Below are 72,089 nucleotides of genomic sequence, written 5' to 3'. Positions count from 1 at the left end.
TCCTAGGAAAATTTGCACGCGCCACCCCTCTCGTCGAATGCATAACCGCCGCCATGGTGCTACACATTCCACAATTACTCATCGGCGGCCATCTCCTCCCCCTCCTCCAAGTCCACCGCAGTCATCTCCTCCTTCCTGCCGCTGCAACTTCGCTCCACTCAGGCAACCCCCACCCCCTATTCCACGGTAGATCGAGCTGATGGCCGGCGACGAGAACACCGACTTCGTGCAGATCGCCGGCGGCAACCAGGTCAAGTTGGCCAGGTTGAGGGAGATCCGTTCTTGGTTTGACAACACAAGGCAGATGAGCTGCACGGCAATGGCCACTCTCAAGAATTTGATGAAGAATGAGAGGGCAAAGCTTTTCCCCCAGCCCGCGCAACCGATTCAGAAGATCGAGATCCTCCTCTGGGCGATGGAGCAGGCCAATTCGTCCAGCGAGTGGACCAGGCGGAGGTGGTGGGCGTTCAGATCCAGGGTAGAGCATCCACTGGATCAGGAACCCACCGTGCACGAGGTGCCGTTGCAGATTGTGCAGCCCCCCAACCGAGTCACTGGAGACTCCGAAGCGCAAGATGAGGAGGACAGTGGTCGCGACCTCGCTTCCCCGCAGTTCTCCACGCTTCCCTCTCCGCTCTCCTCGTCTGAACGACGGCGGTAGCTATGTTTAGAGTAAGCTTCCCCACTCCTCATCTTCCTACTGCTCGTGCTTACATCGTGGTGATACTGATTGTAATAGCTCAGAGAGGGAATGCTTAATCTCAATGAATTGCATGAACATTTGAGTACATGGATTTGGAGGATGGATTATGATGTATGTGAACCCTAGGAAAAATTAGTAATGTTCTAGTGGTAGACACTGAAATATTTCGGTACACACCGGTAGGCACTGAAATATTTCGGAACTGCCCTAGGCAAAATTTGTAATGTTGTAGTGGTGGACACTGAAATATTTCGGTACACACTGGTAGGCACTGAAATATTTCGGTACTGCCCTAGGCAAAATTTGTAATGTTGTAGTGGTAGACACTGAAATATTTCGGTACACACCGGTAGGCACTGAAATATTTCGTTACTACAATTTTAGTACACACCGATGCACACTGAATTATTTCACTACTGCAGTTTCAGTACACACCGGTACACACTGAAATATTTCAGTACTGCAAATTCTATACAAAGTTGGCATTTTGTCATTTATGTGTGAATTAATCCATGCATCATATGGCCTAACTTTGTAAATGAGTTTGGGTCAATTTCATGTCTATTTATTGTTAAAATTATTGTCATGCCATGAAACACAAGATAAGTCACTAACCCAAGCTTGCAAAGATGCCATATCAATGTTGCTGATATGAATATGCATGTTTTCACCAAGTCTTGTGTCTGAATTAAAACTGAGCATTTTTTCTTGATGGTATATATGGATCTAGAACTCCTATGAATTTGCTCATGTTGGATGTTTTGTTCTCCATCATTTGTACTAACATTCCGTGCGATTAGATGCCATGACAAGACCCCTGGCATATTTATTTTCTTGCCTCCAACATCACATGTGTGTTTTGCAGGAAAAAACCTGGAGTTCACCGGGCTGGTTGAAGCTGTGATGCCGGGAGGCTGATGGTGCTGCTACTGGCTGATCCTTCTTCTTTCAGTTTTTGTTCGTCATTTCTCAAGCCGTTGGACCAGGGCTACTTCCCTATGTGCTGTTAATGTATTAAGTAGTTCCTTCGAATTTGTAGTATTAGTTAGTTTGAATGTGGAAGTACCTTAATTTTTAGGAACGAAATTGAAAGTGCAACTATCCCTAGGTGGTTTTGGTAATTCATAACAACATATAGCCCATTGAGCTAATGCTATTCCAAGATGACTATTTCAGGAAAGCTCAATGATTGGCATGGCATGGATGTGAAAGTGGAACCCTCAAAATGCTAAGGACAAAGGATTGGCTCAAGCTCAAAAGCTCAAGACTCTTCATTTTATATTTTAGTGATCCAAGATCACATTGAGTCTTTAGGAAAAGCCAATACTATCAAGGAGGGATGAGGTGTTGCTTAATGAGCCTCTTGCTTCATGTGCTTAGTGATATGCTCCAAAACCCTCAACTACTTTCCCATATCCACATATACCTAAACCCTAAGCCAAACTCGGTCCTACCGATTCTTTCTATCCAGCGCCACCGAGTTTCACTTGTCATAAGCCACTGCCAAACCCTAGCAATTCGGTTCTACCGATAGGGATCTCGGTCTCACCGAGATGGGATTGCAAACTCTCTGTTTCCCTTTCGTAACTTTTCGGTTTCACCAAAAGAGCGAATCGGTCCCACCGAGATTGCAGTGTAAACTCTTTGTTTCCTTTTTGTAACTTTTCGGTCTCACCGAAAGAGCAAATCGGTCTCACCGAGTTTGCCTGACCAACTCTCTGGTTAGCTTATTACCAAACTCGGTCTCACCGAGTGTGTGTAATCGGTCTCACCGAGATTACGTTATGCCCAAACCCCAACCATATCGGTCCTACCGAGTTGCATGTCAGTCCCACCGAAAATCTCTAACGGTCACTAGGTTTACCTTTTCGGTCCGACCGAGTTTGTTGATTCGGTCCCACCGAGATTGGAAAACTGTGTGTAACGGTTGGATTTTGTGTGGAGGCTATATATACCCCTCCACCTCCTCTTCATTCGTGGAGAGAGCCATCAAAACACATACACAATTCCAACTCATATGTTCTGAGAGAGAACCACCTACTCATGTGTTGAGACCAAGATATTCCATTCCTACCATATGAATCTTGGTCTCTAGCCTTCCCCAAGTTGCTTTCCACTCAAATCTTCTTTCCACAAAATCCAAATCCTATGAGAGAGAGTTGAGTGTTGGGGAGACTATCATTTGAAGCACAAGAGCAAGGAGTTCATCACCAACACACCATTTGTTACTTCTTGGAGAGTGGTGTCTCCTAGATTGGCTAGGTGTCACTTGGGAGCCTCCGACAAGATTGTGGAGTTGAACCAAGGAGTTTGTAAGGGCAAGGAGATCGCCTACTTCGTGAAGATCTACCGCTAGTGAGGCAAGTCCTTCGTGGGCGATGGCCATGGTGGGATAGACAAGGTTGCTTCTTCGTGGACCCTTCGTGGGTGGTTGCTTCTTCGTGGACCCTTCGTGGGTGGAGCCCTCCGTGGACTCGCGCAACCATTACCCTTCGTGGGTGGAGCCCTCCGTGGACTCGCGCAACCGTTACCCTTCGTGGGTTGAAGTCTCCATCAACGTGGATGTAGGATAGCACCACCTATCCAAACCACGGGAAAAACATTCGTGTCTCCAATTGCGTTTGAATTCTCCAAACCCTTCCCTTTACATTCTTGCAAGTTGCATGCTTTACTTTCCGCTGCCAATATACTCTTTGCATGCTTGCTTGAATTGTGTGATGATTGCTTGACTTGTCCTACAATAGCTAAAATCTGTCAAGAACTAAAATTGGGAAAAGGTTAAGTTTTTATTTGGTCAAGTAGTCTAATCAACCCTCCTCTAGACATACTTTCGATCCTACAAGTGGTATCAGAGCTTTGGTCTCCATTTGCTTTGATCTCCATAGCTTTTGGTGGTCATAGCCTTGGTTTCACAACCTAGGAGAGTATGGCGTCTAGCGAGGGAAATTATCACCGTAGAGGTCCTTACTTTGATGGTACTAATTTTGCTAGTTGGAAGCATAAAACGAAAATGCATATTCTTGGACATAACCCCGCCGTTTGGGCTATTGTGTGTGTTGGTTTGCAAGGTGACTTCTTTGATGGGAAAGAACCAAACTGTGAAGCTACCGCGGATGAGTTGAAGATGTTGCAATACAATGCTCAAGCTTGTGATATTCTCTTCAACGGATTGTGCCCCGAAGAATTCAACAAAATCAGCTGTCTTGAGAATGCAAAGGAAATTTGGGACAATTTGATTGATATGCACGAAGGTACCGACTCCGTCAAGGAATCCAAGTTGGATGTGCTTTAAAGTCAACTTGACAAGTTCAAAATGAAGGATGGTGAAGGTGTCGCTGAAATGTACTCTAGGCTTGCTCTCATCACAAATGAGATTGTCGGCTTAGGAAGTGAAGAGATGACCGATAGATTCATCATCAAGAAGATTCTAAGAGCCTTGGATGGAAAATATGATATCGTGTGCACATTGATCCAAATGATGCCCAATTACAAAGATCTCAAGCCAACGGAGGTGATTGGAAGAATTGTTGCTCATGAGATGTCACTTAAGGATAAAGAGGAACTTCACAACAAATCAAGTGGTTCCTACAAAGCCTCATGTGAAGCCCCTACATCATCAAGTGAGAAACAAAACTTCAATGAAGAATTGAGCTTAATGGTGAAGAACTTCAACAAGTTCTACAAGAGTAGAAGCAAAGATAGAAGCTTCAAGTCAAGGTCCTACAATGACAAAAGATCTTCTAGTCGAGAGCGAAACTGCTACAGTTGTGGAAGACCTGGACACTATTCCAATGAGTGTACGGCTCCCTAGAAGAGAAGAGAAGATTCTCCAAAAAGAAGAAGCAAAGAATCACCACCAAGAGAGAGAAGGAGTAGAGATGATCGTTATGAACGAAGATACTCACGGAGAAGCAAGGATTCGGAAAGGAAGGAAAAATCATCAAGGAGCTACACAAAACGAAGACATCAAGCTCATGTTGGTGAATGGGTATCCGGCTCCGACTCCGACAGCCACTCCGAGAGAAGTTATCACTCCGACTCCGAAGATACTCAAGATGAAGGTGTTGCCGGTCTAGCACTTGTGTCAACCAACTCCTACGACATATTTGACTCACCAAATGAAGGAATTGGAAGATGCTTCATGGCCAAAGGTCCTAAGGTAACACACCCCGAGTATGTTGATTTCAATAGTGATGAAGATGACTTGTTAGGTGATGATTTGCTTGTTGACAACTCTAGTGATGAATACTATGATGAAACGTCAATTAATCATGCTAAACAAGATAAAACGAATGACAATGATAAGGAGAAGATTGAGGCTCTAACTAAAGAACTAAACACTCTTAAGTTAGCTCATGAAACTATCTTCGAAGATCATCGAGAACTTTTAAGAGCTCATGAGAAATTACGCTTTGAAAAGCTCAATCTTGAGCAAGAGCATGAGTTCTTAAAAGAAATCAATGATGATCTCCGCAAGAAAAGTTCTTCTTACATTGCCAAGCGTTTACTCTTATCCACTTACATGCCTCAAGTCAAGTCTAGTAACAAGAACAAGAAAGATTTTTCCTCTAGCAGTAACAATGATCATGCTAAATCCAATATTGTTGCTTCTAGTAGTTCTCTTGATTCCACTAATGATTCTCTTAGCCAAGTTACACTTGAGCAAGAAAATATCTTATTGAAGGGAATTATAGAGAAAGGAGTGTACAAAAGCCTTGCCGGGAGTAAGCAATTCGAGGAAATTGTGCGCAAGCAAGGAATGCACCGGAAGAATCAAGGTGTTGGTTTTGAACGAAAGTTCAATGCCAATGGAGTTGAGTGGGAAGAAGATCAATACCCCAGGACAAAGTTTGTTCCTCAACAAGAGAAGTATGATACTTCTTTCAAGGGGACACAAGCTCAAGATGATCTTCCACCACAAGACTACAAGCAAAAAGGCAAGGACAAGCTTCAAGAGGAAATTGATGCATTTGAAGAAGCTCCTAAGACCTTAGTCAAGTGGATTCCCAAGACTACTTCAAGTTCCACTTCATCAAGTACGACTACAACTCCAAGGATTCCCATCAAGATGGTGTGGATCCAAAAGAAGAAGAACTAGAGAGTTCTTGAGGGTGACTCCGCCAACATACTTCACTCTTATCATTTTGGCAAGAACAAGTGCAATCAACTCTCACATCTTGCACTAGTTCAAGGAGTCACAAACCCTCTTGTTGGTAAGACAAGGGACAAGGTAACCTAAAAGTTTTCATGGACATCATCTTGTGTGTGCATCACTCTATGTCTATGGATATCCTTGTTTGTTCCTTGTGGGACTAACCCATGTAGGTATTGAAAGTGCAATTCACTCAAATGGATAGCTCCAAGTGATCTACATCAACATTGAGCATCCACATCTTCAACATCTACATGAAGTCATCATCGACAAAACCCGAGGTTAGTTCATCCCTCTAAGGGGGGATATCACATCTAGGGGGAGCTTTACTCTAAGACTTGAGCTAAAGCAACTCTAAAGATGTGAACACAACAATGCTTTATGTAAAAGTGGTAACCCCACATGAGCTTAAACGATGAGTATGACCTATGATCAAGTGTTCTCACTTGACTCCTAAGTCAATATACTCATATATAGATGACCTTGTCATCGCAAATTGCTTGATAGATGCTAGAATTGGTTGTGCATGCCTTGTCACATATTTCATTTGCCATCTTATTGTGTGAGCATGCTGGTTGCATATTTTACTCATTCGAGGACATCCACTTGTTGTTTTGATTGTTTGTTTTTATTTCCTTTTGCCAAGTGGATGGACAAGAATGCCTAAGAACCTCCTCTAGCTATCTATGCTTTTCTCGTCTCAAACTCTATTCATGCTACATCACAAAATTTGATCAAGTCAGATTCGAACCACTCTGTGTGAGGAGCGCTCGGAGTCCCCGATTCGTCATAGACTTAAACTTCCAAAACCTCTCTATGATTCTCGGTCTGACCGATACCCTACTTTCGGTCCTACCGAGATCATTAAGTTGATCTAGGTTTTCGATCTCGGTGCAACCGTTGAACCATTCGGTCACACCGAGTTGCAACAACTGTATACAGTTTTGCATCTCAGTGCCACCGAGTTGTTCCACTCGGTCACACCGACAGGGTCGGGCTATATATTGTCACGGGCAAAAATTTGGAAATTTCTTCGAACCCCTTCGCCCGCGCGATAGCCTGCTCTGCCAACTTGGTCTCCGGATCGTCTCCTCGCCGCCAGCCGCCTCCAGTCGCTGGTCTCCGTCGCCGTCAACGGAAATTCAACCCCGCCGTTGCCGCCGTAGCGAGTCTCCGCCGAACTAGGGTATGGACTCGATCTTTGTGCTATTCCCCAATCCGATTCTTAGCACATTGTGATCATCATGATTCTTGCCACGTTTGTTAAACTTCTATCCAGTCAATGAACTCGTAGATTAGGTTTAATTCGAAAATTTTAGGGTTAGGTTTCCGCCGAAACCATCTCGGACCCACCGAGTTGAAAAACTCGGTCCCACCGATTTGGCTTATGCCATTGCACAAGTGAGACTCGGTCTGACCGAGAATTACTTATCGGTGTGACCGATTTTGGAACTCTGTGAAACCCTAGCAGTCTCGGTGCCACCGAACTGTGACTCGGTCTGACCGAGTTCACTAGTTTAGGTGCCAAAACTGCTTCGGTATCACCGAGTTTAGAAATCGGTAGATCCGAGATGCTTTCAGTGGGAAACTAAAACTAAGTTTTTGAATTATTCTTTTGCAAAAATCTCTGCATTTTGTGATGCTTATCCACTCTATCTCATCTATAACCTATTCACAGGGTCAGCAGTCAGAGTTTGCATCATGTCAGACCAAAGTGATAGCCAGAACTTATCAGAGCAGCAAGTGCAGATGAGTGAGGGCACTAGTCCCTCAAGTTCCTCAGATGATGGCAGCAGGAGCACCCCTAGCAATCTGCCTAAAGCTGCCACAAGACAGAGAAAGAAGAGAACCTCAGACTCAGAAGATGAGGATTATGTGGCAGAAGAGGAAGCAACTTCCAAGAGAGTTGAGCCAGCACAGGGCATAAAACCAGGGATGAAGATCAAAAGGCCAGCAGGCAGGCAGCCTATGTCAAAGGCCAGAGCTTTAAATGAGAAGCCCACTCCCATTGAGCCAGTTGCTGCTGAAGGCAAGAAGAGGAAAGAAAGGGTGAAGAAAACTGTAGCCAGAGTGCTTGGCAAGGCTTCCATCATGGAAGATGAGGAGGAAGAAGAAGAGGTAGCTGCACCAGCACCTAAGGCACCCAAGCTGATGGGTGATGCCATAAGAACAGGGGCAGCTGCTTCCAAGGCCAAGCCAGCTCCAAAGCCAAAGCCAAAGAGGAACACAAGAAGCATCCCAGCTACTGAGAAGAACAAGGCCCCAGTGCCTGAAGCTGCAGAAGAAGAAGAAGAAGAGAATGTTCTTAGAAAGCTCAAGCCCAAGATCCCAGACCACAACGATGCTCATCCTGTGGCTGAGGATATGAAACTCAGGAGAGATTCAGGGCTCCAGAAGTGGAGAGAAGCAGACCCGTATGCTTCAAGGAGAAGGACTGCAGTTGACTACATGTTTCACACCAAGGAGCAGCAAGACTTTTATGAGACAGTGCTGCTAGACAAGAAGCCAATTGTTTGTGATATGAGATGGGTTGATTGGCAATACATCAAGGACAACGAAGAGTACTACCCTGGAGTGCAGGACAGCTTCAAGGCATGTGGAGTAGAGGACTTTGTTGGGCAGAAGCTCACAAAGTGGAACGAGGAACTCATCATGCAGTTCTACTCCACGGCCCATTTCTATCCAGATGGCAGGATTGTATGGATGTCAGAGGGTACGAGGTACCAGTCTACAGTTGCTGAATGGGCTCAGCTGATTAATGCCCCAGAAGAGCATGACGATGACTTGGACATTTATGCCAAGAAGAAGATGGACCACAACTCAATGTCAAACATGTACAAGGAGATTCCAAATGAAGCACTTGATACGTTCAAGTTTGGCTCAGTACACTATCTTCTGTCAGGGCTGCCAACCATCAACTGGATTCTTAGGCACACCCTATTGCCCAAGTCTGGAGATCACAAGATGATCAGGGGCCACGCGATCAACTTGCTTCATATCTTTGACGTGCCACAGAAATTCAAAGTCATGAGCCTTATGATTGAAACAATCAAGAGGACAGCAGCAGACCAGAAGAGGAGCTGTGGATATGCCCCACAGATTCAGGAGCTCATCAACTCTAAGATGGGCACGGGCATATACTTATTGGACAAGGAACACCTGCGCATCCATCCGGACTTTGAAGATAATCAAGTGGTCCTGACTGAGAATGAGCCATCATCTGCCCAAGCACAAGCCAAGAAGGAGAAGGCGAGGAAGGAGAAAGCTGCCAAGATGCCTACTCAAGAGGAGGCATCTGAATATTTCCTGAAAACCAAACAAGAGCAGCTTGGTTACTTGATTGCATCCACCCTGCGGATTGAGCAAGGACTAGCCACCCTAACTCAGAACCAGGCAAGCTTAGAGAGGATCATGGAACAAAAGTTCTATGACTTGGATGTCAAAGTGACAGAGATTCAGACTGCAGTGGAGCAGCTCCAGGATGACATGCAGGAGAGGAGAGGCAAGACTACAACTGATGCCTTTGCCAGAGTGCCACGAGGTTCGAGGTCGTCTGCAGTGCCAGTTGCTGACCCCAGAGCCACCACGTCTGCACCAGCTACAGCCTCAGTTCCACCAGCTCCAGCGTCCACTTCAGCCTCGACTCCGACCACGTCTACAGAAGGCTTCGTCCTTGGAGTGCTCCGGACTCCACCACCACCTGAAGATCAAGCCTGAGTGTCGACTTAGCACTATGCATTTTCTAGGAACTTTTTGGTAACTTGTTGCCAAAGGGGGAGAAAATGTATAGATCATAGGCTTCGAGAGAGAGTGTTGTTTTTAGTGTTGCTTTTATTCTCTCTTCTTTTATTTGGTGTTTTTTCGAACTTTGTTTGCTTTTGTGTGAGATACTATGTCATTGCTCATGAGACATTGATGATCATGTGTCTGATCATAAGCTACACTTAATGTTTGCTTAATATTATCATCTTATCTATCTTATGTGATCATTCACTATTCTTGGTGATGAGTGCATGTATTTCATTCTTATCATTTTAAGCGCTCCACCAAGATGTATGTGACATGGAAGAGTAACCAATGACTCTAGCTCTTTGTGCATTTGTAGTCCAAAGCAAATTTTAAATATGCACAAATTTAGGGGGAGCTCTTACTTGTCACATACTTCTCAAAGCGGCGATATATTTCATGCTTATTATCATTTGTCGAAGCTTTGATCTATATGTTGTCATCAATTACCAAAAAGGGGGAGATTGAAAGTGCAACTAACCCTAGGTGGTTTTGGTAATTCATAACAACATATAGCCCATTGAGCTAATGCTATTCCAAGATGACTATTTCAGGAAAGCTCAATGATTGGCATGGCATGGATGTGAAAGTGGAACCCTCAAAATGCTAAGGACAAAGGATTGGCTCAAGCTCAAAAGCTCAAGACTCTTCATTTTATATTTTAGTGATCCAAGATCACATTGAGTCTTTAGGAAAAGCCAATACTATCAAGGAGGGATGAGGTGTTGCTTAATGAGCCTCTTGCTTCATGTGCTTAGTGATATGCTCCAAAACCCTCAACTACTTTCCCATATCCACATATACCTAAACCCTAAGCCAAACTCGGCCCTACCGATTCTTTCTATCCAGCGCCACCGAGTTTCACTTGTCATAAGCCACTGCCAAACCCTAGCAATTCGGTTCTACCGATAGGGATCTCGGTCTCACCGAGATGGGATTGCAAACTCTCTGTTTCCCTTTCGTAACTTTTCGGTCTCACCGAAAGAGCGAATCGGTCCCACCGAGATTGCAGTGTAAACTCTTTGTTTCCTTTTTGTAACTTTTCGGTCTCACCGAAAGAGCAAATCGGTCCCACCGAGTTTGCCTGACCAACTCTCTGGTTAGCGTATTACCAAACTCGGTCTCACCGAGTGTGTGTAATTGGTCTCACCGAGATTACGTTATGCCCAAACCCTAACCATATCGGTCCTACCGAGTTGCATGTCAGTCCCACCGAAAATCTCTAACGGTCACTAGGTTTACCTTTTCGGTCCGACCGAGTTTGTTGATTCGGTCCCACCGAGATTGGAAAACTGTGTGTAACGGTTGGATTTTGTGTGGAGGCTATATATACCCCTCCACCTCCTCTTCATTCGTGGAGAGAGCCATCAAAACACATACACAATTCCAACTCATATGTTCTGAGAGAGAACCACCTACTCATGTGTTGAGACCAAGATATTCCATTCCTACCATATGAATCTTGATCTCTAGCCTTCCCCAAGTTTCTTTCCACTCAAATCTTCTTTCCACAAAATCCAAATCCTATGAGAGAGTTGAGTGTTGGGGAGACTATCATTTGAAGCACAAGAGCAAGGAGTTCATCACCAACACACCATTTGTTACTTCTTGGAGAGTGGTGTCTCCTAGATTGGCTAGGTGTCACTTGGGAGCCTCCGACAAGATTGTGGAGTTGAACCAAGGAGTTTGTAAGGGCAAGGAGATCGCCTACTTCGTGAAGATATACCGCTAGTGAGGCAAGTCCTTCGTGGGCGATGGCCATGGTGGGATAGACAAGGTTGCTTCTTCATGGACCCTTCGTGGGTGGTTGCTTCTTCGTGGACCCTTCGTGGGTGGAGCCCTCCGTGGACTCGCGCAACCATTACCCTTCGTGGGTGGAGCCCTCCGTGGACTCGCGCAACCGTTACCCTTCATGGGTTGAAGTCTCCATCAACGTGGATGTAGGATAGCACCACCTATCCGAACCACGGGAAAAACATCCGTGTCTCCAATTGCATTTGAATTCTCCAAACCCTTCCCTTTACATTCTTGCAAGTTGCATGCTTTACTTTCCGCTGCCAATATACTCTTTGCATGCTTGCTTGAATTGTGTGATGATTGCTTGACTTGTCCTACAATAGCTAAAATCTGCCAAGAACTAAAATTGGGAAAAGGTTAAGTTTTTATTTGGTCAAGTAGTCTAATCACCCCCCCTCTAGACATACTTTCTATCCTACAGAAATGTTGCTATGTATGACCAAGGGTTTCATACCTTAATCTTTGGATACTTAATTATGTGAACTGTTGGATGTGGCGCATAACGAAACGCCTCTACCATTGATACTAGTTCAACATGTCGGTCCAATTAGAGACCAACCACTACCATATAGAACAGTTAGCATTTCATACTACAACCTGGCACGTACAAAACATCACACAATGGAAGCACATCCCTAAGCACCTTGCATTGTACAAGGTCTTAGAGACAAGCATCTACCATATATAACAGTTACCATGTCACACTACAGCCTATAAAACATCACACAGTGGAATAATCATAGCTAGTAGAGCATTAGTTACCAGTTAATAATAGTTGCAATCCATCACAAGCAATAGTACCTAGATATGAGTAGATATAGGTACGGTAATACACGACAAGTACTCGCAAATAAGAACTAACATAACAAGTTCATTTCACATTGATACATGGCACACCCCAGTTCTAAATGAGGTGGATGGTGATCATCATCCTCAAGTCATGGCGACGGGTGTTCGCAACAGTGAGTAGGATGGCCTGTCCTACCCGAAGATTCTTGGCACGAAGGAACTTCTTCCACCCTGCCCTGCTCAAGACAGTGCGACCGTCCGTGTCCACTGCATAGGCACAGCTGGTGATGGAGCCCGTTCTGGTAAGGCGTAGTCCAGCAGCCATGCCTTCTTCGTCCGGGTCGATGCCACAGCTATCAAGTAACCTCTTAGGTAATTTCTGAAAATAGTTGACATGATATATGATCATGTCACGTGCAATTATCAACAAAGCATACACTTCAAGACACATATATCATTGGATTCAACACTGAGCATATATATCATCACATCACTACACTATACGCCAAGCATCAAATTACTACAGTAATTAGGCATATCATTAGATTACTGCGTACACTAAGCATATCATCGCATATTACTACACTACATGCATGTCATAAAAATCTTCACTAAATGAATTCTAAACTAGGCCTCTCATCACAGTACTACAACATGCATATCATATGAACTACTACACTAACTAAGCATGCATATCATGTAATTACCACACTAAGTAACATACCATGATATGTCGTTTAACATTCGTCCTTGTGAGGCGGGTCACGAATGGCTTCCCTAGGCAGTCTTCACGTAGAGGAAGCTTGTCCCAGAGGTTGCCGATTTCCTCGTCGCCCAGTCTGAGTCCTTGGGCATACAGGTATTCAACAAGTGGGTTCTCATCATCATCTGAATCGTCATCATCTGAATCAGCACCATCTTCCTGCTCATGAACTTCATCCTCACTATCCGGAATCAAATTTAGATAGATAACAGAAATCCTGGGCCTATCTCTTCTGAAGGAGAAGCTGATCAATTCATCCCCACTAAGACGCATGCGGGCGATGAAACGATCCCAATCATCTCCTCCTACCTGGGTTATCTTTCGCCCCTTCTCGACCTGCATAGTGTATGGGCCCCCAAGAGCGTCGAAGGTCACGGTGTCTGCGACGAGCTCATTGAATGCCAATCTCACATTGCATGGTACGATCTGTGTAAGATAAAAACAAATAACAGACACAATACATTAGTGGAAATAGCAAAAAAACAAACAGAATGTACTGTCAGAAGGTTCATATAAATTGTTACCGCTGCAAAAACAAAAGTAGGCTGGAAGTAGATGCCGAACAGTGTGGCAGTGGAAAGGCTGGTCCGGCACCGTGAGTTGCAGCGTTCACATTGTGCTTCCTCCATTCTACACAGAACATGTTGAACTCTAAGTTGAATTGTACATAATACAATACAAAGATCATACATATAATAAATCATAGTGATAACCTATACTGGCAATGGCCAATCAATCTATTTTATATCATCTACGTAATAAAGCAATGCCAATGACAATGGCAATGCCCGTCTCATCTAAACCTGGGAATAGTTCGACATCCAAACTAAAACCAGTCCAATCCACGACACACATCAAAACCAAACCAATCAAGATATTTTCATTTAGAATCTAGACCAAGCCGAACTATACATGCTCGTCATCCAACCCAGTCCAAACCGTTTTTAACTTTTGGATTGAATCCAAAGGTTCAAACCGTGGACAAAGCCATATGCGAGGGCACGTCATGAATCTAGATCAGACATGGCGTCAAAGCTCGAGAGAGCCGACGAGCTCCGGCCGGCAACATCGGCTCTTGGATTTGAAGCAGTAGTAGGTGGTAGTGGCGGCTCAAACTAATTGATTGATTTGGTCTCAAACCATAGAAACCAAATCAAGATCCAATCCAAAAACTAAGTTTCAGTCCAAACCAATCGGCTCAGATCCGCCTCCGTAGGGAGACGCGGTTGGGGAAGGGAAGAAGAGGGGAGATCTCATGTACTTGCCGGAGTTGGCGGCGGCCGCGCACCGGCAGCGAAGAGAGGGGTCATCGGGAGATGGCGGTGGCGGCGCTGGTCGAGAAGGAGAGAAAGAAAGATGTGGAGTGGTCGAGACGGGGAGAAAGAAAAATGTGGTACATGTGGTGGCTTGGTTGTGTGGATGACAAGGGGACCCACTTGTGAGACCGATAGCAATTGATGGCAAACCGCAGGAGGTGCACGACCGCGTGCATGACCGCCACGTCCCCACGTGGAATGGGGACGGCCGGGTGGGTGTGTCAAGTCAAATCGGCACCCGCGGCTTCTTGGTAACTCCAAGAGGCAGGAGCAGTGCATTTCTTCCCCAAATCGGCACCCGCAGTCTGCTGCCGTGGCTGCAGCCGTAGGTGGAGGGGCAGAGTCCGCCGTAGCGGCAGAAGCTGCCGGTGCAGCGACCATTGTGCCTGCTCCCGCTGCCATCGCAGCCGTCGAGGCACCCGTCGGCGAGCACAAGGTCGGGGAAGATCTGGAGGAGGAGATGAGAAGGCGTAAGCGCAAGGTGCATGACGAAATCGAAGAGCTCTTCGAGGAGAACGCCATAAAGGAGTTCGACGTAGATTGCAGGAAGGGCAGCGACTTCGATGAGGATGCCATCGACGAGCTATCTGAGGTAGTACTCTGTTTTTTGCTCTGTTTTTTTCATGACATTGGGGTTTTTCTTGTAAACTAGATGAGCATCAATTTCACTTGGGCGTGCTAGTTCTACGTATGTAGGATTGTAGGGATCTAGAATAGATCTTCATGTTGGATGTGGATTTTTAAATCTGATTCACATTCTGATTCCAGCAGATACTCTGGGTTTTTTTCATGGCATTGTGGTTTGTCTTGTTAACTAGATGAGCATAAGTTTCACAAGGGATACATTAATGAAAGAAGTGGGGTAATGAACCCAAATATAAGAAAATGTTCATGGCAGGGATACATTAATGAAAAAAGTGGGTTAAACAATGGATATATGGCAGGATTCTCCATTGGCTTCCCAAGGACAGTGACAAAATGGTGCAGTTCCTGATTCATTTAGTTTATGTAGATGAATTAATTTGCACACATGTTCATAGATGATTAGTTTGCACACATGTTCATAGATGATCCATTTGCAAATTCTATACAGATTTCCATTTTGCAAAGGAAGTGATCGCTCCCTTAATAATTATGGGCTGACAGTACATACCCACTGGATACCAAAAAATCAAAACATTTCATCTAGCCTATTTTCCACAGTATGTTATCTAGATGATCACAACCACATCTCTCATCAATATGAGCAGTGAGACACCCCATAGCTCCTTTACCAATTTCCTTCTGAAACTTATCAGGGTCTAACAATGTTGGAGAAGCAGTATTGCCGCTGTCAGAAAGAATAATGGTTTCTTCATTCCAGTAGATAGAATAAACCCCCCTTGTGTGAAACATGGAGGAGTATAATGAAGCCATTTTTCTGATTCCAATAAGAATTACACCTGTAACAAGTATCAAATATCATTAAACCAAGCCACTTCATGAAGTCTTTCATGTGTTAATTATGTACTACTTGTGCACTAATCTATAAATGCAACTATTCCACCGTCCATATTTATGCATGTCAATTTCTTTGGCTCAATTATGTATGTGCACATACGCCTTGTTTCTAGCAAATAGATAGTTGCCATGTTACACATGTGTACTTTCAAAACATTGTAATTGAAGTCAATGTACCATAATAGATTAGCTGAGTTCTTCTATGTGTACTAATTCACTAATTCACAGGAGGATGACGACGACGTGGACTACAGCATGGACAGTAGGCACAGCAAGAGCCGGTACACCCTGAGGCATCTGATTGCTGGGAAGATCAAGTACCGTTTCTTTGGCAAGATTGGGTGCCCTTTCTGTTGCAAGGTGATCGGTGGCGGCATAAATGGCATGATCCAGCATGCCTTCAGCACTGGCAATGGACATGGTAAGAAGCATAAAGCCAGTACTCTGGCTAAACATGTTGCCTACGCACGCTTCCTCGAGATTGTCAAAGTCAATGAGCCCTACAACATGCATGGAAGAAGGGAGAGAAGTGATGTGCTGCTAGAGTGCTGCTGCTGCCCCAGGACCGCCGTGTCCTGTTATGTTATCTCTGTTTGTTTGTTGTTGGAGTCTAAAACTGATGTCCTATGGTGTGTCTGAACCTATGCTGAGCGGTGGTTGATCTGCCGTTTATGTTAAGAGTTTGCTGCTACTCTGGTTTAGTGTTCCTAGTTGTTAATACTATTTTGGTGATGCGTGTTTAAGCCTTGTACAATGCTAGATGCTTAGGGTGGTGCTTAGAAAAATAAACAGGGTATTTCTGAAGCACCGATGCCTATTTCTATAGGAGAGACGCCTAGTTATGCGTCTACCCTGTACAAATAAGCACACGTGCTTAAGAAAAGCCTGGTTTATTTCTATAAGCAACTCCCCTAAGCACCTTGCATTGTACAAGGCCTTAGCAACTCAAGTATCGTACGGTGGTCTATGTTATGGTTGCTGTGTTATTCTGCCGTACGGTGATGCATGCTAGGAACTCTAATAATATGACTATGGTAGTTATAGCTTGGCATGACTATGTTTAGTGTATAACTCAGCATGTTCCTGCCATATCTATGAGCAGTTACAACTGAACTATGCATTAATTTTTGACAAAATTAAAGCATGCAAATGATTGCCGATTCCACCTATTACCAAATCAAGCTTTGTACTGATGATGCATTAGATATTGCAATAAGTAGAGGATGCTCATGATTGCCAAAAGTACCTATTTCCACTTTCTGATAAGAACTAAACGTGTATCAAATGATGCTAAAAGTAGAGCATGAGCATGAGAATGTATCAATGCATTAGATATTGCAATAAGTAGAGGATGCTCATGATTGCCAAAAGTACCTATTTCCACTTTCTGATAAGAACTAAACGTGTATCAAATGATGCTAAAAGTAGAGCATGAGCATGAGAATGTATCAATGCATTAGATATTGCAATAAGTAGAGGATGCTCATGATTGCCAAAAGTACCTCTTTCCACTTTCTGATAAGAACAAAACGTGTATCAAATGATGCTAGAAGTAGAGCATGAGCATGAGCATGTATCAATTGATGATCAATTGATGCTACCTATTTGTGTTTGAATGGGCTCAATAAAGCTGGTGCTGGTTTATGCTCTCTGCGTGACCGTGATGGTAACGAAGACACTTGGTTGGCTATGGTCTTGCTGTCAAATTTAAGTTTCAGTTCTTTAAGACTCTTTGTTTTTGCTGCTTGCTCGGGATCGACTAGCTTTCTCGGGCGTCCACGTGCTCTCTTCCTTTTGGGGAAGTTGGTTGCACCATTTTTGGGGGAGTTGGGTGCACCGGTATCCTTCTGGGAGTTGGATGTGTCAGGTTCGTTGGAACCATCAGGATTGTTGACTAATTGTACGTCCTCTTCTGAAGCATCAGGTAGAACTGCTTGCTGGGCATCGTACACCTCCTTCTGTATAAGAGAGAGTGCTGCATTAGTTCTAATCATGAGGCTTATGAAATAAATGATATATTCTTCATGTAGCGCTAACCGTTATGGGGAACTTATATGATTCGAGACGAAGCGCATTGCAATTTGAATGTGGTAAGGCTGTACATATTTTCCACCTGAAAATATCTATCCTTTCCTATATTGGATAACCGACACTGACGTCAACATAGCTTTCAAGCTAAACAAAGTACAAATTTAAATTAGGCATTCAATTACCTGGTTCAAAATATCGGTCATTTCATCCCCGTTCCATGATAACATGTACTGCATTGTCCAAACCACACAGGAAGTCCTGCGATGTTTAGTTAAAGATCAGTAATCTTATTCATGTACGCAAATAATAATTTATGAGGCCATGCGTACCCATCGGTCTGTTGTGGTATGTTCTCATAGCGTTTTTGGTCCATTCGGCAAAATTGATGTTATTAGCTGGTGATATCAACCCTTTCTTGACAGCTTCGTCAATGCAGAACTGAATCGAGTCCACCTAGGGTACGACGAGTTATACATAGGGTTACGATACTTTGGGAGCTCATGTTCCATGCGGATCAAAAGAGGCAACAAGAGAACACTTACAAGAGAATCTTCCTTGGTCTTGTCGCAATGATAATTCATGGAGTTCAGAGTCTGAATTTCTTTTTTGTCAAAATTAAACATCATTAGCATCCAATGGTTTTGGTGTACATTCAGTGGGACATGCACCTGCAGTAAAATTTGGGTTGGGTTGAGAACCGAAATTTGTCGTGTACAGTATGTACGTAAACTATGAAAGTGTGGAAAACATGTACCTTTCGGCACCCTACAAATTTTCCTGCTACACGAGCTAACCATGAGGCTGCACATCCAACAGGAACCACACCCTTCATTTGTAACAGCTTTTCGGTTTCTTTAGGGGATATGATTGAGGTAGTATCATTCTCAATTTGGCTAATGCGAGCATATGCCATAATAACCTGCCGAATTTTCAATCATACAATAATAAGACAGTTGTTGTAGTAATGATGTAGAATAGAGTATAATGGGCTTACATCACCATAAATGTATTTGTCGTCCAAATTTCGCTTCAGATTTTCTGCTGTGAGGGAAATGTCTCTGATTCTAGCTATTTCAACAGGGTCGTATGTTCCGCAGATGTAAACGGCTGTCTCTATGTCCTCATCCGTGAACTTGTAATCATTACCAAAGACAGGCTTCATCAGAGTTAATTGTGGTTCCTCATCGTTTTCCGTCACATGTCTTGCACTTGGTGTACTCGAAGTCCCTGTCGTGAATTGGCTAGCCCTAGGAGTTCCTGTCAGGGATGAATTGCACACATTGACTTGATCCTACAATGAAGAAAGGTAGTTCATCATTAGTTTGTTACTTTTAGATATTAATGTGTTGGGCCATATTGATCACCTGCACGCCTCCTTTCCGTGACACTGATTGTCGGTTGTTTGTAAATTCATATTTTAATTCCTGTAACAATGCAAACAATAATGAACATGAAGGAACATATTCATAAAAAATACAAAATGCACAGTATGCCATACATGGAGTTCCCTCCTTAAGTCTTTAATTTCGTCCTCGGCCTTCGACAACCTAGGATTAGTGCCAGTTTTAGTCTTCATGTCGATCAAGTCTTCACCTAGAGTCTGGTATTTGACATCAAATCTGTGCTCAATTTCCATTAACTTCCTGCCTACCTTCTTTTCATGATCAGCAATGCGTGCATTCATGACTTCAACTACCATTTCAATCTGTGTAAACAAAATAAAACCCCGTTGATAACAATAGCTAAATGAATGAGGTTCCATGACACCTATTTGTGATATTGCAAAAACAAATAGTCCTTGGAGTACATACTTGCTGGCTACTAAATTGCTGTCCTTGTGATGGTGCTCGATACGAATCATGTTGATGCACATGTTCATCTTTTTTTCTTGGAAAATTATTAGAATTCTCAGACGGTCATTGAGGAGCACAAATTTCCATGACAGCCTATTTTTATAAAATATAATGAACCATTTGTGCCAAATAAAAATCGGATATAGAAAGTTCAATTGTAGATAGGTACCGGCCCGTTATGAAGACCTCCTTTCTCGTAAGCATCGCTTCTTAAAGTAGCCATCATTTTATCCCATCGTGCGATCAATGGAGGGGGTCTAGAAGCATACATTAATCGGCCACTACGCACGTGCTCCCAGTACCAATACTACACAATAAATTAGTTCATCACCATACAGATATGCAACAGAACAATAATTAAAGGACATTAAGTAGTGATCTATCACTAACCTAGAGCAGAATTAGATTTCCTTGTAGATTTACGTGATCTCGATTTCTAAACTTGTGAATGGACTTGAAGAAGTGATTAAGTGTGAAACATCCCCAGTTAAATTTCCGAAGGTTTTCAAGATCTGTAACAAGGTTGAGAAATTTCGAGTCCACATAATGTTGTGCTGTTGGTGCTAGAACAGTACCAATTGCGTACAGAATGAACCGTCTCAGGAAATCGCCGTCTGGGGCTTTGGAAGCTCTAATCGCCGTTTCAAGGTCAGAAATCAAAATTTGCCCATTGTTTGCATAGGCGGTAAACAATTCTGTGTCGGTTTGCATTTCTAGATGTGGCTCTATATCCTCCCCTTCTATCGGAATGCCAAATATACCTTGCACGTCCTCTTTTGTTATAGGAATTGGCGTTTTACCGATGGTAATGGATTGCGTGTCCATATCTATGCTCTTGGCTAGTCTAACCAACATTATGCGCCGTAGAGTCACTTCATGCATCTGGGTTAGACCGCCAAGACTAGTTTCTGATATGATGTACTTTTTGTGGTCTTGTGACAACAGTTTCATGGTTTTTCCGAACCTTGTCTGTGAGCATACTAACTTCATATGACCATGCTTTTCGGCGAGTTCCTATTACATGACATTAAATAATACTGAGTACACATGAATTATGTGTACGAAACGATTATACACAAACAGTCAATTACTTACCGCATCGGTAATTTCGGAGATGGGCTTTTCTCCATTATGAAGGTTCGTATCTGAAACTGACATTGCTGGCTCGTATGCAATGATAAAATCCGGCTCAATTAATCTAAACAAAATTGGAAAATGTATAACAAAATTAGCAGAGAATTAATTTTCACAAAATTAACTGGGTCATTTAACATATGATCCACTTATGGGTTTAAGCACAGAACCTATTTGGGTGCAAAACCTATGAGGGTTCAACTACTAAAGGAGCGGCGGACAACGATTATAAAGAGTTACGATCAGGTAATACCTTATCTCGGAGACAGTGCCACCGAGTAGATGGCGGCGGTTAGTGCGTGGGAAACTATAAGTGCCGGTATAGCACGGTCGACGGCGCAAAGGAAAAACGGCGCGTTCACGCAAGGAGGAGGCGGCGAGAAGAACACTGACGTCCGAGCCCTCAGATCACGTTGGCGGTGGGCGGCGAGTGGTGGCCGCTGACTCCTGTATTCCGTGGGCGACCGACGTCTCCGATCTGATCTTACAGCGGTCGTGGGAGGTGCATATGGCCCGGGTGGTTAGAATGCGGAGCTATAATCGCGGGATTTAGGGAGGGGTGGGCCGCGTGAGTTATGTGAGATTTGGATAAATGATATAAAGAAATAAGAAAATCTTGTCAACTCGTTTAGGGGTTTAGGGGTTTAGGGTTTAGGGGTTTAGGGTTATTAGGGTTTAGGGGTTTAGGGTTATTAGGGTTTAGGGGTTTAGGGGTTCAGTGTTTAGGGTTTAGTGGGGGGGGGGTTAGGGTTATCAGGGTTTAGGGTTTAGGGTTTAGTGGGGGGTGGGTGGGTTAGGGTTATTAGGGTTTAGGGTTGAGTGTTCACATGCAAGCCCAGAAATGCGCGTGTCAGAGATCATACTTGCATGTATATGTAGTAATGATCACAAACTTTCTTAATGGCATCCCATGACCACATAGAGAATGCATGCATAATGGTTTCCATGTGGGGAAAATTTTTGAATGTTTTTACGGTTTAGTGGGGGGGGGGGGTTATGGTTATGAAGGTTTTGGGTTTAAGGGTTTTAGGGTTGACGGAACTATGTTTGTCTTACGGTGGATGTATCACACACACCGAACATTGGTGGAGCGTTGGTCTACAATGGATTCCCTCTGGTAGCATCGATCCGGTCCGTTGAATGGCTTGGCCGACAAACTTCGTGCCACATAGAGCATGCATCCATCCACTGGACCGGATCAATGTTGGGTTGGTTTCATACAGGTGAGGAACCCAGCTAGTGCTTTCGGGGTGTTGACATGCTAGGCCGGAAATGCGCGTGTCAGAGATCGTACTTGCGTGTATAATCCCAAACTTTTTTCATGGCATCCCATGACCCCATAGAGAATGCATGCATAATGGTTTCCATGTGGGGCAAAATTTTGAATGTTTTTACGGTTTAGTGGGGGGGGGGGTTTAGGGTTATCAGGGTTTAGGGTTTAAGGGTTGTAGGGTTGACGAAGCTATGTTTGTCTTACGGTGGACGTAGCACACACATCGGACATTGATGGAGCGTTGGTCTACAATGGATTCCCTCCGATAGCATCGATCCGGTCCATTGACTGGCTCGGCCGACAAACTTCGTGCCACATAGAGCATGCATCCATCCACTGGACCGGATCGATGTTGGGTTGGTTTCATACAGGTGAGGAACCCAGCTAGTGCTTTCGGGGTGTTGACATGCTAGGCCGGAAATGCGCGTGTCAGAGATCGTACTCGCGTGTATAATCCCAAACTTTCTTCATGGCATCCCATGACCCCATAGAGAATGCATGCATAATGGTTTCCATGTGGGGCAAAATTTTGAATGTTTTTACGGTTTAGTGGGGGGGGGTTAGGGTTATCACTGTTTAGGGTTTTAGGGTTGACGGAACTATGTTTGTCTTACAGTGTACCTATCACACACACCGGACATAGGTCGAGCGTTGGTCTACAATGGAATCCCTCCGGTAGCATCGATCTGGTCCGTCGACTGGCTCGGCCGACATACTTCGTGCCACATAGAGCATGCATCCATCCACTGAACCGGATCGATGTTGGGTTGGTTTACATGTACATGTACAGGGACCGGAAATGCGCGTGTCAGAGATCGTACTTGCGTGTACATGTACTAATGATCCCTAACTTTCTTCATGGCATCCCATGACCCCATAGAGAATTCATGCATAATGGTTTCCACGTGGGGCAAAATTTTGAATGTTTTTACGGTTTCGTGTGTGTGTGTGCGGGTGGGGGGGGGTTAGGGTTATCAGGGTTTAGGGTTTAGGTTTTTTTGGTTTTTTGGGTTTAGGGTTTAGGGTTGGTTTACAATGGATTCCATCCGGTACCATCCGACAACCTTCGTGCCACATTGTTCACATTGTCCAATTAACACTTTGTATAGATTTTTTGGGTAAAAAATGAACGAAATAATGCAACTAATCTGAACGTAACGTTTGGCATGTATCAAACCAAGTAGCCACTATTCCTCAAAAAAAACCATTTAGCCACTAATTGCGCCAAACATATCTCGTAATTACCAACGAAAATGGGTTGACAATTATTTCTGCAAATTCTTGGAATGAATTTATTGCTCTTCCTTTTTTAGAGAAGAATAAGTTACAAATTTGCTAACATAACAAATTTTTTGTTCAAACAGAAACTGCCTCATCGTGTTGTGCCCCAAGACATGGCAGAATATGGTCATACAAGGCATTAAGCACAAATTTTATTTTGGAAACAAGAAATCAGTTTTCAATTTTATTTGTCCTTTCCAATAGATTACAAATGAGCTTTTCCTTGGTCTATTCATACAAGGCATTAAGCACAAATGACATTGCTTATACAGAAGCTGACTGAAATAATTTGTTAACAACTTCTAATGAGTGATGATCAACAAGTAAACAAATCCCACAACAATTATTGAAAAATAAAATCCCGCGGCCATCAGATTTGCGTGCTTATTCAGACCGATCAACTGCCTTAAGTTATTGTTCATCTTCTTCAATTCCACCTTGAGTTGCGCATCCGCCACCATCAGAGGAACATTGGCATAGCCCTTATTATCCACCGCCGATGGCAGATCTGCCTCTAGGGTTGCCCTGTGCCTCAAATCAATGGGCAAATCAATTAAGCCATCCGTTTGAAGCCTCTCAACGTATTCATCCAGCCACTCAAAATGCTTGCATGTTTTCAGCTTCTGAAATAGGGAAGGGAAACCCTAAATCACAATTCCAAGGAAATAAATATAAATCTGGGGTCAGAATTCATAGCAAAAAGACACAACAAAACATAGATTTAACCTTCCCCGCTTCTGGTTTGCTCTCGCATTTCACAAATTCCCGCCCATGGTTTCCATTCTTCTCTGATATGGTTGTCAAACGCTTTAGTGGCGCGATGCGTGGGCAGTCGGGGCATCTGGTCATCGGCAGTGAACCATACCGCGGCCATGATGACGGAGAGGCCGAACTGGACATGGACATCTCTCGTCTCTCACCGTCTGCCGGCGATGGCAGGCTTCGTCGCCGGAGAAGAATAACAATTTGGTGGGGCAAGGGAAAGGGAGGCAATGGTGGGCGGCGGCTTGGCACGGGCACGGCGATGGCTCGGGCTTCTGTGATATGTGGTTGGACCCGCGGTCAGTGCACATGTTTTGGAAGCCCCGAAAAGATCACGCTCGTTAAAAAAAAACTTGCATCGAAGCGCATTACTTCAAAATAACTAATTAACCCTACAATCACGGATATATACCTTCCCATTATACCGCATATCTACCCTATCCTAACCACCCCCATCTACCTTGTTTCTCCTCACATAGCCATCGCCGGGATCGCGCCATCGCTTCTCAAGCGACCACGCCGACGCCGGATTAAAAAGGTCTCCTCCACGGCTCCTCCCATCTCCGATTGTAGTGCTGATTATTTTTTCCATTGATTCGACCAAGAAGTCATTTCCGAAGAGATTAGAAAATCCAGGTTTTGCCATAGTTGAGTAGTTCTGGTGTAATTCGAGTACAGGATGTCATGCAAGAGCTTTTTGATTGATAGTTTGTAGTAGTTGATCATACGAACTAGTTCTGAATATTTTTTCATGGTCGTATTGTTTCGAATTAGTAGGATGAGGTTGTGGATACAGTTTTCATACTATGGGTATATGTGTTGCTGTAGGGACCATGGTCTCAGAGGCGCATAACAACCGTGCGGAGTACGACAAGTCTTTGCATGAAGCGCGCCAGGAGATTGACTTGAAGGTGCAAAAGGATCGCGATGAGGTAGATAAGAAACTGAAAAAAGAACGTTCATACGTGGACAGGATGATAAAGGAGGAGCGTGAGGAGTTTTCCCGTAAGATGGCGAAGATGCGTCTTGAGATTGAAGAAAAGTATAAGCGGGACTGTGAGTACATGGAAAAAAAGTTTGTCCTTGGCTACAAGGAAATGCATCAAATGTTGCAGAAGGACCGGAAGCTTGTGGACAGTATTTAACAGACAGAGCAAGTCAGGATGGATGCGTATGTGTTGCAGGAACGTGCGGATATGGACAGTAAGTTGCTACAGGAGCGGTCGGACATGGATTATAAGGCCATGCTAGAGAAGGTCCGCTTGGAAGGACATATGTTAGAAGACCGTGCGATCTCACGGCCACCCCGACAACATGTCTTCAATTATTCCCCCCCTGTAAGTATCTCGCACCGATTCTATATATTAAGGACCTACATATTCTATGATACAAACATCTTCAATTTGTGGCAACCTTATGTCGGCGATTGTATGTAGGCTAAGCATCATGAGACGGCACAGTCACCATTCACTCGAGACATTGCGATAGAGTCACCCGTTCAATGCCACATTAGTCCACCCCAACAACATATCGTCAATTCTCCCCTTGTAAGTACCTCGCAACGATGCATACCCAAGATATGGTATGACCTTTCAAAACTTGTGTGTAAACCCACTGTCGACGTTTCATACGCAGGATAAGAAACCTGTGATGGCAGAGTCCCCAGTCACACCACATGAAGGATACATTCCAAATAACAAGGTGAGAAGGTTTGAGATGGCACAATCCTCAGTCACTCCACATGAAGGATACATTCCACAAAAGCAGGTAACAACGCCGCAATGTTGCTATGCACATAAAAAATTGTGTTTGCCCCTTTACTCATTGAATGTATTAACTCTGATGTGAGATACTAGGTGCTGGTCATGGAATTTTTTGTTAGTAGGGATGATGAGATGTCACATGTCCCGAGAGCATGCTTTGATGAACAACCGGCAGAAGTCAGAATTTTTGAACCCGCCAAAGTGACCTACGATCTCATTATGAGTGAAATGAGAGATACTTTTGGTTGCAAACTGGGAGCAGAACTGTACTACTTCTTACCCGGGTCTGCGTGGAAGCTGCCAGAAGGAATGTTATTGATTGCAGGACCAGATGATGTACAAAAAATGCTTTCTGATCTAAATGGCAGCAAGACATGTCACCTGTACATTGTGTACAATAGAACTACGGGTTGTTTTCCCGAGGATGACATTGATTCAGAGGTTCAAATTTTACATGTTACATGCATCTAGTTTATGGCTACGTCTTTTTTGAGTTCTTCCTAATACAATTCCTATGGTTTTCTACAGGAAGTGAGAATCCAAGAAATGGAGGGTCTTACTAGAGAGTTGGCAGAGAAAGACCAAGAACAACTTAAGTTGTATGGTTACATTGATGTTAAAGAGAAAAAGATTGAAGCACATGGGTCGTCGCCAAGCCCAACGCAATCTCCAACGACGCAACGCAAGAGGTCACTGGATTTTGGCAGTGCAGAAGACAATATGGAGTAGGCTCAATTGTTTTTCAACCAGTTTAAGCTTCAAACCAGGATTATTTTGTTGCAAACAAACATTTTTTTTTCTGTTTCACACTTTGTTCGCAATTATGGTACAATTTATTCATGAGACAGTTCTTTGAACAACAATGCATGTGTTTTATGATCAATCATACAGTTGTTTCTGAGTTGTTTTTGAGATGGCATTGCATCTAAAAAAGTTTCCATCTATAAAACTTGGCACGCAGTCGCATCGGAATCGCGTATCATGCGAGAGGCGTGCGTCGCACGGGAGCGCGTCGCACGCGAGCTTGTTTTCGAGTAGAAATCATAACATAGTTGGATAGATAAAGTTCACGTCCGCCACCCGCGCATGCAAACCCACGTCGCCGCCATTCCCATGCATGCATGCCTCAGGCAGACAACGAGATGGCCCAACGGTCCATCCAGCGACCCAGCGGGTGAGGCTGGCGTGGGACGGCCCATCCGAATTAGGCCCAAGCGAGCGTCGCTCCGGGCACATCCCAGGGGTGCAGGGAGTTTAGTCCCACCTCGCCGAGCGAGCGGAGCTAGCACCGGTTTATATAGCGGGCTGAGCTTTCCCTCTCAAGTTCCTTTCTAAAGCGGGCAGCACATTGCCTAACCGTCTCCGTCCCGGCCCTGTGGGCCTACTTGCTACCTGTTATCACAATCTGACGGGCCTCTGCATCCTGGCCCAATAAATGATTGGGTTACTAGTCGTCTGCAGGCCGTTGAATTGTGAACTTTAAGCGGCAAGTAGGCGGGCTTTTTTGTCATATTTCATTTTTTGCATTTGTCACCATTATTTCCATTGCAACCAGTCCATCATGCTGCATTTTACACTACTAGGAAAAAGGCTATAGATGGAATGGACACTAATGGCGCACCTGTCATGTGGTGCGCCACTACTATATAGCAGTAGCATCACATCACAACCATAAGTGTTCTGCACCAGCATCATAACAATCACATAACTACATAACAAAAGCAAACTTGTTCATCATTACAAAAGCAAACTTGTTCAACTTAACAATAGCAAACTTGTTCATCATTACAAAAGCAAAGTTGTTCAACATAACAAAAGCAAACTTGTTCAACCACATAACTACAAACTGAGACACATAATACAACAAACAACTCAATATCCCCAGTAGTAGGGGTCATCCCAATGATCCTCCGCCTCTTGCCATTGCTCCAAACCTTCTTGGACGGTTTCGATTTTCTTCCATGCCTCGTAGGTGACGTATGCATCTTTCGCTGCGTACTCGATGAGGTTGTATGGCAGTGGGCTGTCCCCCCATCGTTTGTGGTCCAATTTCATGTTGATCTTCCCCTTCATTTCCTTGTAGGATGGGTGGATGAAGCTGCCTGCAAACTCAGCCAAAGACTGCCACTTCTTTCCATTATTTGGAACTCTCCATTTGCGCTGCATGTCGACGTACTTGTTGGGGTTGATCTCCAAACCAGACAACTTCAGCTTCTCCTTGTCACCTCGAATGGAGAAGCCAACAAAGGTGTACAGCTTCTTCTCCTGCAGGAGCGGGCGGAGTTCCTTGGGCCTGCATCAAATTAATCTGGTGCATCAAATTCATCTACTTCAAAAACTTCAGAAACTACTAATTAGTCAGAAACTTCAGAACTAGTATTGAATCTACTTTAGAACTTCAGAACTAGTATTGCATCTACTTCAGAACTTCAGAACTATTTCATCTACTTCAGAAACTTCAGAAACTACTAATTAGACAGAAACTTCAGAACTTCAGAACTAGTATTGCATCTACTTCAGAACTTCAGAACTATTGCATCTACTTCAGAAACTTCAGAAACTACTAATTAGACAGAAACTTCAGAACTTCAGAACTAGTATTCCATCTACTTCAGAACTTCATAACTATTGCATCTACTTCAGAAACTTCAGAAACTACTAATTAGACAGAAACTTTAGAACTTCAGAAACTTCAGAACTTCAGAACTAGTATTGCATCTACTTCAGAACTATTGCATCTACTTCAGAAACTTCAGAAACTACTAATTAGACAAAAACTTCAGAACTTCAGAAACTTCAGAACTGGATGTTTTTACCATTTGGTTGCCGCGGTGATGTGTTATACCAGGACGAGATCCTCCACGCATAACTGCAGAACTGCAGCCATTTGCGGAGGTTCGTCTTCCCTGGTATACTCGACATCAACGCCGATCGACCGAGAAACCATGCCGCCGAGCCTCCTCCTCATGTCGCGGATCCTCTTGTCGGCTTCGTCTGGATTGCTGGTGCATACGACATCCAGCTTCTCCTTCAGGTGGATATCAACCATGAGTGGCACGGTGTAGTCTTGCTTCTGCCCGGGGACCGGAACATCATCGTCGACCACCAGCGGCTCCTTGCCAGACGCCTCACCACGGTGATGCTTGGCAGACGGAGGGGAGTTGCTCCACGATGCCTCCGCCATTCTCTTGGCAGACGGAGGGGAGTTGCTCCACGATTCCTCCGCCATTGCCCTCCTGGCCAGCGATGGTGGAGGCAGAGGGGAGTTGCTTGATGGTGGAGGCAGAGGGAGGCAGAGGGAGGAAGATGGAGCGACAATGGAATGAGGAGGGAGGCAGAGGGAGGAAGATGGAGCGGCAATAGAATAGGAGGAGAGTTACCTGCGTCGTGGTCGTGGGGAGTTGCCAGTGGAGGGGAGACGTGGGGAGTTGCCAGTGGAGCGGAGACGTGGGGAGTTGCCTCCAAAACTCAAACGTCCTGCCCTTTGGCCCTCGAAAACTCTGGAGGGGAGACGTGGGCCCTTTGGTTTCTCCTTTTTCTGAAACAAAACAAAAAAATAACAGCCATATTTTGCTCTAAAATTAATGATCACTGCAACCATATTAGGAGATCAAAAATGGCACCAAAACAGTCACTGTAGCCATCCAAAATGGCACCAAAACAGCACCAAAACAACATCAGCCAAAACAACATCCAGTGGCGCACCAGTAGTGCGCCATTAGAAGGCAAAATCGGTGCGCCACTAGCATGCCTTTTCCAAGTAGTGTTGGCAAGAACAAGCTAGAGTTGTACACACCCCGATTTAATGCTGCATTTTCCAAGTTTTTGTATTTTTTTGATTTTTTTTGAATTTATAATGCCCTCTAGACTGACTGCTGAAAACATCGGTCTATGCCTCAAGGGGGCATTGTAAAATAAATTTTTTTCAAAATTTTCTTTCATAGACATGTTTGGCACATGTGGGTCACCATGTACAAGATAATTTGGGACCTGCATGCAAGAGTCGGGGACCTGCATGCAAGAGTTGGTGACCTGCATGCAAGAGTCGGTGACCTGCATGCAAGAGTCGGGGACCTGCATGCAAGAGTCGGGGACCTGCATGTGAATAGTGATTCATCAAGGCCTTGACAGCTACTGGCACAGCGGCTGCCGCCCGATTTGCATGCAGCGAAGATGAACGTGCATGGAGGTTTCTCAAAGATTTCCAAGCACACCCCAGTGGGCCCTGCTTATTTAAAAAATACATCAGTCATTATTGCTCTGTAAATGAAGAATATGCATGACAACTATAGTAAGGGTGAAGAATCATATTCATCTTACAATGAGGACCAACGCTTGCTAAAATCACCTCGATGAAGGTATTTAAGCAGGTAAAGGAGCTGCTCGAGGGGCGAGGTGGGACTATTTTTAGTTAAACGAGAACAACGTGCGAGATCGTACACGACGTGGGCCGTCCGGAGCTGCAACCTTGGATGGGCCGGTGTTTGGGTCTACGTAGGAAAATGGCCTGCCATGCATGCATGGCGTCGGTAGTCTCGCCTAAACGATGGACACGCACCGAGCCATCCATGCAGACTGTGGGATCGCGCGGGAGATCCGTCTGGCGGCCGTGTGTGCGTGCAGAAATACATCACAATAATTATTACTCGACAATAACAAGTGCTCCATGCTAGCCCTTATTCCTGTTCGAAATACATCATCATTCTTAAAGTTGGACATCAAATGATACACACAGAAAATGGAAACGAAAGATGTCGAACTAATACAGTAACATGGCAGTACAACCGCACTTCACTAAATTACTGTCACGATGAAATAGAATGTAAAGACCACGTCACACAAAGCTGAATGGCACACGACGTTCTCTGGCTCATCGTCGGTTCATGCTGTATGTAGATATCACAGTTCAGCCTCGAGATCCTACACAGAAGAATACAATAAATCACATGGACATCAATTATGTGTAAAACACATGCAAAAAATAAATATGAACATATTTTGTACCTCTAGCAATTTAGCGCATTTACGTCGATTGTGACCTGGTTTCTTGCAATACCCACAGATATGCTGTGATCTTGACTTCTTTGTCTTTGCCTGCAGCCTTTTCTTCGGTGCACCTCGTCCTGGCACATGCACGGGATCCAGAACCTTATCAACTTTCTCCGAGTGCGGCATCAACGAGCCAAACCTAATGCTGTTATGCTGAGCATTAGTTGACTCCTTGCTGTCAGCTTGTTCAAAACTTGATTGCTTGCCATGATGTTGTGCTTGCAAAAGCATCTTTAGACGGTGATAGTCCTCATCAGAGTGGCATGCCTTGAAACTTGCGGCGTGACTACAATTCCACAACTCGCGGTACCTCTGGAGGCTTACCGAATAGTCATACATCTGGTTTTTCTGGTAGGTGCATATGCACATTTTGCATTCATAGTCCACCTAGTGGGAACGCAACAACCTGGCAGAATTGTTTGTTTTAAAATCCCCAATATGTAAAAAATGTGGGAACATGGTGTGCCTGCGCATTCCAGCTTACGGCAAGAATAACTCACCCTGTGCAAAAGACCTTCTTGCTCTTCAATGCGCACTCCAAACTTTTTATCCATTATTTCCTGCTTGGACACAACATAAGTGGAATCTTCTGATCCATCTAGTATCTCTCTGATCTGACATTTGCTGACAGCATCTATGCTCCATAAGACCATCTTAAAGACACTAGGTGTGAAAACTGTTGCGGCGTGTTTCTCAAGCGGCGAAGCATTTTCCTCTGTAAATGGAACGGACTGCAAGGCTTCGACATCATGGAGAGCTTCGTTAATCCGTCGCGACGCAAGGCAACGCTCATAGTGTTCTAGCATTTCAAACAACGACATCTTACCCTCAAGATGCGTATGTAGCACAGAGTTCAAGCTCTCACTCCTCTGATTGCTGCTCAATCCTAGGAAACAATGCCCCTCAAGATATGGAGCACACCACAACTTTCTCATCTGATACATCTGATGCAGCCAAGACTCCTCACTGGTTACTTTATTCCGTTGTAAGAATTGTATCCATTTTATCTCATGCTCTTCAATGGAAGAAGTATCATAAATGAAAGATCTGAATTCCTCTTTTACGTCGTCATCATGCAGATGGCGTACAATGTTCTGCTGAATGTGCCATATACATAGTCTATGGTTTGAGTCTGGCCAGACCACCCTTATTGCTCTCTGCATTGCAAGGTCCCCATCTGTGATCACAGATATCGGATGCTTCTGTGCCATGCAATCAGAAAAGGTCCGCAACATCCACTCGTATGCCTGGCTTGTTTCATGAGAAATTATACCACAGCCAAAAATAACAGTGCTGCGGTGGTGATTCAACCCGACAAACGACACGAATGGTAGATTGTATTTGTTGGTTCTATATGTGCTATCGAAAACAATGACGTCTCCGAAAGCCTCGTAGTCAAGTCGCGACTGACTATCAGCCCAGAACAGTCCCTTCAGATGGCCATGCTCGTCTACCAAGTACTTGAAGAAAAAATCCACATCTCGCTCTCGCCTCGCCATCATGTGCATGATCACCGTATTAGCATCACCGACACTGATTGTCTCCTGCTTATTAGCATGGCAGAAATTATAAACGTCCCTCTTTATGCATTCAACCTTATCAAATCCACCGTATTGAAAGCACAAAATATCCATAATACGGTATTTGCGGATCCCACATTTTTCCATGTCCGCATTGTCCGCTTTCTGCTCATCGCTAATTCGTCTGTGCGAACGCAGCAGACAAGAAAGATCCCGTGGGGCTAGAGGATGGCTGTGCTCATCGATGAAATCCTTGACAAACCACCGACCGATTTCCTCCTGTCTCGTAATGACCAATTTAGCATTACACCCAACACGAGTTTAACTTCATGGCCTCCTCTTTCTATCTTCCATCTTTCTTTTCATGTGCTTCTCTTCGCGAAACCCTTGACGACTACACACAATTTTCCTTAAAATTATGTATTTGTTGGATCCATCCCACTCAACATAGCTTTTCCTCACACTAAAACCTTTTTCAAGAGCATATTTGTTGTAGAATTCATAGCCTTCAGCCTCACTATCAAACATCTGGCTGACAACATTTAGATACTCGAACATACTCTCATCACTAGCATACGCCATGTCTTCCTGCATATGACATGTGAGGGAAACCAATCATCAACATCTTTCTGTTTATCAATGTTGCAGGTGTAAAATAGCTCATAGGCAAAGACAAGTGCATGGAAAAGACTCTGCTCGTTTGACATGTGAGGGAAACCAATCATCAACGTCCAACAAGTAGTATCTCATCTTCCTTTAAACTATATTTCATGCACTATGCAAACCTAAAGTGATGATGACTTTAATAAACTAAATTAAGTGAACTATGGAACCAGTATCTCATCTTCCTTTAGTATATCTCATCTCAAACGTCAAGTAAGTCACTTTTTTTCTGCGGTACCAAAGGAAGTAAGCAATGCCCTCAACATCTTACTTAAACAAACATGATGCGATTAGCTCAAGAGAAACTATGCCAGGATGAAGCTTTCCATTCGTTGTTCTAGTCTGTACCTGGATCTTGTGGGGTTGAGGTTGTACTGCATGCACGGTGGAGGGGCGCAACGGCCAAGAGAACGAGCAGAACGCCAAGCCGAATTCATACCTTAAGGATGGTACGCGCGAAGAGATGGGATAGCCCGCCGCGGTCGCCGCCGATTCAGCCGGCGCAGATCCGACCTTCTTCTTCTTCGGTGACGGCGTGGGGGGCTGGGGTTGGTTGGGTGGAGGACGAGGACGATGAATTTATTCCTCTCGCCGGGCATGTCGAGGACGGAGAAGGTCAGGAGCGGCGAGCGGCGACGAATAGATCGGAGGAGGATTCTGAACTGGATCGAGTAGATATGGATCTGGTCCTCAGGTGATCGGTTCAAGAAAAGATATTTCCCCCTGGACCATTATGCCCTTATCGCAATTAACATATTAAATTTAATCAATTAAAATTCCCCGCAAGATCTGACGGCTAATAAAAATCAGACATGATCAGACATGTAAGTACTGCTAAGTACTCCGAGTACTAATCCAATCACCGTAAAACAGCTCTTATCTTTTATCAGCTAGAGATGCTCCAATCACTCCAAGCCGTGCTAAGATTGTCGTTAACCATTACATTCCCATTGGTGCGTGGCTTATAGACAGCGCTAAGGTGAATTTGATTGTTCAGCCCGGGCCCGTCCACTTCCAATCCAACGGTCCGAGCGCCGTTCCGACGAACCATTGTTGGGCGCAATTTTTGCCAGCCAAAAGAGATTGCGACAGGAGGTTAAAAATACAATACAGCACTGCCCATGCGCGTGCTGACCCAGTGATATAATGGAACGGCTGTAGCATGGGAGAAGAGCTTAAGTAAACCTATCGCATCCAAAGCTGTGCATCTTGAAGAAGAAAGGTGCAACAACTCCGGACCAACTCCACGACCTCTTGCCCAGAATGCTTGCTAGCCTGCTAGGTGAGTGAGGTGAAACTGAGCTTTCGGAAAAGAAGAAAGGGGCGGCGAAAGTGCACTCCCAATTACTCTCCCGATCCTGCAGCGCCATGTAATTTCGCTTGGCTGTTGTACGCGGTGGAAACCGAAATGCACCCATCCAAAGCACAGGTGGCCAGATGGGTTTCTGGAAGCCGCGCCACAAAGGTACTGTACTGACGTACCAGGTTTCAGGCCTTTGGCAGTACTGCGGTGCAAACGCTGGCCGTGTAAGGTGTAAGTTGACGCGTTGGAAGCAGAGTGCGCTGCTGACATGAGTATGGGAGAGATAGATAGATAGATACTCCAGATCACGTAGGTTGCTTCTGCTTCTACACGCAAGGCCATTATTCTTTCTCTCTCTCTGGGACTGTAGACGATGGTTCGAGCAGGCGACGAGCGAGTGTCAATGATTGCTCGGCGTGCAGCTTTAATTAGATCCGCGTGCGCTTTCTTAGCGGACAGCTTTAGGGTTGCAAACTAAACAAACTAAACTAATGTTCAGTCACTAGTAACAAAAGCACGCGACGCGAGTGACAATAATGGGACGGTCTGCGCATGTTTCATCGCCTTCTGTTCACGTCGACGCTGCTCTCAGTGTCCCTTTCCAGCACACGAAGCCAGGCAGCTGAACCCGGCCCTCAAGCAATGGGTACGGTGCCTCCACCGCGGCGATTTAATTTCAGTTACGCGCGCCACTATATAATGCAACGGCTGTTCTAAACCCGTACGTACTTGTCCATGCTTGCGGTGGCAATTAGCACGATCAGTTGGTTGGTACCGCCGGAGTACGTACTAGCTGTTACGACCGCCGCTAAACCTTTCGGCAATTCTCAATTGGCAGTGCCGCTTGGGTGCGTGCATGATTGGGGCGTGCCACGGCTTGTCCTCGACCGGATTTCATATCACCGATCCATCCACAATCGCTTTAGGTTGGTATCGTCATCGCCATGATTGATCTGGAACAAGATTGCTCACCAACCCAGCGCCTTAGTTCGATAGATCTACTATCACGGAACTGCAAGCGCCGACAACGCTACGTACGCGGAGGGCAGAGCTAGTTTGCTTAGTTAGTTAGGTGTCATGGGTGAATGGTGATGATGGATCCCATCTGCAAAGATATCTCCCTCGTCTAACTAAATCCTTGAGACGACCAGATCAGGCAGCATTGAGAATGGAAAAATCCTGAAGAAATACGACGACGTACAAGCAAGATGGGATCGAAATCGGCCGGGGCCTAGCGACAGCCAATACCAGCACAGCAAGCGACAAGAATGAGAACATGAGATATGCCCTCGGTCAGGCTCAGGCCTAGTAGCGCAACAACGCCAAGCCGATCTCCAGCTCACCGCTCATCACCTGCACGCATACGTCCCGAGCGTGGCCAGATCTAATCCACCGTTATTATCTACTGCGCAGAGTCTGCCGACAATCAGTTGATCCGAGGGAAGAATTATGATTTTCTCATATGCTCATGAGTTATCTGCCCAATCGATGTGATGTGCCTCTGAGATCCAGCACAAAACAGGGGGTCTACAGTCTGAGATGCAGTAACTACAGTCAAGTGATTGCCCAGCAGAGAAAGCAACCTGAAATCGGGCGCAAGGCATCATATATTGATGAAGCTGCGGCCAAGACTTGAGAGCAATAGAAAGGAATGCTATGCTTGAAACGCAAGCCTTGTGACCATGATGTTGATGCGAGTAATATGATGGAAGCTATCTCCACAAGGCAATGACAGATAGGCGCACACACCGATCTACGTACTTGATTGTGAGGAATATGAATAACTTTGCACATGGAATGGAATCGTGTGTCGGTACAAGGAAATGAAGAAAACAAAAAGAAGAAAATAGTAAGAAAATGTCGGGAGGATCAAGCTTTCTGAATTTTTTTCTTTTTGTTATGATCTGCTTTCTGATTTTATTTTTTCATATGAGACTTGAGGTAATGCCGTCCAAGCCTGCATCAATCTGTTAATTCCGTTGGGCCGGTGGCAGGATACATAAGATAGGGTTGTGAGAGACGTACCAACTTCTTTGGATTGACAACTCAAGTGACAGGACGCTGTTTGATACCCACTCTTGCTTGACAAAGAAGCCTTGGTTAGTAGTAATCGTGACCCTGAGAAGAAGCATAATAAGCTAGCTCATGCCATGTATCACCATTCATCAACTTGCTTCGCACCATCATCTGATCATCCACCGATCATCATCAGTTTTCGGCCTTTTGGAAGAACATCGAAGTGGCTTTGGCACTGGCAAGCATAGAGATAAGATGGGAGTTTTGCAACTGCATGTTCTTCAGACTCAGCTTTGGAAAAAAAAAATCTGAAATTGGAACTTGAGGATGCAAATCACATTAGGAAAACATTAGTGAAATTACTGATGATTAGTCTGGAAATTACATGATCTGGAACCCTTTTCAGTTGTTTGGTGGCACTGGGAAACAGAAGAGAGAGGATAGCACACTTTTTCTTTCTTTGAGAAAGAGGATAGCAGACCTAACAGCTGCACTATGCCATGTACCCCAAGCTCGTTCCTTTTGTTTATTTGTTAGGGAGCATCTTGCTATCTATCTCTCCACCAAACACGAGCAACTAACCTTGATGACTTTGGTGGAGCCTTGATGTTTTTTCGGCTCATCAATATTATCCTTACGATTATATGTAACTTTTTCATCGATGGTAGGCTGCAGGATAATGACTGGGAAACAATTCAGTACACTCTGTTTCTGTTCCTAAATGTAAGATGTTTTGACAGTTTATGAACTATCAAAACGTCTTACATTTAACAACAGTGGTACTAGTAGTTATCAGCATCAAGTTATCTTTTGGAGGTGCTATATCAGCCTTCGTCGGCGGGACCATGCATGCTATCAACCTCAACTTGCAAACAAAGGAGATCTAAATGACTAATCTTTTTAACGAAACAATAACAAAGAATTAGAAAGAATGAAAATGACAATATATAGTGGTGTTTGTACGACCCATCTCTTTCTCACTGGAAGGTGCCAAGATATTGAAGAGAAAGTGACAGCAAAACAAGCAACCAAGACGCGGCGTACGGAACGTCGCCATCGGTTCTTATGAGCGTACCGTTCTGTACTTTCCAAGGATGGAACATATAGTCTGTTATGCGCCTTACAATCGTGGTGACCCGATCCAAATCTAATCTGTTTATCATCTTAGTCCTAGGGCCTAGAGGAGTACAGACCCAGAAATGTGGATCGTGGCTGGCATATGTATCGTGTAAAATGCAGAAGCCAAAAATGGGAGATGCAAAGCGCGGACCTTATCGCGAGGGAAAGGGACTTGGAACAAGAATTATCCATCGCAGCCGATTTGCATCTGTTTGAAGCAACAGAAAGGCATGGCTAACTAACATCCAGATACTGTTTGGACAGTTTTCTGACGACCAAAAAGAGTGTTTCAGTCTCACTCAAAGTAAGTACCACACGCAATACTACTAATTAATAAGCAGATCCAGATCTATTTAACAATGCTTTGACGACAAAGTTGAACAACTAAGACCTCTTCTTATATAATGTATCCCGTCCATGCCACATGATTCATTTCAGCAGCCATTGTTTAACACACGAGCACATGCCCGAGAGCCCGCGCAGACATAAGATAATTGGTAGGGGGAGAGCGGAAGATATACGCATGTGAAAGTGTTTGCTTGGGGATAAGGCGCATGCTCCATGTTGCAAGTGTGTGTATCCGGCTAGCTAGCTAGCTAGCAGCTTGCCTCACGCAATTTCCTTGCCCCCAAAGCTGGGCCGATCTTCAGTTAGCTCCCACAGCTCCATCCGATCCTAGCGGGAAATTCTTATCATCTTTTGTTCCTATCCGCGCGTTCCTGGCGACCCTATCCCTATCTGCAAGAGTAAGACTGTGAGGACAAGGTGACAGTACCCAAAGTTGTGATGAACCTGTGCTCACAGAGACTGGACTAGGATGTCTGAACCGGCTCCCGGAACAGGACCCAAACTCCCAGATCTTCATAATCATTATTCATGGAAGGAAACTCAGAATAATAGCAATCTGACATCAAGAATGGATTCAGGCTGGAGCTGGTTAGCCCAAGGGTCCCAGCCACACACTCTAATACAGACAGTGTCAGGTTTGGACTTGGAACGGTGATCCAAGTGTTAGCTGGTGCACACACAGCACTGGTCCATCGTGGAGCTGCATTCTGGCATCAGATTGGCATCTTCTAGCATCATGTCGGCGATGCATCGTCGGACTGCTTCATGATCCGTCCTTGGACGAGGACAGCGAAGAGCGCAGTCTACCTAGAACGCAGCCCACATATGGAACTTTGTCAGGGCTTAAGGCCGATCTAACACCATTGTTCCGTTAATGTCTTCCATCCATTATACGCACTCTTAGTTTCTCACTCGGTGGGTCTGAACTGCACGGCTGGAAGGAGCGTATTGTTAGAGTTGTGTCGAATATAGTGTACAAGGTAGGTTACAGTTGGACTTGTAGTTGTACTTGTATTGTGTTTAGATAGGATGTGGAGTTGTGTCCTAATAGGACACTTGTATCCTAGGCCTCTCATATATAGCGGGGGTAGACACACGATGTAACCTATGTCAACATAATAGCACCGGAATGCAGGGGAAGCCGGCGGCATGTGCCGGTGTCCAGGACGACCGGGTGCGGTATTGTAGCGGTGTCACGGGGAGGAGCGCCCGTAGTCAAACCCCAGGGATGTAGCCATGTCGGTGAACCTCGTTAACAAATCTCGGTGTCGTGCTCGTGTGATTGCTTGGTTCTCGGATGATCGACAGTATACCTCGGATTTATTCTAACACGTATGGTGGCGTGCGCCTCTCCTACCATGTGCCATGTCCTGTACCCGGCTTCATAATTCAGATTTCAGAAGAACTAAAACTGTTTTGATGGATGAGGCAGACACTTCAGCAACTGCTCAATTGCGCCCCATCATAATGGTGCCGTTGGCCCATCTCAGAGCTGTCACAGTAAACCGCAGGGCCAGTGACTGGTATCTATATCTATCTATCTATCTCAGGTCAATGATAACAAGTCCATTTCAGCGGCTGAGGACCCATCAAGGGGGATAAGATCATAAGACGGCTGCACAGAACCATGCTCGTCCTTCATAAATTCTCAATTGTTCTGTTCTTCTGTTCTAGCACACGACCGAATAGCTCGACAAGCCGGTGTAGAGGTCAGAGCTTGTCACCTTGGCACTTATGGACTTGTTCCTTTTTAGTGAAACATTCAAGGGCATTCTCCTTCTCCTTATCCATTTTGGGAGGAGATGCAACCCTACACTCAAGCTTTTGATTTGTGACGGCGATGTGCAAAAGTTATTGCGATCTTATCTGTCGAGCGACGCCATTGCTGGGTTGCGAGGGGGGAATGCCAACCCGAAACATGACGCCGACTGCGGCCTGCGTGACAAGATGAAACAGCTAAAATATTGGAGAAAGTGACAGTATAATCAAGTCAATGATGTACATCTTTGCGTGAAAGCGTTGTGAGCATATATCACGTCATCGCAAGTCAATACGTATACACTGGTTCTAAGGGCATCTCCAGTCGCGCCCCACGAAGGCCTGCCCATGCGTTTTTTCTTGCGCCGGCGCTGAAAAATCGGCCCAGTCGCGTTCCCAGGAGTCCGATTTTCGCCGGTTTGGACCGAAAACAGCGCCGGCGAACCCAGATCGAACCCGGCGCGCTGGGGGGCGCCCGGGGGTGCCGGGGCGAACTGTTTTGGCGCGAAACAGCCGCGGGCCCGCCGCGTCAGTGACTCTACCCTCTTCTCGGCCCTTCGCCGTCCTCATCGCCTTGTTTCCCGCGACGAATCAATACCAAAGCTGCCGCGCTGCCGCGCCGGTCAGCCTGCGCCATTGATGCCTCACGGGTGGCGCAGTGAAGACCGGATGACGCGCGTCCCTCGCCCTCCTTCGCCCGCCACGCGTACTCACGGCGGCTCGCGCACGGGCGGCGCCTCGGCCTATATAAGACGCGCCCCAGAGCACTCGGCGACTCGTACTCTCTCGCCGTCGTCGTTCCTCCCTCGCCTCTCTCTCGCCGTCGTCGTTCCTCCCTCTCCTTTCTCTCGCCGTCTCCAGCACCCATGGCCGAGCGCTTCCCAGACGACGGCGCGGCGGCGAACGGCTTCGGCCGCCGCCATCTTCACGAGAGTGGGGCTCGCCTCCTTTTCGAGGCCGAGTACCCGGTCCCGCCGGACATGCGGGTACCCGGGGCGTGGAGGATCAGCGCTGGCGGCGTGCCGGTGCCCCCGATACCCACCGGCGCGGCGCGGCGTGCGGAGATCGCACGCATCCGCTCGTCCCTGCCGCGTGCGGCGAAGGAGGGGCCACGGTACGTCCCCGACAACCCGCTCTAGGAGCCCTACTTCCGCCGCCGTCACGCCGAGCAGCTCAAGGCCACCAACGGCGTCGAGCCCTCCGGCAGGCTCAACGCCGTCGGCCGGCGTCGGTGGTGGGGCGTGCCCGGGCGCACGTTGGAGGCCGTCCTCGAGTACATCGAGGACGGCAACACGCCGCGCCTCGAGTACCCCTCTCCCCCATCCTTCACACGCCGCCGGGGAAGCTCCTGGACCCCGAGGCGCATGGAGACTGGGAGGTCCTCCTCCTCGTCCGGCGGCTCCCCCTGCCTCCACCTCCGCCCCGTTAAGCCGGAGCCCCAGGGCGCGCCTGTCAGCGCGCGCACCCGCAGCTCCGGCGTCCGCATCGGCGACAACGCCTCCGCCACCGGCCGCTTCGTCCTCGTCGAGCCCAAGCCGGTGCCCAAGCCGGAGCCCGGCCTCCCCGTGGAGTACGAGGAGATAGCCCGGCGTGGCTTCTCCGACGAGGACGCCCTGCGGTGGGCGCGGGACGACTACCTCCGCGACGATATAGTCCGGCAGCGCCGGGCCCTGGAGGAGATCGCCGCCCGCAAGCGTGGGCGCGAGGACGAGCACGGCGTCGTGGTCCTCAGCGACGACGACGACGACGACGCCCCCGGACTGTCCAACCCGCCGCGCCAACCGAGAGAGGGATGCAGCAGGGACGGCGGAGGCGTCAGCGGGGGCGACGACGACGGCGGCGGTGACTACACGCGGTTCTACCGCCTCCTCGGCATGTAGAACCACGTGGGCGGGCGGCGAGGCGGGCGGCGCGGGAGACGGCGGGGGTAGCCCGCGGTAGTTTTTCCCTTTTTTTGTAAAGTATGTTTAAATTTGAACAAACTCGCCGATGTTTGCGTTAAATTTGAGTCGTGTTTGCGCCGTATTTGACTTTTTTAAAATCCAGTCGAGGGCCGCGACTAGGGGGCATCACGCCCCCAGTGCGCGGTTTAGCGCCGGTGCGCCCCCAGGGAGCGATTTTTTGCCCCTCCTGGGGGGCCAACGGCTGGAGATGCCCTAACCCTCGCATGAACATGAGAAATTTACCTCAATATGTTTTTTAAGGCGTGCTACACGCCAGCCGACAGATCTTTTTAAAAATCCACCGTTTTGCGAGCCGTGAGATTTGACGCAATCTTGCGGCCGAGCGCCGAGCTCACTTTTGCAACATAATTCATATTGCGAGAATTCTTTTGTGACACAAGTCTTGTTGCAGAAACATTTATAACAAATATTGTGTTGCAAAACCTTTTTGCAACAACGCTCTTGTTGCAGATTTTTTTTTGCAACAAAGCTATTGTTGCAGAATTTTTTTGCAGCGAAGATTTTATTGCAGAAAGGAACTTTTGCAACACATAGGATGTTGCAGAAAAAATTGCAACAAAGATGATGTTACAAAAATGTTTTCGTCATTACAAGGAAAACGCTTCACATCAACCGACAGATTTAATGCGCGCATCGACCGTCTCCGCAGCCGTCCGATCAGTGCTTGATCGTGTGGCGTACAACACCCTCCTAGCACAGGCGTTTTGCAGCATTGGTCTTGTTGCAAACAAGAGAGCACAACACATGGCGTGCTGCCTCCATCGAGCTAGGAAGATGCGCCCATGATGGCCGATCTCCGGCGACCACTGGTGAGGTCGCCCTGCCCCGCCTCCTCTCCTCCTTGTCAGCGCTGCCGAAGCCGCCCCTGCCTCGACTCGTTAGTCGAGCGTCGCCTGCAGGTCGTCGTCACTTGAGTGTCTTCATGGAGGATCTCCGCCTCCAGACACCTTCCCGCCACCGGATCGACAGATCCGGCGAGGTCCGACACACCGGCACATAGCACCGCCAACCTTGTCGTCGTGTTGTAACACTGATAGCAGCCACAACCACCGCATCGTTCATTTGGTCTCGCCCGTCTCGGCCCGGTCGCGGACCGTCTCCAGTCCGCCATGAGAAAAAGGTTAGGAAAGGCAATGTTTCTACAACACTAGATGAACCGGTTGCGCCAATGGCGCAAGAACTGAATTAGAAAGAGTGTTATTAGTGAGTAAGTAGGAGATGTAACTGGAAATATAATGCAATGTGGATTGTATTACATCATGTATTAACCACAAATCATGAAATCAATACCAGAGAACCAAATAATGTCACCACCTCTGTACTAACAACCAACATTTTAGCATAAGGAGTATCACATGAGTGATTACTTGCACATCAGGAGTATCACAATTACAACTAAAGAGGCATTGTCCTCACTGCTGTCCCTGAGCCCTTCACAAGGAGAGTTCCAAGCCTCGCAACTTCTTCTTCCAGCTCTGCACATGACCCTCAGTTACGAACCTCGTCCCTCAGCAATTAGACTCCGGTAGTTTGCAAACTCCCATTTCCCATAGCAGATTGATTTACATGGCTACTCTCACCAATGAGAGGACCAAGCGCAGAAAAGATTCTGAACTTTTGGAAGCAGACAATTATAGAGCTATGGGTCTCTGAGCACTTACCATGCCTAATCGCATGAATCCAACAAATTTGCCAACTCAAATGCTACAAAGACCAAATGATGTTGTGAGACATCTCACCATATATCATCGACTCTTACAATGATAGATCCATAGATCAGCGAGGATATTCATAGCTGCTTCACCTAAGAAGGCCAAGATGCCATACACACAATTAGAGCCAAAACAAAACCTGAAGCAGTGGAAATAGCCATCCACTTGCCGGAGGAAATAAATGAAATAACAAGCAAGAAGAAGCAAAATGATGTCGGCAGTGTATCAAACAATCGTACTGAAATGATCAATACACAAAAAAGGAAGCGATCTCCAGTTGTCAACGCACTGAATTTAGCATATAAATGACATGGTGACTAAAATAATTTCCTTAGATCATCTTAGGAAATGTTCCAGCAAAGAAGGCAATGACTTTTCCATATCACCCATAGCATGAATTTTTCAACTTCAAATCGTATGATACCATGGACTCTACATATGTTGATAGGACATAATGATTAGCCACAAAAAGTAGGGGTACGGATAACACATCGAAAGTAAAAGCAGAGAGAAAATTTAATGCTTACAGCAAAGCATGGGCACAGATAACTTACTGGTTCATCTGCCACTACTTTATTATCTATGAACAAACTAAAAGTCAAATGTACAACTAAATCAGGAATAAGAACACCATAAAACACTGGGCTTGGTCTGCATGCAAACCATTAATCTGATTGGAGATGGAAAACTAACCAAGAGCGGATAAAGTCTGAAGGTAAGATATACGTACAGTCATTCGAGTAAATAACAGAAAGGTAACCACCAGATCATCTTCTGTTCTATAATTCTGTATATATATGTGTGTTTAAAATATTTGGCAACAAAACTGACATATTAGGTATTTCTATTGACTAACACAACCCATCTGTTGCAGAGCACACAACTTTTAGATACCTTTGATGAGCAATAAGATCTATGTTGGCATAGAAATCAAATGCATGCTCAATCACGGACTTTATAAATGAGGTAAAAACAAAGGAGAACACAAAGCTTATATTGACAACCAGCCAAAGTCCAGGTACGTACCTGGCCAATGCCTAGTAGTATGATGGGATATTACCCAATTGGAAATCATAAATAAAAAACTGATTACAAATAATAATGATATAATATTTATAAAATGAATTCACAATTAAAATAAGCAAGCCCTGATTATACGTGAGTGCATACCAAAGTTTTGTGAGGTTAGGCCTGAACATAAACATGAGAAATGAGCGTGACTGTTTAATCAGTATATATAATAGGGTGAATGAACTCAATATGTATGAAAGGAATAAATAAGAAAAATATTGTACCTCATGCATTGGCACGGGTCTCACCGATCTGAGCCTGGCAACAAAACATACCAGCGTGTAAAGGAAGGATTGCAGAAAAATTAAGAGAAGCAGATGCCAAGTAAACAAAAAGCATGTATCTTAGTCATCTCAATCATATTATCCATAGCGCTCCTCTAGGAATGAGCGAGAAAATGATCAAAAATCATATGGCAAAGGAATATCTAGGACAACACAAACAACAACAATAAAGGAAACACTACGCGTTGCTCATAAAAAGGCCCCGACCCTGGCGGTCGCACGTGAAGGGGCCGACGTGGTGGCATATCGACCGCACCTGACAGTTGCGTCTTGCTGTTGCTAGCCCTCATCGCCGATGTGCTCCTTCCTTAGTCGCTGCCCTCGAACCTCCTACTTAGCCGGGGAGGGGAGGGTAGCGGGGCGCAGGAGCCGTGTGAGATCGGCAGCTACCATCTCCCACCCATTGAGCCGCCTACCTGACTGGCACCTGCTTCGCCCCTCCTTCGGCCAACAACATCTAGGTTGAGCACTTCCTTGGAACTACTGATACAGAATTGAAAAAGAAAGAATGGAAAATGCCTTATTAGCAACACATGATACCCCCAGTTTATATAAGGATAGTAAGCATGGAGATGAGTTCATAGACATGGTGCTCACCAGAAGGGCTGCTGGTGATTCCTATATTCTTCAGCGGAGGAGAAACCAAATTAAGAGAGGATCATCATGTTATATCTTACTCAAGTGACCAAAAGATGATATAATCATTAATTAATTTGTGCAAGAATAATATTAATAAATTCAATAGTTTAGAAAGAGTGAAGAACAATATTAATCAATAGAAAGAGCGAATAAATTACCTCCTTCTGTTCAGTAACACCGCCATGTACAAATCATATAACCTGCAGATTTCGAAAGAAAAACTTATGGCCTCATAAAAGTTGTGGCATAGTTCTAAAAAGTTGGATCGTGAGATTCAACTTTTATATAACAAGCAATTTATATAGCAAATTTCACACTCTATTCTTTCCCATATCTTTTCTTAATGTTCCGTAACTTCATCCATATAGTTTATATAACAAGTAATTTGCAAAAAAAAATAGTTCAAACCCTCAGATCATCACACTCTGCATAGGCAACAACAACTACCAGATGTACGACACACTCTGTTCTACTAAACATGTCACGCATGGCTGGTATTCCAAAAGAGAGCAGTCACATGTGAAGAAGAGTCTCACTCAAGTAGGAGGTCATCATGTTGTGTTCTGTTTCTGGCCATCAGTCTCAAGGATTCATGTCCAGACTCCAAATTCCACTTTCTTGTGTATGCACAAAGGACAACTAATTGGACTCTGCATCTATAGTTTTCTGCTTCAACAGGTTAACAAGATTCATGTCCAGAATCCAAGTCACAGCTTCCTTGCTTATGTAGAAAGAGGGAAAGACAGTAATGCTCCATTGCCTTCTAGATTTATTACATTTAAAAGCTAGATAGTAGAGCCAGTTCCTACAGGTCAAATAAATTCTATGCAAATAGTGCCCTGTAACCAGTATACACACACATTCAGACAAAAAGAAAAACATGGACATAAAAATTGTTGCACCCATGATTTCTACTGTATTTGCAACATCCATCCATTTATCTCTGTATATCCATGAAAGCAAGAGTCATCGTCAAAATGTTTGTCCGTTCAGCAAGCGAGCAGTTACTACAACGCTTCTATTGCCCACCCTTACTTAAATGTTTTGAAGAGGTTATGTCATAGGCGGTTCCGGTATGGTCTTTTAATAGGTTAATAAGTCATTCTTGATAAGTTGATGCTTCCATGGTCTGTCCTGTGCACGGTGGGTTATTAGAAGACAAATATATCAAAACGAAGTGAGTATTAACCACACAAACACACACAATTTTGATATGAATAAATATGTGTGCACTAACACAACAATCACAAAGGATTAGCATATAGCTTATCAGACAAAAAAGGATACTCTTTATAACACCAAGTCACAACAAAAGAAATATACTCTCCACAGAACAAAGAACTAACGAGGGAATATCAATTTTAAAGAAACACCAAAATCCATTGAAACTATCGAACAACAGGAAGCATAATAAGAATTGCAGAAACCACTTTGGACCTTTTACACAAACTGAAGGTAGCATTGTAGGTACTAATTAACCCTGGGCATATAATAACATGTAGTCAAATAGCTGAATCAAGGAAATTTGATAGTAAGAAAAGAAATGGGAGCGTTCTACAACCATAGCTACAGTGTACATAACAAAAGTTAGCTGCTTGGGGGGGGATGGATGCACCTTGGATCCACCTGATATTAGTAGTTGTCGCTGGTCATATTTCTCCGTTGAAATTGGTGGGGGCATATAAGTACGTAGCTTCCCGTTGAAACCAGCTGCCCCTAGGAGAGAAAGTGTAGATAGATTAGAATGGGGTGGGTTTGAGGCACAAGTGAGAAGCAAGGAAAAAGGAAAGGGGAGGAGGACCCATACTTGGTTCTCTGACTGCTGCTGCCCATGGTCGAAGGAGAGGGAGCGGAGGGGGAATAAACACCGATAGCCTCTTATCCCCCCAATCTGTTTTCTCCTGCAATTTTTAGTGGTTCAGATGCATGAAGGCATATATGCAGCGGCAAGAACAATGAAATAAGAGAAAATGACCTCAAATTAGTTGATTCAAAGAACACATAGAAAGTATATAATTTTTACGTGCCTTGTAAATCGGTAAGTCATCGATGATTGATCTTCTTATAGAGAGCTATGCGTCCACCTCGAGAGTTGATTCAGTTGGAAAAGAAAATGAATCAAACAACTCAACAAAAAAATGAAATGTAAAAAGTGTGGTAAAGAGATGGTACTGATGACTGTATACATTGCCGAAGTTGCAGAGGTACAACTATTGGGCTGCTCTCATCAGGCCATCCAAACCCTACCCATGAAACATATGAATGAATTAGAGAAAGGAATAAGAATACACACTCAGTGTCGGTGACGGCTGAAGGCTGAGCTCATGGTGGGGAGGTGCAGCGGTAGTAAAACTGAAACATTCATCAAGCAAATGTTGACTGCCATATGACACAACCAGCAAGGTAAGAAATTGGTTCATGGAGGAGCTCAACCTTGTCGATCTGGTTGTGTGGACGCTGGGTGTAGAAAGAGAGCATCCCTACTCTTCTTGAGGGGTTGAGCTGGCCTTGGTTGGGAGATGGAGGCTGGCGTGGAGTCGGCGGCACCAGCAGCGACCTCGGCATATGCAGTTGGCGAGGAGGGCTGCCGGTCCTTCTAGAGCTGACGACGCCTCCTTCCTCTCACCCTTGGCCTCCCGCGGCGGAGGAGGCGCCAATGACTGCAGCGACCTCGTCCGGGTTCATCTCGTCCTCCCGTGATTTCCTCGCGACAAGAAATCTCAGCGCCGGTCTGAATTTTCTGTCAGCATGGCAAGCACCCTAGGAAAATTAACAATCACTCAGGGTTCTAACACAAGAAAGCATTTATACACTGTATGGCTGCCTTATGTTTGGGGATTATAACATTATAAGATCATAATATGTTCCTCCAAGGGAGTCAAATAAAGCAATTTCTTCTCAAATTCATTGCTAAGGAGATATAAATATTACCCTCAAATTGCACCAAAAAAGTGATCAAGATCATCACCAATTTGACCACTCAATCCAATAGTAAGCCTCAACACAACAAACACTCGCCAAGGGTCAACATCCCTACTCCTATGAACTTGCAGCATTAAAATAAATAGTCATTTTGAACCTACTTTTTGCACAATCAAGAAATCCGACAATAAGCTGTGAACTGCCACAGGAATACCAACACAGAACCATGGACAAATTTCAACAGCAAGGCTACATACCCGACATTGCAGGTCGATGAAAGGGTAAACCGTAGGGGAACGAACGAGGCGTGAATGGAGGGGGACAAGAGGGGCGAACCTCGTGGCTGGAGGAGCAGAGTGCGGTGGAGGCGGAGGGGGAGGCGACGTACTTGTCCAAGTCGTCGCCATCGTCCTCGGCGCGGGGGACCGAGCCGCCGCCGCTGCCGCCGGAGACGGCGGATGAGGAGCTCCCTGTTGCAGTCACGGGGCCTTGGCGTTTCCCATCATCAGGGGCTCAGGCTCCGCGTGCTGTGACGCCGGCGATGTCGCCCTTCCCTGCCTCGTACCCTCCTAGATCAGGACCCGAAGCAGCCACTCCCACCTCCATGGTCTCGCGCCTGAGCGGCGCCTCTTTGCAGCTCGACGCCGCCGCCACTGCTCCTTTCGCCTCTTTGTAGGTCGACGCCGCCACCGCCTCTCTACTCCTGCCGCCGACGCCGCATCCGCCGCTCCCCGCCTCGATCCAACCGACCCCGCATCTGCCGCTCCCCTACCTCGAGCCAGCAGCCTCCATGGAGCCATGGATCCTACGTAGGAGGAGAAGAAACGCGAAGGGGAGGAGGCGGCACGGTGGTGGTGGCGAGCACGAAGAAGGGGACGCGGGGCTCGAGGAGAGGAGGGACGAGGGATTGGGCTAGGGTTTTCACCGCGCAACGTGGGGCTCGAGGAGAGGAGGGACGAGGGATCGGGCTTTTCACCGTGCACAGCACACTATCCACCCCTTTTTTCACCCAAACTCAGTCAGCAAAGCACACTGCAACGTGGTCCCACCTAGATGGCTGGCCCAGCCGTCATTCACCGAACTGGAAAGACACGATGTGAAGCAAAACGGACGGTTGGATGTTTGACAGCCAGTTGAAAAGCACCAAAAACTTTACACGTAGGTAAAACGAACGAGGCAGATCGTTGCGCGTGAGGGATGGCGCTGGATCGGCGGGTACTCTAGGAGGCTTTATATGTTAGATGAGCTATGTTGCGAAAGAAAATTCCAACAAGGGTATTCACTACAGGAATCAGCTACTTTGCCGTCCGCCAAGGCAGACGGCAAAGGCACGGATGTCGGACGACAAAGGCCTTTGCCGTCCACCGTGGACGGCAAACGACGCGACAAAGATAGGATCGGCAAAGACCTTCTTTGTCGTCTGCTTTCAGCAGCGGGCAGCAAAGAGGCCTTTGCCATCATTGGCTGGCGGCAAAGAAAGCCGACAACAATAAATTTGCTGCTAGTCCGTTAGGTGGCTAACGGCAGTCTTTGCCGTCCGCCAGCTGACGGCAAAGAGCACCAGGCCTTTGCCGTCGGCCAAATGACGCCAGCTGCACGTCACTGCCTACCAAGGCTTTCTCGTGCGCCACTGTAGGCAAAGGCGGTGATCCTTTGCCGTCTGCCACCATAGGCAAAGGCTTTGTTGTCCGCCACTGTAGGCAAACTGACCAAATGGGTCAGCTCCCAGGAAACACAGGTGGCTGCCACATGGCTTCTTTGTCGTCCGCGGCGGCCGGCAAAGAGCCCTTTGTCGTCGGTGGCAGACGGCAAAGAGCCTGCATTGCCTCTTTTTCTGTTTTTTTAAATCCAACAATTTTCATAGCAAATATATATGATATATATATATATATCACAGGGCTATTTCACAGCAAACGTATGACATATCCAACACATATCATCGGGCAACGTGACAAACCCCGGAAAGTTTTGCCGGCAAAGCACTCCAAGGACGGAGTTGGGCCTGCGGACATCCTAAGGGTGGTACCAACCCCTGCAGTATGACAAGGCCAACGCATTAGATATTTGAAGAAACGTGAATGCAAAAGATACAAAAAGATTAAATGCACTTACCTCTCCCCATCAGGGAAAATCAACCACCTCTGCTTGCGGGTCACCGACACGGACGGGAGCCGTGTACAACCACGCTGGTAGACCGTGTACAACCATTCGGCCTCTCAGGCTGATCCGGCCAGGTACCCCATCCAGACATGTGCTCGTCCGGGGTCTCGTGGGCCAAAGGCCCATCGACCCGAGGCTCGTGGGCCGAAGGATTGTCAACCCGAGGCTCGTGGACCGGAGTCCGTGTAGCCTCCTCCTCGGACGAGTCCACCCTAGCAGTCATGTGCTCGGGTGAAACAACTAGGGGTGGCGGCGAGGAAGGCTGAAGAGCCTGCCTACCTCCTCTCAAGCGACCACGTGATCCAACTCCTCTCTTCTTCCCTCCCTTACCTCGTCCCCTGCTGGGCACCGCGGTCGACAAAGAAGGGCCCGGTGGTGTCGCCATACTGTCCAGCAACGCTCGGCGGAGAGGTGCGTGTGGAATGGAAGACCTCCCACCACGCGCCGATGAAGAAGGGGCCTCGGAGCACTCCGGACCAGCGCCCACCATCTTTCAACAACTGCCATGACAAAGAGTAAATGAAATTAGTACAACATAAAAAAATACCGACATGAATAATAATATGTATATCACTTAAGTGTATCATCATCAAGTACAACATAAAAAAATTGAATACCTGACACGAACTACTAATAATCTCGATCACTATCATCAATAAATGCATAATCATCATCATCACTATCATCAATGACATGCTCATCGGGTTCAGCGGCATCAACATGTGGAAGGCCACCTTTACGTAATCGGTCAAGCATTGACAGGTCATCCACAGCAGTAACCTCTTCTTGTTCCGACTCTTCTTGTTCCTCCTCTGGGGTGATGTCGGATTCACTGTCGCTGTCTACTTCAATGTTCTGGGGTGAAGTATAGCGGTTCTTGAAACGTTTTTTGGAAAGACGTGTTTCTTGGAAGAATTCTCCTTCATATGTGTCTGTGTTAATGTGAGGTTCTTAATCCTCTTCCATTGGGGGAGATAGTCTAGCACATGGCGGCACTTCATAAACGACATCCCAACCTTTCAGATTTGGATTAGTTTGGCAGGCCCATGGTAGATAGAATACTTGGGTCGCTTGTTGAGCCGTAATAAAGACATCGAGAACATCTAAATGGTGCTTTGTTTGATTTCAACTAGCCCTATATGTTCACGAGTCCTTCTAGTCTCCTTCGGCTAAAACTAATAACATTTGAAGACTACGACATTCGGTGGGTTTTCACCATAGAATAGAAGTTCATAAATTGCTTCAACTCTCCCATAATACTCGGTACCTCCTTCGCCGATAGTAGATACACAACAATTTATAGACTTTCGGTCGACCATAGATAGCTCTTTGCCATAGGTACAAAAGCGATACCCGTTGATGTCGTATTTGTCAAATGAACGGACCTTATAGTCAAAACCATTAGCGACTTGTCTCAATTCAGCGTCTATAGACTCTGAATTAGCCTACAAGTTTAATACGAAAGGATTGTTGCATTAGGCGCAAATTAGCGAAAGAAATGAAATGGTCTAATGGAAATTACCGTTTGTTTGAACCAAGAGATGAAACCGGGATAGCCGCCTCCTTGCTTTGCGAGAAGCGCATACTCTTTGACGGAATCCTTTTGGATCACCGCTCCATACGAGAATATGGCGACGTATCGACCGTGTGAAATATCCAGGAATAAGAGTAGTTCAAAGGAAATAGAAGTTGCGAAACAATGTACCGAGAACTTACTCGATGTACGGCCGCACTTCTGTCAGGTTATTGAAGATATACAACGAAATGGTCCGCCATTCTTCGTTATCCAAAGATACTAGTTTCGAACCACTAGCTGGTGCGAGATTCCCTTGGAATAGCCTGAGGTTGGATCCACCCTTTTTAGGGTCGTCGGCATTGTACCGAGGCTTTGGATTATGCAAATGACGATTTTTGGCTTCGTAATGTGCTGTCACGAAGTTTGCCGCCTCCTCAGTGATGAATGCCTCGGCCATCGATGCTTCAATTATACGCTTATTTTTACATTTTTCTCAAAGCATCTTCTGCATCCTCTCAGTTGGGTAGCACCAACGATTTTGCACGCCCCCCCAATCTTGCCTCAGTCGGGAGATGCAAAATCAAATGCTGCATTGGATTAAAGAAGCCCGATGGAAAGATCTTCTCTAACTTGCAGATCAACTCCGACGCCAACTCTTCCATTTCTTCTAGCACGCCAGGCGATAGTTCTTTCGCACAAATAACACGGAAGAAACAGCTCAGCTCTGCCAGTACTATCCATTCATCCTGAGGGATGAAGCCACACAACATCACCGGCATTACCCCCTCAATCCATATGTGCCAATCATGACTCTTGAGACCAAGTATCTTCAATTTATCAAGACTCGCTCCCCTCTTTAGATTCGCTACATACCCATCGGGGAACATCAACTGCATTTTCACCCACAAGATAATTTCCCTCATAGCTAGCCTTCCAAGATTGAACCATGCCTTTGGCTTCGTCCAGTTCTACTTTCCTTTCGGTTCTTTCATGCTTTGTAACGGCCTATCACATAGCGCCTCCAGATCGACTCTAGCCTTAGTATTATCCTTTGACTTCCCATCTATGCCGAACAATGTACCAAAAAGTGCCTCGGCGATATTCTTCTCAGTGTGCATCACATCGATGTTGTGTGGGCAAAGGAGGTCTTTGAAGTAAGGCAGATCCCATAAGCATGTCTTATGAGTCCAGGCGTGTTTCGAATTATACCCCTTGAAGTACCCTAGACGCTCTGGATCTGGCTCGAGAGCGTTTAACTGATCCAGTGTCTGTTGGCCTATCAACGCAGGTGGTGCAGAGTTTTTGACAACTCTACCTCTGATGAAGTTCTTCTTGTCTTTCCTGAACTTATGGCGAGGATCTAGGAACTATCTATGCATGTCGAAGTAAGAAAACTTGCGACTGGCCTGAAGCCAGCGAAACTGAAGAGCTCCCTTGCATGTGGGGCATGAGAACCTTCCATGCACACACCAGCCAATGAATAGCGCATACGCCGGCAAGTCATGCGTCAAGTACATGTACCAGACACGCATTATGAAGTTCCGTTTGCTATAGGCGTCGTATGTCTTGAACCCATTATCCCAGACTTCTTGCAATTCGTCCTTAAGCGGTTGCATGTACACATTCATATTCTTCCCCGAATAGTTGGGCCCTGGAATTATCAACGTCAGGAAAATATTTTTTTTGCATAATCTGTCCGGGGGGAGATTGAGTGGAAAGACAAATACGGGCCAACAACTGTATTGGGCTGCCGTCAGACCAAACACACTGAACCCATCTGTGCTGATGCCGACTCGAGGATGCCTCGGATCTGCCGCTTTGTCATCATGTAATTCATTAAACTTCTTCCACACAACACCATCCGATGTGTGTACCATCATCAGATTCCCATCTGCATCTAGTTTGGTTCTTTTGCTCGTTTTGTGCCATGTCATCTGTCTGGCCATCTCTTCGACCATGAAAAGATGTTGAAGTCTTGGTATGATTGTCATATACCGAAGAACATTAACGGAGATTTTGGTCTGCGTCTTCTCACCCATACCGTTGTCTACCACAACATACCTGGAAGACTTGCAAATGGGACAATAGTTCAAGTTCGCATAGTCAAGCCCAAATAAGGCACATCCTTTCTCACATGCATGTATCTTCTCATAGGGAATCTTTAGTGCACGGAGGATTTTGTCCGACTGGTACAGGTTTGCAGGCATTACATGGCCTTCGGGTAGAAAGCGTCCAAATATTGTCATCATTGCGTCGTAGCATTCTCTGCCCAAGTTGAACTGAGCCTTCAGAGCCATTACTCCATTACTTGTGAGATGGCATCCAAGTGTGCTCGTGGAGCGAACGTTTTGAAGACTCCAACATTTCATTGAAGGCCTTTGCAGATTCCTCCATCTCCTTGTCCGAATCTCGAGCATCATCAAAGTCTTGCACCATGTTTTCCATCTCGGTACCATGCTCGTCGGTGCGACGACGAGCCACCTCAGCTCGGTCATGTTGGGCAGACTCACCATGAAATGTCCACACCGTATAATCGGGCGTAAAACCACTCTTCTGCAGGTGTTTGACCATTTCAGCCCATGTCCTCTTTTCCCAATTATCGCACCGGAAACAGGGGCACCAGGTTTTCCTCTGGCCATTTTGCAAATGCGGATTGCACAAACCCCTTGGTTTTTGTGAACCATTCAGTGCTCCATTTATTCTGACCAGTGTGACCGGTGTACATCCACGCACGATCACTCATCTTGACTTTCAGAGCAATTGTACATACAACAAATATATATATATATATATATATATATATATATATATATAATTCACCATGTATATATTCATCAGTTAATCTAGTTTGTCAATTTTATTACGTCCATGCAACCTACACTCTAATAGGTAATGATAGGTCCTAATCCCACCCGAGTGTGTGTAGATTGGGTTCATTTTCCCATGCTATGCTCCGGATCCGACACAAAATTTCGGCAGCACCTCCTCGCTGTTCTCCTGATACACGTCTCTGCAATAAACAGAGAGGATGTGTACCCGGAGAACAACAGGGGAGGCACTGACGAAATTTATGCGTCAGATCCGGAGCAAAGCATATGGGAAAACGAACCCAATCTACACATATTCGGGTTGTCCATGGATAACGTTGGACAATTCGAAAGAATCACGGTTATAAATATGCAAATGCATGCATAATTATAACTATAACCCTTTCGAACGGGAGACACATACTGGTTACGCATATTGATGATTCAAGACACATATATAGCTAGCTAGCAAGTTTAATCGGCACGAACACCGGAACAGAGCAAATAATTAAGGGGGGAGGAGGACATGTCATTTGTGCTCACCCACAAACGAAGGGGCAGAGCTTGTCAAACGCACAGGGAGGTCGTCGAACACCACACCTCGCAGCGACAAAACAACTGCACATTTAAATCTACCCGATCAACACAATTATATATGATGTTTTTCATAACAAAATCGAAAAATATATGACCTAACTCATAATTCACAAATATATGACCCCGTCGGCCTCTGGAAGGTCAAAGAGCATCTTTTTGGGAGGTGTCGGGGGTCGGGGTGTCGTGTCGGGGTCGGGGTGCTGTTTTGGGGTCGGGGTGTCGTGTCGGGGTCGGGGTGCTGTTTCGGGGTCGGGGTGTCGTGTCGGGGTCGGGGTGTCGTGTCGGGGTCGGGGTGACGGGGTGTGGTGTCGGGGTCAGGGGGTCAGGTGGTCGGGGTGTTTCCTTCTCTCCTTCTTATTTCCTTATCTTCTTCTTCTTCTTCTTCTTCTTCTTCTTTTATTTCTTCCTTATTTTCCTTTTTCCTCCTCTTCTTCTTCTTCTCATCTTCTCCTCTTTTTTTTCTTCTTCTTCTCCTCCTCCTCCTCTTCTTATTCTTCTTCTCCCCCCTTCTACATGTTCTTCTTTTCTTCTTCTTCTTTTTTCATCCTTTTTCTACTTCTTTTAATTATATGACTAATTAGCTAAAACCCATGCACTAGTCTAATCTAATATAATCTAGCACTAAATCTAACACTAACACATATCTAGTCTAATCTAACAATTAAACAGCAAAAAGAAAAAGAAAAAGCAGGAAAAAAACTCACCGGAGATGGCGTTGGTCGGGGCTTCGCAGCGGCAGGGTGGCTGTGGTGACGGGGGCCGCAGGGCTCCGGGGCGGTGGCGCCGGGGCGCTGGGCAGGTGGTGGGGACGACGGGGCGCCGCGACGGTGGGCCGCTCGGGCGGCGGGGCGGTGGCGGGTGGTGGGGGCGGCGGGGCGATGGGCGACGGGGCAAGGGGGCAACGACGGGTGGTGGGGCAAGGGGGCGGCGGGTGGTCGGGGCGACGGGGCAAGGCGCGGTGGGTGTGCGGGTGGCGGGGCAAGGGGGCGACGGCGAGTGGTGGGGTGGCAGCGGGCGGCGGGGGCGGCGGTGGGTGGCGGTGGTCGTCGGGGAGGAGAAGACAGAAACACACACACACACACACAGAGGCGGGGTGCGGCTCGGCCGTTAGTTAGATCAATTCTTTGTCGTCCGCCCTCCTTTGCCGTCTGTTTGTTTGCTCTTTGACATCAGCTAGCAGACGGCAGAGAGGGGGGCCGTTAGGTTTTTCTTAAGCAGCTCGTTAGTGGGGCCCATCTCTCTCTTTGCCGTCCGCCAGCTGACGACAGAGATTCTTTGCCGTCTGCTAGCAGACGACAAAGACTTGGCTGATGGCAATGACCCTTTGCCATCAGCCAATTCTTTGTCATCCGTTTTCTGTAAGTGGACGATAAAAACCTTCTTTGCCGCCCAGCTAGCAGACGACAAAGAACTAGCTGATGACAAATTCTCAAATTCCAATAATGATTATTGGAGGAATATAGAGAAGAAACCGAAAATTTCGTTTTAGATTTTGCAATTAGGAATGTTTTTGCAACAATGGTTTTGTTGCAAGAATGTACATAAGAGAAACGATGAGAAAAATAGATAAAGAAACGATCAGACGGCTCGCGATCTAGGCAATCTTTTAAAAGGATCAACCGGCGGGCGCGTAGCATGGCCTATACGTAAGTCAGTGTAGGACGGAATGTTGAGACGGTCTCACGGATCACCAGAAGCGGGAGGCGAGAGCTCCTACTCGACGCCCGTGTGCGTCAACTAGGGCCAACCCATTTTGCCTACAAAGTTGTTTTTGTATATTTTTTTCTTTCGGTGTTTTAGTCGTTTTTCATCCCAAATATTGCCTGTTGTTTTTGAGAAGCTAGATATTTAGAAAATCTAAAAAAGACGGAAAAGTACATTATCAAAATTTGTTCAGTGTGTGTTTTATAAAAAGTTCAGTCTATATTACAAAAAGTCACTGTATATTGAAGAAATCTTCCGTATGTATTAAAAATGAAGATTGTATATTAAAATGTTCAATCTATATATAAAAAATATCCATCATATACAAAATATGGGTTCAATGTGTAATTTAAAAAATGTTCACTGTATGCTAAAAAGGTACATTGTGCATTTAAAAAAATCACCATATATTGGAAAGAAAATTCACCATGTATTACAGACCTATTTAAAAAGGAAACAAGGTCAAAAATAAAAAAAACCGAAAAATAGAAGAAAACTCAAAGATCTGAAAAGAAAAGGAAAAAAATGGAATTAGAAGCAGCTCCTATATGACATATCTGGACGCCCCTTTAGCGAAGCATGCACTTGGGCGTCATATAGGATTGTTCGTGAGACGCGCCAACGAGGATGAGCAGTGAAAACCCCGGGCTAGCTAGGCGGCGCCAGTGCAGAAGTAGTATACCCAAGCCGGCTGATGCGGAGACCTCCTGTTTGACGCTTGTTAGCGTGAAATAGGGGAGCAACCAATCAAGATACCCTATGCGGGAGCCTCTCAAGTGTCACTTTGGTGGGCTAGAGCGCATCACTTGCGGCGTTTTCAGACGTCGCCACCTGTCGCAAGCTGGGTGCTTTCTCAGGATATTTTAAAAAAAATATATGAATGCGTTTTCGGGTTTTAGATGATTTTTATGGTTTTTTCAGCTTTTCGGTCACAGGTCTCCTTAGATTTTGGAAGAAAAATTTGGAAAACAAAATTGTGCAAAAACATTTTTTTTGTTTCTAGAGGGCGATTGGCTGATTTTAATGGATTCTTCAAAAAGACAGGTTATCTAAAGAATAACAGTGCGACGAATAGCTAAACAGAGAAGTAGCTATGTTCCCACATTGAAAATTATAAAAATGTTCATGTTTTGAAAATTTCTTCACAAATTCAAACAGTGTTGGGGAATTTTTAAAAAAGTTCCCACTTTCAAATTTTGTTCACAAATGGAAAAAATGTTCATGCATTGGAAATTTGTTCCCAAATTCAAATAATGTTTGGAGAATTTCAAAAAAATGTTCGCATTTTTCTTTTTTGTTCGCAAATTCGATTTTTTTTAGAAATTTCCAAAAATGTTCCGGCTTTAAAAATTTATTCATAAATTCAAAAAATGTCATGTTTACAAATTTTGTCTGCAAATTCAAAAAATGGTCAGGCAATTTCAAAATTGCTCATGCTTTGAAAGAATTGTTCATAACTTTGACTTTTTTTTCCTGTTTTTCAGATTTATTATGTATTTTTTAGGAAATTGTTCGTAATGTTGTAAAATAATATTGTTTTCAATTTTTTTCCTTTTTTTAGAACGATGCCTGAGAATCCCCAAAAATGATAACATTTTCTTGAAAAGTTCGAGGTTTTAAACACAGATTCCTTGGGATTAAGGTCGCTAGTGACCTCGTTCAGTAGTAGGAGGTCCTCTGTTCGATCCCTCACTTGTACTTTAGTTTTTTGGGGGTTTTTTTGCGAATGCTTAAGTTTTTTCAACTGTAGTTTGGTTATTCTAGCTTTGCGCTGCAAGTTTGGCACAAAGTCTAATTTGTCGTGGTGGCTAGTCCACTTGTGCGTTGTTACGAATTCAGGGGATTGAATCCTAGTGCTAGCGCGCTCCGATAAATCGATCCTGGGATCGACTAGTTGTTTCCGCGCGCTGCTAGCCACTGCAACAGAATCAACTGGTTGTACAATATGGAGAGCGCTGCCTACAGAAGAAAAATGAGCCGATTTTTACCATGTGTTACTTTTCTTTTACTGATTTTGCTTTATTTTTATTTTCTTTCTTTTTGTTCATTTTTACTCGTCTAATCCAACATGCTTTTTCTGTGCTTTTTTACTCGGTTTTCTATGCTTTTTCCGAAATAATATCGGTCAACAAACAGAGAAAAAAGTTGAACGAGTATTGAAAAGATGTTGAATAAGTATTAAAAATGATGAACAACTATTTAAAAAATATTGAACAGGTATTTGAAAATGTTAAATAAATATTAAAAAATTTGAACAAGTATTTAAAAATGTTGAATAAGTATTTAAAATTGTTGAACGAGTATTTGAAATATGTTGAACAAGTATTTGAAAATGTTGAATCAGTATTGAAAATGCTTAAAAAGTATTTGAAAAATGTTTAATAAGTATTGAAAAAATTGAATGAGTATTTGAAAATATTGAAAAATTATTTCAAAATGTTAAATAAGTATTAAAAATGCTGTAAAAATATGAACATGTTGAATGAGTATTTAAAAAATGTAGAACATGTATATGAAAAACGTTGAATAAATTGTAAAATGGCGAACAAGTATTTAAGAAGCGTTGTATAAGCGTTCCGAAAACGTTGAATGTGCATAAAGAAAAGGTTGATCACTTATTAAAAGAAATTTTTGACATATATGAAAACGTAGAAAAAAAATGGAAAATAAAAAATAAAACCAACAAAAAAATGGAGAAGAAAAAAGAAAACCAATCAAAAAATGTGGAAGAAAAAAATAAAACCATTCAAAAATGTAGAAGAAGAAAGAAAAGCAACAAATAAAAACCATTAAAATTTGTATTTGAAACAGAGAGAAAACAATAAAATAGGAAAAAGAAAAAAACACTGGAGAAATCCGGACCATATCGCCTCAAGTAAGGTTCGCCATATGCTTCATCAGTAAATCTCCTTTAGCGCAGTGTTTGGCCGCTCCAGTAATTACCGAGGAGACCTGGTATACCCCCGCCTTCGCCTCGCTTCAAGCGAGAAATAACTGTCGCGGTTCCCACACAGTGCAGCCTAGTGTGCAGCCGCGCGCAGACTGGGCCGGCCCAGCAGGGAATGTAGGCCTTCAGCACTTTTTCCTTCATTTCTCTTCTCACACTTTTGTTTTGTTATTCACTGCTGCTTATATTCGAAATATTCGAAATATATCTATTATAAAATCACTTTACATGCAGAATTGAAAAGTCTTAATCAGATATTTGAAAAATTTTAAACATGTATAGATTTTTTTCTTCTAACGTGTATGGAAAAAGTAGACATCAAAATGTATATATGGAAGAAGAATTAATTATGCACTAAAAATGGTAAGCATGTATAAAAATATTCCTGATGTATACAAAAATGACAATGGTTTATGCAAAAATAGAAAAAATATGTATTTTTAAGTATGTATTTAAAATGCTAAATATGTATATAAAACATGTTCCTGATGTATAATGTGGCTGCCAAAAATTATAAAAAAATATATCTATGAAAATTTTTAATCATGTATTTTAAAATTATGAAATTTGTTTAAAAATATTTTTAATGTGTAAAAAATAAAATGTGTATAAAAAGGTTGACATAAAATTATATGTTTGAAAAAAATGTTAATTATGTATTTCAGAAAATGTTCAACGTGTACACAAAAAATATTTCATTTATTTGAATAAATGGTAAACGTGTATAAAAATGTTTCTATTCTATACTAAAAAGAGAAAGATAAGAACCCGATGAAAACCAAAAAAAGAAATATAGGAAAACGAAGAAAGCCAATGAGAACTGAAAATGAAAAAAAGAACACAAGGCAAAGAAAACCGGAGAATTGTAGTGCGAATGAATAAAAATAGTGAAAACCAAGAAAGAAAACAAGAAAAACATAGGAAACCAATAAAAGAAATAAAAGATACCAATAAAATGAAGAAAGTAATGCAAAAATACCCTGTGAAAACCAAGAAAGAAACTAAGAAAACAAGAAATAAAAGAAACAACAAAAAAACATGAAAGAAAAATAGAAAAGTAAAGAAAATAGGTTAAACCGAGCAAACCAAAAGGAAAAAAGAGAAAAACATAAGAAACTAGTACGGTGAGTGAAAATGGACAAAAATGGCCCTTGTCTAAAACTTCAACACAAAATGGCCCCAATCTGAAAATATTTCACGAAATGACCCCTTTTGCATGACGCCCGGGGCTAAGGCGCCATGCTAAATAGCATGACGCCCCGGGCTATTTGGCATGGCGCCCTAGGCCAGGGCGTCATGCTACATGTCACTACCATGACGCCCTAGCCTGGGGCGTCATGCTTTTTAGCATGGCGCCCTAGCCGCGGGCGTCATGCAAAAGAGGGCCATTTCGTGAAATATTTTCAGATTAGGGTCATTTTGTGTTGAAGTTTTAGATAAGGGTCATTTTTGTCCATTTTCACATACGGTGACCACTGTGAGCGAGTGACCCGACATAAAACAACTGAGAAAGAGAGAGGAAATGGACCAACACAGTAGCTATACGTTGGGGAAATGCTTCAGACGAGGGAGCATAATTTTTTTTGGAAATGGAGGTATATCCTTGTCCTCTGCATCATGATGATGCATGCGGCCCTTTTATTAAAAATCCAGAAAGTATCATCATAAAGGTCTGACAGCTCGCAAACGGAGCAAAACATAGTATAAAAACTGAAAAATACAAGTGGACAAATGTTGGGGAACGTAGTAATTTCAAAAAAATTCCTACGCACACGCAAGATCATGGTGATGCATAGCAACGAGAGGGGAGAGTGTTGTCTACGTACCCTCGTAGACCGTTCGTGGAAGCGTTATATCAACGCGGTTGATGTAGTTGTACGTCTTCATGTCCGACCGATGCAAGTACCGAAAGCACGGCACCTCCGAGTTCTGCACACGTTCGGCTCGGTAACGTCCTCGCCTTCTCGATCCAGCAAGAGGGGCAAAGTAGTAGATGAGTTCCGGCAGCACGACGGCGTGGTGACGGTGTTGGTGAAGAACAATCTCCGCAGGGCTTCGCCTAAGCACTACGAAAACTATGACGGAGGATAAACTAGAGGGGACGGGGTTGCCGGCACACGGCTTGGTGTTTCTTGATCTTTCTTTGGTGCTAGCCCTACCCCTCTATTTATATGTTGAGCCCTGGGGTCGAAACTTGGAGTAAAAGCCTCCTCAAAGTCGGTTTCACCCGAAAGGCAAGAGTCCTTCTCGGACTCCAGGGCTAGACGCCAGGGTTCCCGGCGTCTAGCCTCTGGTCTCCGCAAAACTTCCTTTTGCACTTTCCAAAAGCCTCGTGGGCTTTCCCCTTTGGCCCAGATAAAGTGTTCTCGTGCCCAAACATTTCGGGAAACATCTGGAACCCCTTCCGGTGAATTCCGGAACCCTTCCGGAGATCAAACACTACTATCCACATATCAATCTTTACTTCCGGACCATTCCGGAGTTCCTCGTCATATCTGTGATCTCATCCAAAACTCCGAACAACATTCGGTCACCAACATACATAACTCATAGTACTATATCGTCAACGAACGTTAAGCGTGCGGACCCTATGGGTTCGAGAACTATGTAGACATGACCGAGACACCTCTCTTGTCAATAACCAATAGCGGGACCTGGATGCCCATATTGGCTCGTACATATTCTATGAAGATCTTTATCGGTCAGATCGCATAACAACATACGTTGTTCCCTTTGTCATCTGTATGTTACTTGCCCGAGATTCGATCGTCGGTATCTCAATACCTAGTTCAATCTCGTTACCGGCAAGTCTCTTTACTCGTTCCGTAATACATCATCCCTCAACTAACTCATTAGTTGCAATGCTTTCAAGGCTTATAGTGATGTGCATTACCGAGTGGGCCCAGAGACACCTCTCCGACAATCGGAGTGACAAATCCTAATCTCGAAATACGCCAACCCAACAAGTACCTTTGGAGACACCTGTAGAGCACCTTTATAATCACCCAGTTATGTTGTGATGTTTGGTGGCACACAAAGTGTTCCTCCGGTAAACGGGAGTTGCATAATCTCATAGTCATAGGAACATGTATAAGTCATGAAGAAAGCAATAGCAACAAACTAAACGATCAAGTGCTATGCTAATGGAATGGGTCAAGTCAATCACATCATTCTCCTAATGATGTGATCCTGTTAATCAAATGGCAACTCATGTCTATAGTTAGGAAACATAACCATCTTTGATCAACGAGCTAGTCAAGTAGAGGCATACTAGTGACACTCTGTTTGTCTATGTATTCACACATGTATTATGTTTCCGGTTAATACAATTCTAGCATGAATAATAAACATTTATCATGATATAAGGAAATAAATAATAACTTTATTATTGCCTCTAGGGCATATTTCCTTCAACAAAGACAACCGATACGGTGATAATAAGGACAAGCTCTCTAGCCTCCTATCCTGTTATGCGAACGCCATCCGAACCGGTTGAATATAACCCGAGCAACCATCTCCCATTGGTTGCACCCAATAACCAAATGCTCCCTGGAGTCCATAGGAGTGAGTAAGGACCACGTACGTGTTGGGGAACATAGTAATTTTAAAAAAAATCCTATGCACACGCAAGATCATGGTGATGCATAGCAACGAGAGGGGAGAGTGTTGTCTACGTACCCTCGTAGACCGTTCGCGGAAGCGTTATATCAACGCGGTTGATGTAGTCGTACGTCTTCACGTCCGACCGATCCAAGTACCGAAAGCACGGCACCTCCGAGTTATGCACACGTTCGGCTCGGTGACGTCCTCGCCTTCTCGATCCAGCAAGAGGGGCGAAGTAGTAGATGAGTTCCGGCAGCACGACGGCGTGGTGACGGTGTTGGTGAAGAACAATCTCCGCAGGGCTTCGCCTAAGCACTACGAAAACTATGATGGAGGATAAACTAGAGGGGACAGGGTTGCCGGCACACGACTTGGTGTTTCTTGATCTCTCTTTGGTGCTAGCCCTACCACTCTATTTATATGTTGAGCCCTGGGGTCGAAACTTGGAGTAAAAGCCTCCTCAAAGTCGGTTTCACCCGAAAGGCAAGAGTCCTTCTCGGACTCCAGGGCTAGACGCCAGGGTTCCCGACGTCTACCCCCTAGACGCCAGGGTTCCTGGCGTCTAGCCTCTGGTCTCCGCAAAACTTCCTTTTGCACTTTCCAAAAGCCTCGTGGGCTTTCCCCTTTGGCCCATATAAAGTGTTCTCGTGCCCAAACATTTCGGGGAACATACGGAACCCCTTCCGGTGAATTCGGGAACCCTTCAGGAGATCAAACACTACTATCCACATATCAATCTTTACTTCCGGACCATTCCGGAGTTCCTCGTCATATCTGTGATCTCATCCAAAACTCCGAACAGCATTCGGTCACCAACATACATAACTCATATTACTATATCGTCAACGAACGTTAAGCGTGCGGACCCTACGGGTTCGAGAACTATGTAGACATGACCGAGACACCTCTCTTGTCAATAACCAATAGCGGGACCTGGATGCCCATATTGGCTCCTACATATTCTACGAAGATCTTTATCGGTCAGACGCATAAAAACATACGTTGTTCCCTTTGTCATCGGTATGTTACTTGCCCGAGATTCGATCGTCGGTATCTCAATACCTAGTTCAATCTCGTTACCGGCAAGTCTCTTTACTCGTTTCGTAATACATCATCCCACAACTAACCCATTAGTTGCAATGCTTGCAAGGCTTATAGTGATGTGCATTACCGAGTGGGCCCAGAGATACCTCTCCGACAATCGGAGTGACAAATCCTAATCTCGAAATACGCCAACCCAACAAGTACCTTTGGAGACACCTGTAGAGCACCTTTATAATCACCCAGTTACGTTGTGACGTTTGGTGGCACACAAAGTGTTCCTCCGGTAAACGGGAGTTGCATAATCTCATAGTCATAGGAACATGTATAAGTCATGAAGAAAGCAATAGCAACAAACTAAACGATCAAGTCCTATGCTAATGGAATGGGTCAAGTCAATCACATCATTCTCCTAATGATGTGATCCCGTTAATCAAATGACAACTCATGTCTATGGTTAGGAAACATAACCATCTTTGATCAACGAGCTAGTCAAGTAGATGCATACTAGTGACACTCTGTTTGTCTGTGTATTCACACATGTATTATGTTTCCGGTTAATACAATTATAGCATGAATAATAAACATTTATCATGATATAAGGAAATAAATAATAACTTTATTATTGCCTCTAGGGCATATTTCCTTCAGTCTCCCACTTGCACTAGAGTCAATAATCTAGTTCACATCGCCATGTGATTTAACACCAATAGCTCACATCACCATGTGATTAACACCCATAGTTCACATCGTCATGTGACCAACACCCAAAAGGTTTACTAGTCAACAATCTAGTTCACATCGCTATGTGATTAACACCCAAAGAGTACTAAGGTGTGATCATGTTTTGCTTGTGAGAGAAGTTTAGTCTACGGGTCTGCCACATTCAGATCCGTATGTATTTTGCAAATTTCTATGTCAACAATGCTCTGCACAGAGCTACTCTAGCTAATTTCTCCCACTTTCAAAATGTATCCAGATTGAGACTTAGAGTCATCTGGATTAGTGTCAAAATTTTGCATCGACGTAACCCTTTACGATGAACCTTTTTGTCACCTCCATAATCGAGAAACATATCCTTATTCCACTAAGGATAATTTGACCGTTGTCTAGTGATCTATTCCTAGATCACTATTGTACTCCCTTGCCAAAAACAGTGTAGGGTATACAATAGATCTGGTACACAGCATGGCATATTTTATAGAACCTATGGCTGAGGCATAGGGTATGACTTTCATTCTCTCTCTATCTTCTGCCGTGGTCGGGTTTCGAGTCTTACTCAACTTCACACCTTGTAACACAGGCAAGAACTCCTTCTTTGACTGTTCCATTTTGAACTACTTCAAAATCTTGTCAAGGTATGTACTCATTGAAAAACTTATCAAGCGTCTTGATCTATCTCTATAGATCTTGATGCTCAATATGTAAGCAGCTTCACCGAGGTCTTTCTTTGAAAAACTCCTTTCAAACATTCCTTTATGCTTTGCGGAATAATTCTACATTATCTCCGATCAACAATATGTCATTCACATATATAAATCAGAAATGTTGTAGTGCTCCCACTCACTTTCTTGTAAATACAGGCTTCACCGCAAGTCTGTATAAAACTATATGCTTTGATCAACTTATCAAAGTGTATATTCCAACTCCGAGATGCTTGCACCAGTCTATAGATGGATCGCTGGAGCTTGCATATTTTGTTAGCACCTTTGGGATTGACAAAACTTTCTTGTTGCATCATATACAACTCTTCTTTAATAAATCCATTAAGGAATGTAGTTTTGTTTATCCATTTGCCAGATTTCATAAAATGTGGCAATTTCTAACATGTTTCGGACAGACTTAAGCATAGATACGAGTGAGAAACTCTCATCGTAGTCAACACCTTGAACTTGTCGAAAACCTTTTGCGACAATTCTAGCTTTGTAGATAGTAACACTACTATCAGCGTCCGTCTTCCTCTTGAAGATCCATTTAATCTTAATGGCTCACCGATCAATGGGCAAGTCAATCAAAGTCCATACTTTGTTCTCATACATGGATCTCATCTCAGATTTCATGGCCTCAAGCCATTTCGCGGAATCTGTGCTCATCATCGCTTCCTCATAGTTCGCAAGTTCATCATGGTCTAGTAACATAACTTCCAGAACAGGATTACCGTACCACTCTGGTGCAGATCTCACTCTGGTTTACCTACGAGGTTCGGTAGTAACTTGATCTGAAGTTACATGATCATCATCATTAGCTTCCTCACTAATTGGTGTAGTAGTCACAGGAACAGATTTCTGTGATGAACTACTTTCCAATAAGGGAGCAGGTACAGTTACCTCATCAAGTTCTACTTTCCTCCCACTCACTTCTTTCGAGAGAAACTCCTTCTCTAGAAAGGATCCATTCTCAGCAATGAATATCTTGCCTTCGGATCTATGATAGAAGGTGTACCCAACATTTTCTTTTGGGTATCCTATGAAGACGCACTTCTCTGATTTGGGTTTGAGCTTATCAGGTTGAAACTTTTTCACATAAGCATTGCAACCTCAAACTTTAAGAAACAACAACTTAGGTTTCTTGCCAAACCATAGTTCATACGGCGTCGTCTCAACGGATTTAGATGGTGCCCTATTTAACGTGAATGTAGCTGTCTCTAATGCATAACCCCAAAACGATAGTGCTAATCGGTAAGAGACATCATAGATCGCACCATATCTAATAAAGCACGGTTACGACGTTCGGACACACCATTACACTGTGGTGTTCCAGGTGGCGTGAGTAGTGAAACTATTTCACATTGTTTTAACTGAAGGCCAAACTCGTAACTCAAATATTTTACTTCTGCGATCATATCGTAGAAACTTTTATTTTTGTTACGATGATTCTCCACTTCACTCTGAAATTCTTTGAACTTTTCAAATGTTTCAGACTTGTGTTTCATCAAGTAGATATACTCATATCTGCTCAAATCATCTGTGAAGATCAGAAAATAATGATACCTGCCGCGAGCCTCAATATTCATCGGACCACATACATCAGTATGTATGATTTCCAACAAATCTGTTGCCCGCTCCATTGTTCCGGAGAACGGAGTCTTAGTCATCTTGCCCATGAGGCATGGTTCGCAAGAATCAACTGATTCATAATCAAGTGATTCCAAAAGCCCATCAGCATGGATTTTCTTCATGCGCTTTACACCAATATGACCTAAACGGCAGTGCCACAAATAAGTCGCACTATCATTATTAACTTTGCATCTTTAGGCTTCAATATTATGAAAATGTGTATCACCACGATCGAGATCCAACAAACCATTTTCATTGGGTGTATGACCATAGAAGGTTTTATTCATGTAAACAGAACAACAATTATTCTCTAACTTACATGAATAACCGTATTGCAATAAACATGATCCAATCATATTTATGCTCAACGCAAACACCAAATAACATTTATTTAGGTTCAACATTAATCCCGAAAGTATAGGGAGTGTGCGATGATGATCATATCAATCTTGGAACCACTTCCAACACACATCGTCACTTCACCCTTAACTAGTCTCTGTTCATTCTGCAACTCCCGTTTCGAGTTACTACTCTTAGCAACTGAACCAGTATCAAATACCGAGGGGTTGCTACGAACACTAGTAAAATACACATCAATAATCTATATATCAAATATACCTTTGTTCACTTTGCCATCCTTTTAATCCGCCAAATAGTTGGGGCAGTTCCGCTTCCAGTGACCAGTCCCTTTGCAGTAGAAGCACTTAGTCTCAGGCTTAGGACCAGACTTGGGCTTCTTCACTTGAGCAGCAACTTGCTTGCCGTTCTTCTTGAAGTTCCCTTTCTTTCCCTTTGCCCTTTTCTTGAAACTAGTGGTCTTGTTAATCATCAACACTTGATGCTCTTTCTTGATTTCTACCTTCATCGATTTCATCATCATGAAAAGCTCGGGAATCGTTTTCATCATCCCTTGCATACTATAGTTCATCACGAAGTTCTACTAACTTGGTGATGGTGACGAGAGAATTCTATCAATCACTATTTTATCTGGAAGATTAACTCCCACTTGATTCAAGCGATTGTAGTACCCAGACAATCTAAACACATGCTCACTGCTTGAGCTATTCTCCTACATCTTTTAGCTATAGAACTTGTTGGAGACTTCATATCTCTCAACTCGGGTATTTTCTTGAAATATTAACTTCAACTCCTGGAACATCCATATGATCCATGACGTTCAAAACGTCTTTGAAATCCCGATTCTAAGCTGTTAAGCATGGTGCACTAAACTATCAAGTAGTCATCATATTGAGCTAGCCAAACGTTCATAACGTCTGCATCTGCTCCTGCAATAGGTCAGTCACCTAGCGGTGCATCAAGGACATAATTCTTCTGTGCAGCAATGAGGATAAACCTCAGATCACGGACCTAGTCTGCATCATTGCCACTATCATCTTTCAACTTAGTTTTCTCTAGGAACACATATAAAACATAGGGAAGCAATAACGCGAGCTATTGATCTACAACATAGATATGCAAATACTATCAGGACTAAGTTCATGATAAATTAAAGTTCAATTTATCATATTACTTAAGAACTCCCACTTAGAAAGACATCCATCTAATCTTCTAAGTGATCACGTGATCCAAATCAACTAAACCATAACTGTAGGATCTTGAAGTAGATGTGTCTAGAGGGGGGGGGGGTTAGACACTTAATGCTAAAGTTGCAATTTTTAAGCTTTTTCGGTTTAAGTGGAGTTTAGGCATAATTTCAACATTCACAATACATATCAAGCAAGCATGCAAAGAGTGTATTGGCAGCGGAAAATAAAGCATGCAACTTGCAAGAATGTAAAGGGAAGGGTTTGGAGAATTCAAACACAATTGGAGACACGGATGTTTTTCCCATGGTTCGGATAGGTGGTGCTATCCTACATCCATGTTGATGGAGACTTCAACCCACGAAGGGTAACGGTCGCGCGAGTCCACGGAGGGCTCCACCCACGAAGGGTCCACGAAGTAGCAACCTTGTCTATCCCACCATGGCCATCGCCCACGAAGGACTTGCCTCACTAGCGGTAGATCTTCATGAAGTAGGCGATCTCCTTGCCCTTACAAACTCCTTGGTTCAACTCCACAACCTTGTCGGAGGCTCCCAAGTGACACCTAGCCAATCTAGGAGACACCACTCTCCAAGAAGTAACAAATGGTGTGTTGATGATGAACTCCTTGCTCTTGTGCTTCAAATGATAGTCTCCCCAACACTCAACTCTCTCTCATAGGATTTGGATTTTGTGGAAAGAAGATTTGAGTGGAAAGCAACTTGGGGAAGGCTAGAGATCAAGATTCATATGGTAGGAATAGAATATCTTGGTCTCAACACATGAGTAGGTGGTTCTCTCTCAGAACATATGAGTTGGAATTGTGTATGTGTTCTGATGGCTCTCTCCACGAATGAAGAGGAGGTGGAGGGGTATATATAGCCTCCACACAAAATCCAACCGTTACACATAGTTTTCCAATCTCGGTGGGACCGAATCAACAAACTCGGTCGGACCGAAAAGGTAAACCTAGTGACCGTTAGAGATTTTCAGTGGGACTGACATGCAACTCGGTAGGACCGATATGGTTAGGGTTTGGGCATAACGTAATCTCGGTGAGACCGATTACACAAACTCGGTGAGACCGAGTTTGGTAATAAGCTAACTAGAGAGTTGGTCAGGTAAAACTCGATGGGACCGATTTGCTCTTTCGGTGAGACCGAAAAGTTACAAAAAGGAAACAGAGAGTTTACACTGCAATCTCGGTGGGACCGATTCGCTCTTTCGGTGAGATAGAAAAGTTACGAAAGGGAAACAGAGAGTTTGCAATCCCATCTCGGTGAGACCGAGATCCCTATTGGTAGAACCGAATTGCTAGGGTTTGGCAGTGGCTTATGACAAGTGAAACTCGGTGGCGCCGGATAGAAAGAATCGGTATGACCGAGTTTGGCTTAGGTTTTAGGTCATTTGTGGAAGTGGGAAAGTAGCTGAGGATTTTGGAGCATATCATTAAGCACATGAAGCAAGAGGCTCATTAAGCAACACCTCATCCCTCCTTGATAGTATTGGCTTTTCCTATGGACTCAATGTGATCTTGGATCACTAAAATGTAAAATGAAGAGTCTTGAGCTTTAAGCTTTAGCCAATCCTTTGTCCTTAGCATCTTGAAGGAGTTCCCACAACCTTTAGTCCATGCCACTCCATTGTTGAACTTATCTGAAACATACTAGATAGAAACATTAGTCCAACAAGAGATATGTTGTCATCAATTACCAAAACCACCTAGGGAGCACTTGTGCTTTCAATATCCCCCTTTTTGGTAATTGATGGCAACATACATAAAAGCTTTAGATAAGGATATAAAGAACAGCAAGTAAAGCTTTGGAAGGACATGCAACAAGCATAGGATCCCCTTACATGAATGCAATTATATGAATATAAAATATAGAAGCATGTGAGAGCATAATCATGATAGAGTAGGCAAAGTGTTACATGTATCTTGGCCATATGCATCAGAGTAAAATATTATCAAGGAAAATACCTTCATGCTCATGAGTCCTTCTTGCAAACAGTATGTACATAAGCAAGAACTCCTCATACTCATGATTTTGATGCATACACTTACCGTGTAGTCTTTGAGTTGGCTTAGGATGGAATGAACCTGCTCAAACAAAGTTAGATAACACAGGTACAACCACTAGCCAGAGCACACAAAAGAAACCACAAGAATGCCAAGACTGGGATGACATGTAGAGAGTGAGTACAAGGTACCACATTGGATTCAACATGTCCCCAAGAGTAAAGATATGCAATGAATTTGACTGATTTCTTTCCCTTAGGTGTCTTGCTCCCCCTGAATCTTACATGGGATATTGAGAGAAGATAGGGAACAGAAAATCAGAGCTGAAAGATACAAATGGATAGAACTTAATGCAAATACATGTCTTTCCCCCAAAAAGGCATGTGACATCTCTCCTCTTGAACATCAAGCATCTGGGATCCTTGAGTATTCTCTCCCCCTGGAAATCTCTTTTTCCCCCTTAATACTTTCTCTCTTGCAGGTTTAGTTCTTTAGTTCTTGAGACTTTTTCTCTCCCTTGATGTGATCTCTCTCTCCTACAAGCTTTGATGTGATCTCTCTCTCCCCCTTTGACATCAATTTCCAAGAAGGGCTTTCTGGAATCCGTCGTATAGGTTTGGTCCTTGAGACTCAGCACAAAGCAATGGATAAAACTGTGATGCTTGAAGAGGACAAGATTCATTGAGTAGAGCTGGATCAAAAGAAATATAGAACAAGTGGCAAATTGTTTTTCCTGTTGCGAAGTCGGTGGCACCGAGTGGAATGTTTCGGTTGTATCGAAAGGATTCGGTTGGACCAAAAATTACAAGTCGGTGAAACCTAG

General features: G+C 44.6%; 1 protein-coding gene and 1 long non-coding RNA gene across 18 annotated transcripts; both read right to left on the bottom strand.

Moving 5' to 3' along the window:
- Nucleotides 1-12,342: 12,342 nt before the first annotated feature.
- On the bottom strand, nt 12,343-13,332 carry LOC147960374 (uncharacterized). The gene is made up of 2 exons (XM_087535175.1): nt 12,952-13,332; nt 12,343-12,606 (listed from the first exon to the last, which is right to left on the bottom strand). Exons 1-2 carry the CDS (start codon nt 13,330-13,332, stop codon nt 12,343-12,345), a joined length of 645 nt encoding a protein of 214 aa, XP_087391301.1.
- Nucleotides 13,333-42,855: 29,523 nt separating this feature from the next.
- On the bottom strand, nt 42,856-49,222 carry LOC125556563 (uncharacterized). Of its 17 annotated transcripts, none has more exons than XR_015610443.1 (9): nt 48,608-49,222; nt 47,783-48,109; nt 47,377-47,592; nt 47,157-47,250; nt 46,965-47,065; nt 45,308-45,549; nt 44,967-45,193; nt 43,305-44,684; nt 42,856-43,118 (listed from the first exon to the last, which is right to left on the bottom strand). It is a non-coding gene; the product is annotated as an uncharacterized LOC125556563 (long non-coding RNA). The 17 variants fall into 17 exon arrangements; XR_015610441.1 differs by having other exon boundaries at nt 42,856-43,447; nt 44,651-44,684; XR_015610449.1 differs by having other exon boundaries at nt 42,856-44,684; nt 44,967-45,190; nt 45,308-45,382; nt 45,508-45,549.
- Between the last annotated feature and the right edge of the window lie 22,867 nt (nt 49,223-72,089).

The sequence above is a fragment of the Triticum urartu genome, chromosome 7A (assembly GCF_056163025.1).
Source record: "Triticum urartu cultivar PI428250 chromosome 7A, HENAU_Tu73, whole genome shotgun sequence".
Lineage (NCBI taxonomy): Eukaryota > Viridiplantae > Streptophyta > Magnoliopsida > Poales > Poaceae > Triticum > Triticum urartu.
The sequence above is the reverse complement of the archived record's forward strand: the minus strand, read 5'-3'. Positions and strand labels throughout refer to the sequence as shown.

Coding starts and splice junctions, on each gene's coding strand:
- LOC147960374 (XM_087535175.1), bottom strand. CDS start 13,332: ATGCAGGTCGAGAAGGGGCGAAAGATAACCCAGGTAGGAGGAGATGAT. Junction 12,607..12,951: donor ATGTTAAACGACATATCATG/GTATGTTACTTA, acceptor AACTATTTTCAG/AAATTACCTAAGAGGTTACT.